The following is a 72089-nucleotide window of genomic DNA, read 5'->3' as shown; positions in this document are numbered from 1 at the left end:
GACAGTTTGCATAGATTTTGCTTCATCTTCCATCTTTTTAGCACAGCCTCACCCTTTGGCCCGAAAAGGAAGTCCTTATCCAGGGGTACATCTAGAAGTTTGGATATGACATGGTCTGGTAGGGTCTGTTTCCTAAGCCAAGCATGCCATCTAATGACAGGGCCAGAAACAGCAGCTCGACTAGAGGCATCCATACTGTCATAGCCGCAGTGTAACGAGTGTCTAGCCACCTGGGAGCTGGAATGGCAAAGGCCCAACAATTCTTTAGAAATGTTCTTGTCCTCCAGGGAGGAAATCCTTTGTTTCATTTTATCTAAAATACTTTGGCCATCATGGCTAGGGTAGCAGAGGTGTACACTTTTTTAACCAAACATATCAAGGACCCTACTTTCCTTGTCAGTAGCTAAAGGATTCTTAGAAGAGCTGACTTTTGTTCCATTGAGACCTGGAGTGACAACCTCTGGGTCAGCAGAGGGGTTTTTAAAGAGGTATTTATTTGAGTACAACACCCTGTAAAACCTGCCTACTTTTTGAGTGGCTGGGGGTAAAGAGTCTGGTTCAGGGAAGAATCCATAAAAACATCTCTACCACCTCCAATACAGGAGGAATAGCCAAAGTTTTGTTTTCTGGGATGTTAAGGAACTCCCTAACCCTCTTTTTAGATTGTGGGTATTCCTGTGCCTCCCACTGGAAATGTTCCCTCATGGCATGCAGTGTTTCCCCAAAAGTCATGTCTTCATGAGGTGAGGCTGATGGTAGATTCTCCTCAGAATCTGAATCCTTAAAGGAAGTAAGGTAGGGTCTGTCCTCAAAGACAGACCCCTCCTGATCAGAATCCTCATATGAATAGTACAGTTGTGTACACCTACCATAAATGTAGATGTTCAAGTGTCTTCACTGTTGCAGTCATGATTGTAGGGTTCTCCTCTGCCGGCAGGCAGTCCTCAGTCGGCCAGAATCTGAAAGTCTGGGTCCGGCGTTGGCTGTTCAACCATGCTCCCTGACGTCAGAGCGCCAGGAGTACAAAGCTGACAGCCGATGCCATCTTCTCCAGTCTTTCTTGCCCCAGATGTCAGGAGTCCCAAAATGAAAAAGGTCCCATATCCTTTTACAAATACACCTCAGAAGAATGGTGAAAAAAGGAACCACACAAAAGTAAAAACAAGAGGGGATAGGAGGGAGGGAAACCCAGACTGCAACAGTGAAGACACTCGAACAGCTACATTTATGGTAGGTGTACACAACTGTACTATGTTCATCATGTTTCACTGTTGCAGTCATGACTGTAGGGTAGAATCCCAAAGCTGAAAGAAAGGGAGGTGGTCATAAAGAAGAAGGGGCGGCTAAAAGGCCCTGCAAGACTGCAGAGGCAAAGCCTGCCCTAGACTTAGAGTAGAGAGGTAGATTGTAGTGCTTAGAAAAAGTATGCACTGAACTCCAAGTTGCAGCCTCCAAAATGTCCTTGATAGGAACTCCCCTGAGAAAAGCCGCAGAAGTGGCAGCAGCTCTGGTGGAATGAGTCCGTATACTCCCTGGGTGAGAATAACAAAATCTGATTCCATGAGCAATCCATTTAGAAATGGTCTGTTTTGAAATGGCTTTACCTTAGGAACTTGAAGCATAAGAAACAAACAATTGCTCTGATTTTCTGATGTCCTTGGTTCTGTCCAAGTAAAAATGTAGTTGTCTGTGTACATCCAAGGAATGTAAGATCCTTTCCCCTTTATTTTGAGGAGTGGGGAAAAAGGTAGGCAAGTGGATAGTCTGATTTAAAGCCACTTTGGAAACCACCTTAGGCATGAAGGTAGGATTAGTCCTCAAAGACACTCTGTCTTGATGAAAAATAATATAAGGCTCCACAGCCATAAGAGCTTGTAACTCTGAAACTCTCCTGGCAGAGGTTAGGGCTAACAGAATAGCTGTCTTCCAAAATAAAAACTTGATGTCAGAAGAGGCAGCAGGCTCAAAAGGAGGCAAGGTCAGTTTTTCCAAAACATAGTTGAGATCCCAAGCAGGAATGGGAGGAGATCTAGGAGGTCTTAAGTTCTTAGCTCCCCTGAGAAACTGTCTCATGAGCTGGTGGGAAAAGATTGGATTATAATGAGCAGAAATAGCAGAGGCATGAATCTTAATGGAAGAGAAAGAGAGGCCCTTATGTAAGAGATCTGTCAAGTAAAGTAAAATTAAAGGAATGTTCGGAAGAAGAGGATCAGAATTCTGAGCCTGCATCCAGGAACAAAATCTTTTCCATTTTCCTGCATAAGATTTTCTAGTACTAGGACGTCTGGCTTCCAAAATGATATCCATAACCTGCTTGGGTAGGAAAGAAGAAATCAAAGGCCCTGGATTAACCAGGCCGCCAGGCTGAGAGTTCTGACATGTGAGTGTAGAACCTGACCCTGATGTTGGGACAGAAGGTTCGGAGACTGAGGTAAAACCCAAGAGGGCTCCAGACATAGGTTTTTCAGAGTTGGGTACCAAAACTGTTGAGGCCAATTTGGGGCCAGCAAGATTATCATCTTGGGCTTGTCCTGTTTTATCTTTAATAATACCCGTGGAAGAAGAGGAAGAGGCGGAAAGGCATATCCCGAAAGGTTCCTCCAACTGAATGATAGGGCATCCACTTTCCAAGCTTCTTTGTGGAAAGTCCCAGTGCAAAAATTCTGTAGTTGATGATTGAGGTGGGATGCAAAGAGGTCTATGTGAGGACATCCCCAGACTGCTGTTATCATCCTGAATATTTTGGTGTCCAGCATCCATTCGTGTGGATCTGAAAGGTTTCTGCTCAGACTGTCTGCCAGGAAGTTTAGCTTCCCTGGTAGAAACTGAGCTTGAAGGTCCAGATTGCAAGCTAGAGCTGTGTTCCATAGATCCATGGCTAGTCTGCAAAGGGGGTAGGAATGAGCTCCCCCTTGCTTGTTTATGTACCACATAACTGTGGTGTTGTCTGTCCGTATTAGTAGTTGTCCTGGATGTAAAAGATTCCTGAAGGCCAGTAGAGCTTCCTGGGTGGCTAACATTTCCTTTAAATTGATATGCAGATGCTTCTGGTCCTTTGTCCAAAGGCCCTGCAGACGGTTCCCCTAATAATGGGCTCCCCAAGCATAATCCGAGGCATCCGTGGTTAGAATCTAAGTGGCAGGAGGCAGACAGAAGGGTTTCCCTTTGTTTAGAGCACATGCCCTGGACCACCAAAGAAATTCCTTTTGAAGGCAAGGAAGGACGGAGATCAGTATGTCTAAACTGTGGCAATGCTGAGACCATACACTTTTTAGGTACCACTGTATTTTCCTCATGTGTAGTCTTGCATATGGTACGAGAAGGATGCAGGAGGCCATGTAACCCAGAGCCTGCAGGAATCTCCTTGCAGATAGCTGAGTTAAAGTTGCCAAGGTTTTGAAAGTTGAAGCCAGCTGTAACTGTTTTTCAGATGTTAGAAATGCCATCTGGGTTGTGGTGTTTAGAAGAGCACCCAGAAAAGTTATCTGTTGTGAGGGTGTCAAATTTGACTTTTTTATGTTGACACAGAAACCCAGGAACTTGAGGAGGTTCTGAACAAATTCTAGATGCTGGAGTAAGACATCCTTGCTGTCTGCCTGAATTAGACAATCGTCCAGATAAGGGTAAATTTGAATTCCCTTGAGTCTGCAGTAAGCTACTACTGGAGCCAGGCATTTGGTGAAGACGCTGGGCGCAGTAGACAATCCAAAGGGCAGTGCAGAGAATTGAAAGTGCCTCGATCCGGCCTTGAACCTGAGGTATTTTCTGCGTTCCTTCCTGATGGGAATGTGTAAATATGCCTCCTTTAAATCCAAAGTTACCATCCAAGCATCTTTGGACAGCAATGGAAGTAGCTGCTGTAGAGTAAGCATCTTGAATTTTGGAATCTCTAGAAAGGTGTTCAAGACTGACAGATCCAGAATGGGTCTCCATGAGTTTTGCTTCCTGGGGACTAGAAAGAGCCTTGAGTAAAAACCTTGTCCCATCTCGGAAAGTGGAACCAGTTCTATGGCTTTCATAGCCAAAAGAGCTTCCACCTGGTTTAAGGCCTCTGTCCATTGATGTTTTGGAAGGTCTGGCCATCCGCTTGGCCTTGGCAGGGTATGAAAATGGAATTTGTAACCTCTTAGAACCACATCCAGAACCCACTTGTCTTGGGTTATATGAGTCCAATTTTGATAAAAAAGAGAAAGTTTTCCTCCGAGAGGGGCTTCCAGGCAAGAAGTTCCTGCAGCCCAACAGAGGGAGTCATTGAGTTTGTTTCCTATGAGTTTGTGACCTGTCCTCTCCTCCACTAGGGGTGGAAGCAGTCCACTGTCTTGGTCTATAAGAACCTTGTGTTTGAGGCCTTCCTCTGGGGCGTCTGCATCTACCCCTCTGAGGCCTATCTGAAGTGGGAAAGGACCAATTTTTAGAAGGCCAATTTCTGCTAAATCTTGGTGGCTGTACTTGTAAGAAATCTGTAACTGTTTGCATGGATTTCACCTTATCCTCCATCTTTTTAATCACTTCTACAGCTTTTGATCCAAACAAAACATTATGCTGAACAGCAGCATCCAATAATTTAGCTTTCACTTGTTCTGGCAAATTTTGTTCCTTTAGCCATGCATGCCTTCTAATGACTGTGCCGGAGGCAGCAGCCCTACAAGAAGCCTCCAAGGCATCAAATCCACAGTGTAAACCATGCTTTCCAACTTGCTCAGTGGCATGCAGTAAGTCATGTGATTCCTTATCATCTGCACAGGCAGAAATGGAAGTAAGCTTTTGTTTTAAAACAGATAGGAGAAATTGCTGGTATTTTAGCATATGAAACTGACAGTTTAAAGCCCTGATGGACAAAGTAGCAGAAGTGTACACTTTTTTGCCCCATCTTTCTAAAGATCTAGAGTCCTTTTCATTGGGAATGGGAATTTTGGCAGAAGCGGCCTTAACCTCCTTAGGACCCTGAGAAATGGTTTCAGGGTCAGCAGTAGGGTTCTTGTATAAAAACTGTTGGGAATCAGGAACCCTGTAATATCTATCAGACTTGACAGGAGCAGGAGAAAAAGAATCAGGGGTTAAATTAGCCTCCGAAAAGGCATCATCCACAATATCCAAAACAGGAGGAATAGCCAGGGGTCTATGTTGGGGGAGAAGAAGAAAATCCCTTAGTCTTTTCTTGGATTCTGAATACTCCTGTCCTTCCCAGTGGAAATGTTCCCTCATTTCATGCAAAGTTTCCCCAAAAGAGAAATACTCAGGGGGAGAAGCTGAGGGAATAGATTCCTCAGCATCAGAATCCTCATAAGGAGGGAAAGAATATTCCTGGTCAGAAGAGGAAACTGAAGAAACAGAAGTCTGATCAGAGGAATCATAATAAACATCTTGCCTTGGCCTTTTATCTGGAGGGGGATGTGAACCCCTAATCATAGTAAGTAAATCCTCCACCATCCTGAGTAACTGTTTCTGAGACTTGGAAGCCGGTTCAGAAGAGGCCTGTGTTACAGTCTTTGATTTAGAAGGAGTCTTTGCCTTTGTCTTCGGCTTTGCCTTTATTGTAAACAGAGTAGGCCTGAAAACCCCTTCGGAAGCCGGTACCTGCACAGCGGCTCCGGACCCATCCAAAGGTTCTGCAATAGAGATATTTAAAGGCCTTGTTGGCTCCTCATGAGAGTCCGTTTCGGCCATCGGTTCTGAAATGGCCGACGACAGGGGCTGCAAAAGTGCCTCACTGATGACAGCCGAGCCTGAAGCTGGCTCCGCTTGTGCGCTATCATCAGATTTGGACCTTGGAGGCCTGTCTTTATCCTTGCGACGTTTGTGAACTCCGGTAGCCGGAACCGTATCCGACGACATTTTGTAGTTAAAGCACCTACCGAAGTAATGAAAAGCAAAATCGTACCTTCGTTTAATTGTACGTTGATTGAATCTAGCACAAAACCGACAACTAGCTACGTCGTGGTCAGGGCCTAAGCAAGGAATACAGTAAGAATGAAAATCCTTATGAGGTATTTGCTTCCCACATGAAATGCAATTATTAACTTTTTCTGACATCGGACTGGAGCAAGAAAAGGTTTCCCCAACGGGGTACTTAGCTTTGAGTGGAGAAGAAAGTCTTCAGACTGAAGTTTATCAGAAAAAAATTGTCAGGAGTCAGCCGACTGGCACTTGCGAACTGCTATCACCGCATGGCAAGAAAGACTGGAGAAGATGGCGTCGGCTGTCAGCTTTGTACTCCTGGCGCTCTGACGTCAGGGAGCATGGTTGAACAGCCGACGCCGGACCCAAACTTTGGGATTCTGGCCGACCGAGGACTGCCTGCTGGCAGGGGAGAACCCTACAGTCATGACTGCAACAGTGAAACACGATGAACATCGGGAGGTTCACAGAAAACTTCAGGGGTAGGATCACTCTTCCTTTTCTTTGGGAAAGACTCCAGAGAGGGTTACCTAGCTCTGACTAAGGAGATGAGGTCTTTAGCTAACCTGACCAGGTCTTGTTGATACCCTTTTGAGTGGGAGCTGGTAGGCCTAGGCATAGGGCTTGAGGTAGAATGCTTCTTAGAAATAGCTTTAGTCTTGGACCTAGCTACATCCGCCATCCTGAGGCCAGTCTCTTTGTAAGGCAGAACCGATGCAGGCTGAGGCCTCGAAGAAATGTCATTGGTATACGATCACTTGTCTGAAGCCAAGGTCTACTGAGTGACTCCAACCGATGAACTGAAAGCCAAGGCCTGTGTAGAAGTTCAATGACCCAACAGCATGTCTTACTCCATAAGGATCTCGACAGAGGCCTGTGCCATTACCTCAGTTGCAGAAGGGGACTGAGAAATTACTTTGCCTTCCTCAGTGATAGCAAGTCTTGGGGAACTGGCCAATGATGAAAGGTTGTCATCTGAGGCCCTAAACCTGGGACTTTTTTATTTGTTTTTCTTACTTTTAGGGAGCTCAACCTCAGGATGACTGGTGGATGCCACTGAACAATGAGTGGAAGATTGCAAACTAAGAGGCCTAGCTAAGATTTCAGCCCTAGGCCAAAAGTGAAACGGGTGCAAAAATGACAACTAGAGACATTGTGATCCAGGCCTAGACAGGTGATACACAAAGTATGAAAGTCTCAGTGTGGGATTTGTTTACCACAGCAAAGACTATTGTTACCTTTGTCTGACATGAATTAAAGCAAGAAGAAGAGATCCCCAGTGGGGTACTTAGCTTTAGAAGACTTCTTTCTCATTTTTAATTTCTCCATATCTTTTGGGTTTCTAATACCATGGCAGGAATGCACCCCATTTCTAAGTCAAAGTATGATTAAAAACAAAAAATGATGCTCACTACACCCTGTTCGCCTGATAATAAACAAGACTTATAAAATACAACAAAAAAACAGGCTTAAATAGTGGGAAGTATACTTGCTGTGTTCAATTCAAGTCAGTCACAAAAGGTAACCAGATGTTCCACAAAAAGAAACGAAGCTGTAACCTACAAACCGCTTTACTTTGCGAATTCTTAATCCAATAAAAAAAGAGTCAAAATCACCATAGAGTGTTCATTCGAACCTACTCATCCACTGGGCAATAGCTTGTAGAAAAAACACGCAGCCAGCATGTAAAAATAAATCCAAGCGTCCAGTAGAAACCACGTTTATTAAAATAATTAAAACACAGGGCTAGCGCTTTCAACGAATGACTGAGTGGCCTGATGAAGATTTGTTTATTTTTACATGCTGGCTGCGTGTTTTTTCTACAAGCTATTGCCCAGTGGATGAGTAGGTTCGAATGAACACTCTATGGTGATTTTGACTCTTTTTTATTGGATTAAGAATTCGCAAAGTAAAGCGGTTTGTAGGTTACAGCTTCGTTTCTTTTTGTGGAACATCTGGTTACCTTTTGTGACTGACTTGAATTGAACACAGCAAGTATACTTCCCACTATTTAAGCCTGGTTTTTTGTTGTATTTTAAAAGTATGATTAAAGTTCATGAAATTAGTATTGTTTTAATCTTTGATATCAGCCAAAAGTGCTCTTCGCAGCACCCGCAATGTGCCCAGTAATGATTCCAGACTACTCTCTGGTGCAGACCAACCAATGCACTGAAACACAGCTTCAGGCTCCGATGGCAAGAAAAGATTGATGTTATGGCATCGGCTGGCTCCCTTTATACCCCAGCATACTGATGTCAGGGAAGGGCATCCACCAGCATTAGGAGGATGGAGATTTTTATTCTGGTAGTCAGGATGGCCAAGGGCTTCCACAGCAGGAAATCCCACAAGTCAGGACTGCAACGGTGAAACACAAAGAACATCTGGTGTAGGTTCTATCTCTCACTACACCGTTAGTAAAATATTTGCACCTTTACAAATCTCTGAGACTATACCTTGGTCTTTGTTCGATTCATATACTCTGATGAATGTGTCTGGTGTTTGCTCCCTTTCCCTTTTCTCAGTTAGGGAGAGGCACATTTGTAGACTTACTCAACTTCTGGTTCCCCTTCTCTCACAGAAAGGGTGGTCTGTCAAAAGTTACTTTCTTCCTATTGCACCCAGAGTTCTTTAACTCAGCCCCTCCAATGGAACTCTGGAAGTTTGCACTGTAACTTCAAATGCACACAGCCTATGCTTTTTGATAAAATCAAGTTATGTCCCCACATTCCAATAAATGTTCATGTCTATGGAACCACAGGGATTAATAAAATAGTGCAAATTGCAAACTCTTTAGCACAAAAACTATTTTTATAGTGGTACCATTCTTTAGCTTCTAGGTTTTACATTTTTTATATGTCACAGTGAACATATTAACTATTAAGTTTGCAATATTTTGTAAATAACTCGCAATATCACAGTAACCACTCAAGTTACACACATACTGTTAGTAGCACTTTGACACCAGCTGAGAGCTTTCATATGAGGCTAAGCATTTCTGTCACTTGGTTGTTCAGATATTTAGAGAACTATGACATTTATGACAATATAAATACATATTAAATAAGTAATATCTCTTTACCTGCACCAGACAGAAGCCAAGTGTTAATGTAGTTGTTTTGTCCATCATGTAACCTTAAAGATGAAATATTTCAATAACTTGTATGCAGCGCGGGTTTGATATCATTAATGTAAATATGAACAGACAAAATTATACTCCTACAGGCTTCAGTAGGATGTACCTGGAGAAATGCCTGGTGGCATCACCAGGCGTTAATGAATCAAGGTAAGAAAATGTCCTATTATCATGAAAATGTCCTATTATCGTGTTGTATTAAAGTGGAAATGACACCAGCTTGGTGACCTGATGACCACCCTTTCAAATCCAGTTTGTATTTCCAGCTGAGTAATAAGATAATATTCTGCATTGCCATAGATGCTGACCATCTCTATACACAAAAGATATGTGTGTTTTGGTATAAATAGATGTAGACCGGTAGTTCCATCGCCATAATCTATAAGAGTAACATGGTCTGTCCTGCTATAAGAATCTTCCCAGACTATCAATGCTGCTTCTTTTTAGTGATAATTCTCTGATTTCAAGAACTCAAAGTCCAGAACTTGAAGGCCCATATAATATGGGAGCCTTACTATACAACACAAGCATCACAACATCCACATACAACCACTAAACTGGACAAGTCCACCAGTTACAGGCTAAATAATGGTGGGGATGCTGATGGGGGAGGAACTCCCTTTCTACATATACCACTAGGATAAGTATGCAGCATTAGGATCTGAGAATGAAGTTCTATTATTATCACCTGAAGGATCAGGTTCCAAAATATCCACTTGAAAGAATACCTGGAATAATAGTGGCACCAAATGATGTCCCAGATCAAGAGATCATATCCAACTTATAGTGTTTTACAAAAGTATTCAGTGATGTCCACTAGACTACCACACAATCATCATCCAGGGAAGCATTCTTAAATAAGGCCTGAAAGACAGCCATGACCCTAAACGCAACAGCTCTAGGGTGAGTCATTAAAGTTCTATTGTGTTTCTCATAACACAATTTAATGCAATTTGTAAGTCATTCTGATACTTTGCAGCCCAGATTTCTTTACTGTACAAACAAGTGGGAATCTTTTCTAATTGTTTTTGCACTGTGTGTATAAAATCTGATCTCTGTAGTATAATAGGTAATTTTGTTCCTCTTTGTTAGCATAATTTGAGAAAATGGTGGAATAGTAACTACCAAATTCAAAATCAACTCTCTCTGCAAATTTACACATAAAAGATGGATTTGTTTTCATGGATACTGTTTTTATGAAACTAAAGCATGGTTGGCATAAAGACAAAATAAATAGAATTCAGAAATTCAACATGAGTTGTCTTCCACAAAACAGGTTTGACTTTGGCAGCAACACCTGACTGAAATGGGAGGTTGTGCAAAGTTTTCAAATATGAAGTAAAAGGCCCCAGGAAGAACAGAATGTTTAACTAACTGATGCAAAAGAAAGGTACATTTGTATAAAGTCTTGTAAACTATTAGAATTGTCAAGGATAAAGAGCTAGACTCTTGATGGAAATTCAAAATGACTGAGAACTGAACTCTGATAAAAGGATAGCTTAAGCCAGGGTCAAAATAACCAAAACAGAAAGAACAAGAGTTGTGAAAGGATCTAAGCTCTAGGCCACAGCCCAGGTAGAGAAACAAGTCCACTTACTCTTTTATGTTTCCTCATATTGGATCTTTGAGCAGAGGTAAGTACTTGGATTATCCTGTCTAGGTATAAAATTACAAGATCCTTTCTCTGAGCCATACTAGCTTTCTAGCCCAGTACTAGAAACTTAAGTCTTCGTAATACAGACAAATGTAATACCATATTAATGAGAAAGCCCTAGGCACTATACAGAGAGAGAGACTACTGCTTTACCAGATGTATTGCTTATTGTCTTGTAAAAATCCACAGTGAAACAGTCTTCTGGTTAACAATAAAAATAGAAGTTTATTTGCAGATGAGCTCTTTTGTCATTGTGAAGGCTTCTTTGGATCTACAGCATCTGTCTGTGTACAAAGCGTTCATGAACGTTGATGGAATTGGAACTGGAGAAATCATAACTGTGGTGTAGTGACTGAAGGTCTTCATGGAGCTTGTTGGATGAATGAGTTAAATTCTCCTCATTGGAGTCATATTGAGATGCCTACCCAGAAGGTTCATAGGAAGGTACTAGGCTATTAGCCCTGGGGCCTATATAAGCCTAGCCAAAAAAGTTCCCTGGCTTTCGCCACCCAAGAAAGTTATTTTCCTGTGCCCCTGTCTAGCAGAGCCACAGAAGTGATCCTCGGGGTAAATGTCCTATTTCCCATCCAGTTGTCGGAATTTTTGTTAAAGAGGGCTAATGAGGAGCTTTGCTTGACATGAATGGGTAGTCTGTTGCACAGCATGGGAAGTCTCTGGGACTGGAATCTATCCCTCCAGTATGTTCTGTTTATTGTGGTGGCAAGGTTTAGGTCCCTGGAGCATGTGGCTTGGAGGGATTGGGGTTTCTTTAAGTGTAGCATGTTCAACAGATCTGGGTTTGACATGGCTTGTATGTTAGGCAGAGGTTGCCTCTGAGTACGGGATAAGCGACGCAGTAGAGCTGGAGTTTTTTTGAGACAGTCTGTGTATGGCATCTGTTTGAGGCCGATAATCCTCTTAGTGAGGTATTTGTGTGGCCTTTCTAATTGTTGTAGATATCTTGCGAGGTACATGCCAAGCAGGATGTTGTACTCTATAATGGGTCTGATGAAGGATGAGTAGAGAGGAACAATGACCTCTTTTTTTTCTAGAGGTGAACCCGTTTGTGATGAGGTGTGCCACGTAGAAGGATTTTCTGACTACTGTGGCAATGTGATTATCAAAGGAGAGACTACTGTCCACCTGTGTGCTAAGGTCTCTTATCACACTTTCAGTGTTTAGTGAGCTACCACATATGTGGTAGTTCATGGGTACCGGGTTTGCCCAAAGGGGATGACACTGCACTTCTTGGCACTGAGCTTGAGCTTGAAGCCATGACTTTGATATCAAGCATCAGTCTCAGCAAGGCCCCTTTGCAGAATGTCCACATCATTAGGGGATTCTATTATGGCACATAGTTTGCAGTCATCTGCAAACTTTATTAGCTAAATACCTGCTGTATTAGCCTGGACTTCTCAGAAGTAGATGCCAAACAGGACAGGACCCAGGACTGAGCCCTGTGGTACTCCATTTGTCACTGGTCTGAAGTTGGATTTGGAGTTAGCTACTTTCATTGTGTGGGTTCTGTCAGTGAGCCAGCTGGCCACCCATCTTGTGACATATGGATTTATGCCCAGTCTAGTGAGTTTATCTATAATTCCAGAGTGGGGGATGGTGTCAAAAGCCTTGGCAAGGACAGATAGGCTGTGTGCACCAACTTACCCTCATCCACAGCTCTGGTGACTACTTCAAAGAAGTCAATCAGGTTTAGGAGACATGAAGTACCTTTAGCAAACCCAAACTGAGTGGGGTCCAGAGTTTGGAGGTTACCTATGTCCTTGTTTATAAGCTTCAAGATGATACGTTCCATGGCCTTGCAGACCAGGCTCGTCAGGCTAATGGGGGGGTAGTTTCCAGAGTCTGTGGTGGCACCCCCTTTGTGAAGTGGGATAACTGTCGCTGTGCGCCATTCAGTAGGCACAAAGCCTGAAGTGAGGCTATGATTGAACATGGAACTTAGGTGGGGTGCCAGTCTGTTCTGTAGTTCATGCAGAACACAGCCTGGGATGTTGTCAGATCCCATGGATGCTGTGTTCTTGGCTTTGGACTGTGCCGTCTTTACTTGTGCAGCCATGATTACAGGGGCTTTGCATTCTTCCAGTATAGTGATGGGCCTTTTGGGGGGTGGGGGGTGAAGATTGCACTGAACCTATCTGCCAGGATGTTGGTAATATCAGTTGGTTTTGTACATCTAGTGCCATTGTGCTGTAGCTCAGAGCAGATCTGAGTGTTGCCATTGAGATTCTTGACATAGCTATAGAATGCTTTGTGGTTGTCTTTAGAATCAGTGGTGATTTTATTTTTGTAACTAGCTTCGGAGGATTTTATGAGGGATCTCAGCTTCTTACTGAGGCTGACCAGGGAGTTCCTGCAATCAGGGAATTGTACTCTTTTTTTGCAACAGCTTATTCCTTCTGTTGTAGAGTTTGTTTATGGCAGGGGACCACTATATAGGCTTCCTTTTTTTTGGAGAATAGCATCTTGGTTCTGTTGGGGATGGCACGATCCATGCACTTGTGTATGTGCGTATACAGTGCATTTGTATAGGGTTCAGCCGTCATACCTCTATTTTCTGTCTGTATGGGTGTTGTGAAGCTTGCCACTTCTGTCTTAAGAAGCATGAGGTTGGCTTTGGAGAAGTTTTGTATGGTGATTTCTTTAATGGGAGGGTGGGGGCAGGATATTGATGTCTAGGGTGATTAGCTTGTGGTCGGATCTGACCAGCGAGGAGATGACCTCTGGCGTGGAACATCAGTTGCCCATATTGGTAATGACCAGGTCCAGGATATTGCTGTCCCTGGTGGGGGTATGGGCAAGCTGATCCAGAGTGCTGGAATTTATGAATTCCAAAAAGTGTTGAGCAAATTAGTTAGTACAGGAGTAGTTTTCCCAGTTGATGGTGGGGTAGTTGAAATCACCCATTATTAGGGTATTCGGCTGTACCTTAATATTACCCAGTATATCAAGAAATGTGGAGTGGGCATCCTGGGGCATGGTGGGGGATCTGTAACAAGCTATAACCTGGATTGCAGTCTTGCCCAGAGTTAGTTTCACTTGCATAATTTTGGATGGATTATGTTGAGTAACTAGCCTGGAGGTGTGGATATCCTTAATGAATATGGACACACCTCCTTTAGTGCTTTGGTCCAGGTTAGGTTGGCGAAAGGTGTGGTATGAGTTATAGCCTGGTAATGCAGGGGTGCTCTCTGGAGCCTTGAACCAGGTCTCCGTCACTGCACAGATGTCGATGTTCTCCATTTTAAGGAGTGCCTCAAGTGAGTGCATTTTGAGGTTTAGACTTCTAGCATTGAGCATTACCCTCAGATTTTGCTTGCTTATATCTACTATGGTAGGAGTTTGTCATTTGAACCTTACCTAAAAAAGGCACTATAGGGGTGGCAAGAGCCTTAGCCAGTATCCAGAATCCCAGGGGTGACAGGTGCAGGCCATCTCTTGCAAAGCATTGCGGTTTGTCGATCATGTCATCCCAGGAAGACAGACACTGGATCCCCTTAGAATGACACCAGAAGCTTAGCCAATTGTTGAAGTCAATCATTTTGTCCTTGTTTTGTGGTAACATTCTGGGCAATGGCAGAATGCTACTCAGGGCTAGGGTTATACCTGACTGGGCTACATGATCCAAAAGCTCCTCCATGTCTCTTTTCATGTAGTCCAGGGAGGTACATCTCAGGTCATTCACACCAACATGGGCAATGACAAAGTCATATTTGTACTTGTTATGGAGTGACCTGAGTCCATGCATTATGTGGTAGATCCTGGCACCCAACAGGCAGCTGACAGTAACTTTCTCCTTGTTTAGCCTGGTGAGTGGGACATCAGTGTGCCTGACTATAGAATAACCTATGATTAGTGTGTTGGGTATGTTGTTTTACCTTATGGGCCTCAGGTTGAGTGGCACACTGATTTTGTGGGCTATGTGTCATTTGAGTAGTATTGGAAGGCGGTGGTTGCTTGCATTTCAGCTTTGAAGGTCTCTGTTGTTTGGATAGATTTTTATTGAGAGCCTCCGCAAATGTAGGTGCGTGTTTTGTGTTACTATGTGTGAGTTTAGGTGGTGTAGGTTTTGATGGACGATGTGTTGAGTGTGGTGTGGTGAAGGTGTTTACCTTCTCCTCTTGACCATCTAGTCCAGTCTTGGCTGGTGAGAGCTTGGCTTCCAGTTTGGCTATATAAGTGCACCTCTCACAGGTTGTAGTGTTGGGTGGTTGGAGTAGAGGGTTGTCAGTGTACATCAGGCAATTGCTACATTGCCCCAAGATGCCCAGATTCATCGGGTGGACAGGGGGAAAATACCGAGAGCTGACCCTTAGACATGCCTGGATAGGTGCTTATTAATTTAAGAACTAAAAACTGTTTTCCTCCTAACAAGTGAGGAAAGTTGAGTGCTGCAGTAATTTGTAGATTATTTAGTGCTGCAGTCATTTGTAGATTATTTAGTGCTGCGGTCATTTGTAGATTATTTAGTGCTGCGGTCATTTGTAGATTATTTAGTGCTGCGGTCATTTGTAGATTATTTAGTGCTGCAGTCATTTGTAGATTATTTAGTGCTGCAGTCATTTGTAGATTATTTAGTGCTGCAGTCATCTGTAGATTATTTAGTGCTGCAGTAATCTGTAGATTATTTAGTGCTGCAGTCATTTGTAGATTATTTAGTGCTGCAGTCATTTGTAGATTATTTAGTGCTGCAGTAATCTGTAGATTATTTAGTGCTGCAGTAATCTGTAGATTATTTAGTGCTGTAGTCATTTGTAGATTATTTAGTGCTGCAGTCATTTGTAGATTATTTAATGCTGCAGTCATTTGTAGATTATTTAGTGCTGCAGTCATTTGTATATTATTTAGTGCTGCAGTCATTTGTAGATTATTTAGTGCTGCAGTAATTTGTAGATTATTTAGTGCTGCAGTCATTTGTAGATTGTTTAGTGCTGCAGTCATCTGTAGATTATTTAGTGCTTCCAATGAGTTTTGAGCAAGTGCTGAGTACAAGGAAACAGTTTTGAGTGCTAAAGCTAGAAAACTGACTAGTTCTAAGGGAAAATTAGAAGAGCAGACTTTCTGGCACCGGGAATAGTTTAACACTAGTTAAATGGCACTGTGCGATGCACAAAACCTTGCAAACACTGGTTTTTAAACAGAAAGATGAATGGGATAGAAATAGCCCAAAACTGCCAATAAAACTACAGATTCTGAGTTGAAACCTCTCCTTCAGTGACAGATAGGCTGCTCAAAGCTCACCACTCTCACTGATGAACAGCAAAGCTTCCTTCTATCTTAGTAAGGTCTGGGCAACACAGAAACTACAAAACAGCTCAGAATTCAGCAAAATCTGAAAACTGGACTCTACTGGTTATTGAGAGGAGGGAAACAAGTATAAAGATAGGATTTTTTTTCAAAAATTAAAACATATACAGTAAAACAGATACAGTATTCAACTCCAAACAGTTAAAAAGTGCCAAAAAATATACTTATCAGCTGAGAAGCTCACTCAGTCAGAACACAAAGAGATCTTTCCTTTTTTTTTGTTAATAAAGTGCAAGGGGAGGAAGGAGGAGCAGAAGATAATGCAAGGTTAAGAACCTAAGTGGGTTGGCCAGTTGGCCTTCTCAAATGTTCTCTCTATGTTAGGTAGAATGAACACTAGACTGGGAGGAGTGACCCCAATCAAATTTACAGTAGGGGGCAGGGCGGGCAACTGCAAAGCCACCAACTATAACAAACACCACAGGAATAGGGTGGGTGAGAGGGAGAAATTCAGTTTCAGTACATATCAGGAACAAAAAAAAAAAAACTGCCAGAAAATATATAAAATAATTCAGTCAGCAAATATATAAAATAATTCAGTCAGGCAAAAATTAAGACAATGCAGAACTCTGAAAAGAAGTGCCAAGAAATATACTTATCAGCAATATATTTCCAGATTTTTTGAGAGCACTCTTCAGTCAGAACACAAGGAGTTTCTAACAGTATATGCAGGAAATTACAAATACGGACTATTTTTAAATCAGCAAGCCTCGAAGCAATTGGATAACAAAAAAGCTGTTAGACCAGTTTTATAAATGTTAACACCACCACAGGTGAGGCTATAGTAAGGGGAAACATTTTGGGGCCAATGCTGTATGACTGCACCCCTGGCATGTACTCCCAAGGGAGGAATAAGGGGAAAGAAGTTGCTGCTTTTATAATTGGTTAAGAACACAAAAAGATCACAGTAAGACATCTCCAATCCAAGATTCCTGGCCACAAGCAAACTGAAAGACCACTCATGAAGCATTAACAGGCAATGACTGAGCCTGTCAGGTAAACAGATGGCTTGTCCTGGGATATAACTGCCTATGAAAAAGCTATTGTGTGCAAAGGTCTACTCTCAAATGCTCACAGTGACTCAACAAAAGGGATAGGAATAGGTGTTATCTTGCTTGCTCAAGTGCCACACCACTACAATATTGTTAGAATGGTTGGTGAAAGCACTTGGGGGAGTGAGTCTTGAAATACCTGCAAAGTCAAAATGGCTGACCTAATTTCTATAATACTAATGTATGGTACAGCCTCTGTTTGAGTCAAAGTCCCTTGGATTGCCTCCCATCCTAAAGCAGTAGCATCCATGGTGAGCATCAAAACTGGGACAGCAGTTTAAAAGGATCGGTAGCAGAGATAGTCTATATTCATGAATCTACCACTTGATATGATCCTTGCACTTTTTGCTTACCTTAATGGGGAAGTTTAACAGATCCAGTAACTGCTTCCATTGTACTCCAAGTGTCTGTTCTAACACACTCATGTGAAACCATGCATCAGAGACCTTGCAGATGGGGGCATCCTTAAGACCCAATGCTTTGCAACACAGCAGTGTTGCCACCACTACATTGTGAAGAATTTGTAAGACGATTGCTTTTATACTAATTGATTTTTTTTTCTTGTGGAAGAAAGTTTCAACAAGACAAGAGTGTCCATCCTGCATCCCCTGAATGTGGTGGACTGCATGAGCATCAGCTAGGACTTTACAATAGTCACTGTTATCCTTAATGTATGAAGCAGAATTAAAAGGTAGTTCTTGGAGACCTTGAGACTGTCATTAGTGTGGGCCACCAGGACTTAGTCATCCAGGTATGGAAAGACACAGGGCCCCTTGTAGTCTAAGATGTGCTGCTACCACTGTTATGCACTTGGTCATCATTCTAAGAGTCAAGAGGAGATGAAAGAAGGGTGGCAAAAAACTGAAAATGGCTATCTCCTACATGGAAGTGGAGAAACCTCCTTGACTCTGTTGTTGTGATGTGTAGATAAGCATCTTCTGTCTTGAATTCTTGGGCATGCACAGTCTTCAGCATATGTAATATTTCAAAAAATGTGTATTATGGCAAAGCAAAGAATATATTTCAGTGTTTTCATACATTTTTCCATTTAAGAACAAGATGGCAACTGTATCTTTGAAATTGCACAATATGGAATGAGGTTCCTCACTAAAAAATACAGGACATAAATAATGTCCTATGCAAACCACCTCAAAACCCTAACCTTGTATTCTGTCTCCTACAGGCTGCTGAAGGAAGATCTACACTGGCATATAAAGCACTGTTGGACCCCACCCTGATGGATGTCCTGCATATCCACAAAATAGACAGCACCAGGATTACCTGTTCTGTAGATTTAAATCTTGCATGTGATATAAATAGTTCCAGCTGTTAAGACAAGTATGCATCTGAGAAACCACCCTCGCTGGAACAGGCTCCCCATCCATGTGAAGCAGAGTTCCTCCCTAAACGAATCCAAGTGTAACTTGGACAATTAGTTGGGAAACAGGACATTCATCCCTGGTTTGGCACCTATGTCTCTAATGGACACTGCCACCCTGTAAATAGCTCAACTCCCAGACTCTTGCTAGTAAATGTTTCATTTTCCAAGCCCCTGCTTACACTTCTCAAGGGTATCAGAACTTTATAGAGATTTGGGATGCATGGCTAGGCTTAAAAAGGTCTCAGCTGGCATTAGTCTAGTAAACACCTATGAACTTATGAAAATACTGCACTTGAAAATTCTGAACAAAAATGCATGGCACAGAGTGTTTTAAGGGTTTCTTGCTGTGAATAATGCCTATTTGCATGTGTTGGTGCTGAAGCTGAGAGGATGCAACCTTCCTCAACCATCCCAAAGATCCAGCCTCCACTTGTTTTCCCCTTCCTATACAATGGGTTTGGTACAATTATAACTCTCTTTCACCAAAAGGTGGTGCCAGTGAAGTTTTATAACATGACCATTTACAGTTAACTTTCACCTCCTTGATGTCATCACTTGTTTTCTTTCAGTTGTTCAGCGGAAAATGAAGAGAAATACCCATTTTCCTCCATCATATATCCCGAGATGCAAAGTCACTGTCCTCATCACCTATTTCATGGCATATTGTCAATGGCAGAGCAGCCTGTGAAGGAAGTAGAAGGCATCTGAACCTCTTTTTGAAAAGCAGCACGTATGGTCTACCTACTGTGCACTGTTTCTTTACTCTGGAGCAAACCTCTCAACATCTTTGATCAAAATTGTGGACAACGCCAAAAATCATGCCAAGAGGGGAGGGCCAATGCAAGGACATTTTTTTAAATATTACTCTTGTTCTATAGAACAAAAGGTTTTCCATCAAAATGCATTTGGTAAACAATAAGTCTAATGTCTGGCATTATGGACTCATGATAATTCTCAATGATTTACTAGAAAAATCAAAAAATTAAAAGAGACAGAGCAAAAATACGAGGCAAAATCAGGGACATTCCACAAACTTGGTAAAGTAAAATAATACATAAACAACCACCACGGCTAAAAGTAGAATTTTAATGAACAAAACAGTAAGAGACAGGTAAGCGCTTTCATGGATAATAATGTCCACTTCATCAGACCTAAATCAAACAAGCTAACTTCAAATTTAAATAATCAATTAACCAATCACGTATTAAGTAGAAATATAGCGTACACATATATCATTGACTGCCATTCTAATACAATAAAAGTACTCTGTAAACAATCAAAATAAAACTCAGTTATCAATAACTTTTAAATTACGTAAGAAATGTAGATAAACTTACACAGAGCATACGACTCCATCCCAATACCAAAACGTAGTGCACAACAACCTACGTACCAGTGTGGGAGTGGCCATGCCTTCAGAACAGGTTTTAAAGAAACATGAACATTAATGCCAGGTGATTTATATGCATTTAAATATAAATTCCAGTGAAGTTCTTTGACTTCACTCTTATTATTTATATCACCACCACAAGCATTATGAGATATTAATTATAATACAAAAAAGCAAAAACTATAATGCCATGATTGTGCACATGTTGTGCTGAAGCACTGCTCACCTTCTCATTCTTAATATCATTTAAATGTTCAAGTGCTCTGTCCTTCCCAATATAGAACACATAACAGATCTTGCAAAAAGCATAATAAATAACATTTCTAGTGGAACAATCAGCATAAAAAGAGAATTGTATTCTATGGTACAAAGCAGGCTGTTCAAAACAGAAATTGGAATATAAATATTTGCAACTCTTACATCTCCTACAGGGAAAAGTACCTTTACATTCAGACAACACAGCCTTTTTACTAAAATCATTGTTCCTATAACATAACTGCCTATGCAGTGATAAATTATTACGAAAAGGAAAAAGTACAGTTTTGTACCTACCATAAATGTAGATGTTCGAAGATCCACATTGCTGCAGTCCTAACACTCGGGTAGTCCGCTGTCCCTCGGTCGGCCCGAATATCAGAGTATAAGGCTGACGTCGGTCAAGGCGCATTTGACTGACATCAGAACGTCAGGGTACAAATGCGCATGACCGACGTCATATCCTCAGTCTTTTCTTGCCCCAGATGTCAGAAGACCCTAAAAAGAAAGGTCAAAACCCATAGACAACAACTAAACAACCAACCAGCCTAACACCAAAAATATGTACAATATATACAATATGCAATATACCTCCGATGGATAACCCAACCCACACAACCACCTCAAACTACAGAGGGGAAGGAGGGAGGGTAAATTGGACTGCAGCAATGTGGATCTTCGAACATCTACATTTATGGTAGGTACAAAACTGTACTATGTTCTTCATCTCACATTGCTGCAGTCCTAACACTTGGGTAGAATCCCAAAGCAGAGGTAAGGGAGGATGGCTAAACTATAATGAAGCAGGAGCTGCCAAAATGCCCTGCAACACAGCAGTGGCAAAACCAGCCCTGGATTTAGAGTACAGTGGAAGGTGGTAATGCCTAGAGAAGGTATGCACTGAACTCCAAGTGGCTGCCTCCAAAATATCCTTAGTAGCCACCCCCCTCAAAAAAGCTGTAGAAGTGGCAGTAGCCCTAGTGGAATGAGGCCTAATCCCAGCTGGAATCTCTTTGCCATGATGGGAATAACAGAAAGCAATGCAAAATCCAATCCACTTAGAAATAGTTTGTTTTGACATGGGCTTGCCCTGAGAGCACAAAGCAAAAGAAACTAATAACTGCTGAGATTGTCTGAACCCTTTAGTTCTATCCAAATAATATCGCAACTGCCTGTGCACATCTAAAGTGTGCAAAATCTTTTCCCCTTTAGTTTGGGGATTTGCATAAAAAGTAGGCAAATGAATAGTTTGGTTTAAAGCCACACTAGAAACCACTTTAGGCATAAAGGAAGGATTAGTACGTAAAGATACCCTATCCTTATGGAAAATTAAGAAAGGCTCAACTGCCATAAGGGCCTGCAATTCAGAAACCCTTCTTGCAGAGGTAATGGCCAACAAAAAAGCAGTCTTCCATGACAAATATTTCAACTCAGCAGTAGCTGCAGGCTCAAAAGGTTGTAGAGTGAGTTTCTCCAACACAAAATTGAGATCCCAAGCAGGAGTAGGAGCCCTTCGTGGGGGTCTTATATTCTTTGCCCCTCTAAGAAATTGCTTGAACAAAGGATGAGAAAACAATGGTGGGTCACAATCGTAGTGAGCTGAAATTGCTGCAGCATGAATCTTAATAGAAGAGAAGGACAAACCTTTGTCCAATAACTCAGTAAGATATTGAAGAGCCACACTTAAATCAGGCTCAGAAACATCCAAATCCTTAGCTGCACTCCAAAATAAAAATCTCTTCCATTTATCTGCGTACACTTTCCTTGTACTAGGCCTTCTAGCTTCCAAAATCACATTCAAAACTTGTTGTGGAAGTTGAGACCCTCCATGGTTTAAAACAGAATATGCCATGCTGTTAGGTGAAGAGAGTGAAGTTTGACATTGAGCAAATGACTGTCCTCCTGGGACAACAGATGTGGAATCAAAGGCAAAGGCCATGGAGGCTTCCGTACTAGACTTCTCAGTAATGGGTACCAGTGCTGTCGAGGCCAATCTGGAGCTATCAAAATCATCCTTGGCTTGTCCTGTCTGACCTTCAGAAGTACCTTTGGGAGGAGAGGCGGAGGTGGAAAGGCATACACATGAAGATTTTTCCAACTGAAAGAAAGAGCATCCACTTTCCAAGCTGTGGGATGAAACCGCTTTGTGCAAAACTTTGGCAGCTATTGGTTTAGTGGAGAAGCGAACAGATCTATGTCTGGAGTTCCCCAGGACACTGTCAATTTCTGAAATACATGAAGATCCAGTTTCCACTCGTGGGGATCCATGATTTGTCTGCTTAACACATCTGCTAAGGAGTTCTGTGCTCCCGGCAGAAACCTTGCCTGAAGACTTAGTTGTAAACTGAGAGCAGTCTCCCACAAAATCATTGCTTGCCTGCATAGAGGATAAGAATGTGTTCCCCCTTGCTTGTTGATGTACCACATGACAGTTGTGTTGTCTGTTAGAATCAACACCTGCCCTGGAAGAAGTAAATCCTTGAAAGCTATTAATGCAAATTGGACTGCTAACATCTCCTTCATGTTGATATGTAGATGTTGTAGTCTGGCAGGCCACTTGTCTTGTATCCACTTTCCATTTAGATGAGCTCCCCAAGCTTTGTCTGAGGCATCTGTCGTTAAAATCTGACTCGCCTCTGGCCGGGTCACAGAGAGTCCCTTGTTTAGGTGACATTCCTGAGCCCACCACAAAAATTCCTTTTGAATGCAAGGTATTATTTGAATGAAAGTGTCCAGATCCTGGCAGTGCTGTGTCCATACATTTTTGAGATACCATTGTAGCTTCCTCATATGCAGTTTGGCATTGGGAAGCACCAGAATACAAGATGCCATGAACCCTAAGGCTTGAAGGACTGTCCTTGCAGTCAGCCCGGACTGATGAGATAGTTGATGGAAGTAAAGGGATAGACTCTTTTGTTTGTCCGGGGTTAAAAGGCCATCTGGGATGCTGTATTCAGTCTCACACCCAGAAAGCACATGTCCTGAGAGGGTACTAGACTGGACTTTATTTCGTTCACAGAATACCCCAGGCATCTTAGCACTGCTATCACATATTCCAAATGATGAAGAAGCTCTTCCCTTCCTTGAGCCAGAATCAGGCAGTCATCCAAATAAGGATAGATCTGTATTCCTTTTAGCCTGAAGAAAGCTATCACTGGAGCCAGAACTTTCTTGAACACTCTGGGCGCAGTAGATAAGCCAAAGGGCAATGCAGAGAACTGATAGTGAGAAGTCCCAGCTCGAAAACGCAGATACTGCCTGCAACTTAGTCTGATAGGAACATGAAGGTAAGCCTCCTTGAGATCCAAAGTTACCATCCAATGATCTTTGCCCAGCAGAGGTAAAAGCTGCTGCAACGTCAACATTTTGAACTTGGGAATGTCCAGATAAGTGTTGAGGATAGATAAATCCAAAATTGGTCTCCACGTGTTCCCCTTCTTTGGTACTAGGAACAGGCGAGAATAAAATCCTAGGCCCCTTTCTGGCATAGGAACCGGCTGTATGGCCCCTATTTGGAGTAACAGAGAAATTTGCTTGTGAGCCTCTATTCTTTGTTGAGGAGGAATGTCTGGCATGCCTTTGAAAGGAGGCAAGGTATGGAAATAAAACCTGTAACCGTGATGTATGATATCCAGTACCCATCTGTCTTGGGTAATCAAACTCCAATTTTCTTTGAAAAGTGCCAACCTTCCTCCCAAAGGTGCTGCCAGGCGAGAAGGTTCTGGCAGCTGAAAAGGTAGGTCATTGGGTCTGTTTACGAAAGGACTGACCCCTGCCCTCACCGAAGACTGTGCAGGAGAACTCCCTGTTCTAGGCCTGAAAGAGCCCTGACCTCTGCCCCTGCCACGTCTAGATCTACCCCTAGACTGGGAATCATAAGAAGGATACGTCCACCCTTTAGTAGGCCAATTTCTACTAAACTTTGGAGGCTGAACCTGCAAAAATCTTTAACAGTCTGCATAGACTTAGCCTTGTCTTCCATTTTCTTTAAAACTGCCTCAACAGGAGAACCAAACAAGACATCAGATTGCAAAGGGGCATCCAAAATCCTAGTTTTAACATGGTCAGATAAATTTTGATCCCTCAGCCAGGCATGCCTGCGAAGAACTGACCCAGTGGCAGCCACCCTAGACGAGGCCTGTACAGCATCAAAACCACATTGCAAAGAATGCTTACCCACCTGTTCAGAAACATGCACTAAATCTTGCAACTCTTTACAATCAATACCTTCCGCCAGAGCATCAACCTTAGATTTCAACTGTGAAAGGAGATAATTTTGATATTTTAACATGTGAAACTGGCAATTCAAAGCTCTCATGGCTAGAGTGGAAGAAGTATAAACTTTCTTTCCCCATCTATCCAAGGCCCTGGCCTCTTTATCTGCAGGAACCGGATTCTTGACAACAGAAGCCTTAACACCCTTAGGCCCCTGGCTAACAGTTTCTGGATCTGCCCTAGGACTCTTAAAAAGATACTTATGAGCTTCAGGCACCCTGTAATACCTATCTGGTTTAACAGGAGCAGGAGGCAAAGAATCAGGATTAAGATAAGCCTCTGCAAACACATCTTCCACCACATTCAGAACAGGAGGTATAGCTAAAGGCCTATGCTGGGGCAAAAACAAAAATTCCCTAAGCCGTTTCCTGGAATCAGAGAAATCCTGACCTTCCCATTTAAAATGCTCTCTCATGGAGTGAAGGGTCTCTGAAAAAGAAAAATCCTCAGGAGGAGAAGCAGAAGGAGTGGAATCATCCACATCAGAATCAGAATAATGAGAATACTCCTGCAAGTCTTCAGCTGAAGACTCAGACACATCCGAAGCCTGCTCATAATCCCCCAACACAGGTTCCATCCTAGGCCTCTTATCAGGAGGGGGCATAGAGCCTCTAATTAAAGTAATTAAATCTTCTGCCATTTTAAACATGTGCTTCTTGGGCACAGAACCTGAAGAACTAGGAGGGACACCCACAGAAGCAAAACTAGACCTGCCTCTAGGAGAAGCCTTGGAAGCAGAAAGAGAGGGCCTAGACACCTTAGGAAGGGAGGAGAGTACAGTTATCTGAGAAGCCCCTACAGCCTGACCTGCCTCCTGGGAGGCCACATCCTGTAAAAACAAAGTTTCTCCCTGGGACTCCAGAGAGGCCTCCGTCGGAACCACCGGTTCCACTGACGCCTCTAAAGAAACGGCGTCCGGTTCGGACGACTCCTCTAACCTAGGTTTAACTGCCTTGTCCTTGCGCTTCTTTGAGGAAGCCGGCGTCGGAGCATCCGACGGCATATTGTAATTGCACCGCTTCCCAAAGACCAACCTAGCACAATCCAACCTTCGCTTTATAGTGTGTTTATTGAACCTAGCACAAAAGCGACACCCAACAACGTCGTGCTCAGGTCCCAGACAAGGTATACACAAATTATGGTAATCCCTATGCGGTATCTGTTTCCCACAAGAAATACAGTTATTCACTTTTTCTGACATCCGGTAAACCACTGAGGCAAGAAAAAACCAAAATATTCCCCAACGGGGTACTTAACCAACTCTGACTTCGGTCTGAAACTCCGAATTCGAAATATTTCAGAACGCCGAACGGCACTTGCAACACTGCTTCTGCATCGGACCATGCGGCAAAAAAGACGGAGGATATGACGTCGGTCATGCGCATTTGTACCCTGACGTTCTGATGTCAGTCAAATGCGCCTTGACCGACGTCAGCCTTATACTCTGATATTCGGGCCGACCGAGGGACAGCGGACTACCCGAGTGTTAGGACTGCAGCAATGTGAGATGAAGAACATCTTGGAGTGCTACTAATCTTGTTTCTTAAATCATTCCACAAACTTCTAGATAGTTGAGAAGTTTGCAGGGCAGTTACATATGAATCACATTAGTACCATTAGTTTACTAGCTTAATCTAAATAAAACATGATTATTCTAGTTATATTTTCCATCATTTTGTCATGTCACTTTTTTATAATGTTTTATGCTTGAGCTTCTGAGTGCTGGTATCCCACAGTACGACTGGGAGTGGGAGAAGTTATACTTTTAGCTATGCAAACTTCATGCTAATTAACTGTCCAGATTTTTGGCCAAAATAATAGGGTATCATTACAACATGGCTCAAGCTGTGGTTATATAAAGTCAGCTGGATGAGAATTACATGCCTGCAAATGTAATAAGCAATGAAAACAGTGCGATTAATACAATTAATAGTGGTGAAGATCATTCATTTCTAACTAATAAGAGTTGGTATTACTAAATTAGAAGTTACATTTTCTTCAGATCTGGTCAGAAAAGGTAGTCTTGTAATTGGAGACTCAATTATTAGAGAAACTGATAAATTTGCAGATAAGATAATGAATATCGAATAGTATTATGCTTGCCATGAGCAAATACAGAGGATGTGAGAAAGGTATTAAGACTCCTTAATATTAGAAAGTATGAATCTGTTTTTATTAATATTGGTACAAATTATCTCATCCACAAGGACTCTGACTGTCAGGGAATTTACAGCCCTCACAGATGGCATAGCTTGTACTGGAGTTAGGACATATTTTTTTACAAATCACATACAGAAAAGAGTCAAGTCACAGTGAATGAAAATATTTTTGTGGTAAATACCTGTTTTAAAAATGGAAATGCACAGGATATCCATGCCTAATTTTGGGCACACATGTTTGGACAGGATGGCATGCACTTGTCAAATGCAGGTAAGACACTTTTTGCAGCAGATATTTTGCAATACTTGTCAAACACAAGGCAGGATTTTTGCCAGGTCAAAAATTTAACTTGTCATAGACAGCAACATTTGATGCATCTTTGATGGTTGATTATGCTAGCAGCATTAATAATATATTTTTTTATTTGCAAAATTTGCTACATTCGCATAAGATTGATGTTATTGTTTGTGAAACATGGTTAAAGAACAATGACTATAAAACAGTTCTGTCAGGGTATAAATGTTTTTATTGCAAAAGATGTTTTAACAAAAACACAGGTGAAGGATTAAAGATAGTTATGAGACGTGTGATTATTCAGTTATAACACCAACACTATAGATTGCATAACTGTGACAATAAAGACAGCCTTGGAACATATAACAATTGTTGGAGTGGATAGACCACCACAGTCAAGCGCTGATGACCTAGAGGAATGCATACATTTCTAGCATGAAATAAATGAGGGAAGAATAAGAACATATATTTCTCAAATCACATATAGAAAGGTGCCAGGTTACTGCAAAAGAAAAGATCTTTTGGGTAAATGCCTACATGAAAAAATGTCTTGTTTTTTAAACAATGTAAATGTGCAGAGCATCCGTGCCTAATTTTGGGCACACGTGCATAGACAGAATGGTATGCACATATCAAAACCAGGGAAGACAATTTTTGCAGCAGATATTTTGCAATACTTGTTGTACAGTAACAGGTGTGCTGTACCTTTAAGAAGCATTTCTAAAGTCTGTGTGTGCATATAAATTCCAAGCACGTGTCAGCTTCAGTGGCATTTTGAAGGTGCAGCCAGAGTGTTAACATCTTTGTGCATGATAGCTAGTGTGTTTATGTTATAGTTACTTAGATTCATTTATGATGTGTTTGCATATAATAAAGCTGCTTGAACAAGAACCCACAAGGTTCGCCTGTTTCTTTCTTAACTGGCGAGCGACATGGTGTCAGAACTGGGATAGTGAAGACTACTCTTCAGAGCCACAAGGTGCGGAGAGGTAACAATGAAGGCAAACTAAGTGAACTGAGAGCAAAATAAAGGGCCAGAAGTAAGACAAAGGTAAAGAAAACATGCACAAAATATTTATTTATTAAAAGAGATAAAAAAGAGCATTGCAAGGGCATAAAACATGTTACTAAGGAAACGAATAGCACAGACATGTTTATTAAGGAAACGAGAAGCAAAGAACTCATTAATGAAACAAAATCTAAGGAAACGAATAGCACAGACATGTTTATTAAGGAAACAAGAAGCAAAGAACTCATTAATGAAACAAAATCTAAGGAAACGAATAGCACAGACATGTTTATTAAGGAAACGAGAAGCAAAGAACTCATTGATGAAACAAAATCTAAGGAAACGAATAGCACAGACATGTTTATTAAGGAAACGAGAAGCAAAGAACTCATTAATTAAACAAAATCTAAGGAAACGAATAGCACAGACATGTTTATTAAGGAAACGAGAAGCAAAGAACTCATTGATGAAACAAAATCTAAGGAAACGAATAGCACAGACATGTTTATTAAAGAAACGAGAAGCAAAGAACTCATTAATGAAACAAAATCTAAGGAAACGAATAGCACAGACATGTTTATTAAGGAAACGAGAAGCAAACAACTCATTAATGAAACAAAATCTAAGGAAATGAATAGCACAAACATGTTTATTAAGGAAACGAGAAGCAAATAACTCATTAATGAAACAAAATCTAAGGAAACGAATAGCACAGACATGTTTATTAAGGAAATGAGAAGCAAAGAACTCATTGATGAAACAAAATCTAAGGAAATGAATAGCACAGACATGTTTATTAAGGAAACGAGAAGCAAAGAACTCATTAATGAAACAAAATCTAAGGAAACGAATAGCACAGACATGTTTATTAAGGAAATGAGAAGCTCATTAATGAAACAAAATCTAACGAAACGAATAGCACAGACATGTTTATTAAGGAAACGAGAAGCAAAGAACTCATTAATGAAACAAAATCTAAGGAAACAAATAGCACAGACATGTTTATTAAGGAAACGAGAAGCAAAGAACTCATTAATGAAACAAAATCTAAGGAAACGAATAGCACAGACATGTTTATTAAGGAAACGAGAAGCAAAGAACTCATTAATGAAACAAAATCTAAGGAAACGAATAGCACAGACATGTTTATTAAGGAAACGAGAAGCAAAGAACTCATTAATGAAACAAAATCTAAGGAAACAAATAGCACAGACATGTTTATTAAGGAAACGAGAAGCAAAGAACTCATTGATGAAACAAAATCTAAGGAAACGAATAACACAGACATGTTTATTAAGGAAACGAGAAGCAAAGAACTCATTGATGAAACAAAATCTAAGGAAACGAATAGCACAGACATGTTTATTAAGGAAACGAGAAGCAAAGAACTCATTAATTAAACAAAATCTAAGGAAACGAATAGCACAGACATGTTTATTAAGGAAACGAGAAGCAAAGAACTCATTGATGAAACAAAATCTAAGGAAACGAATAGCACAGACATGTTTATTAAGGAAACGAGAAGCAAAGAACTCATTGATGAAACAAAATCTAAGGAAACGAATAGCACAGACATGTTTATTAAGAAAATGAGAAGCAAAGAACTCATTAATGAAACAAAATCTAAGGAAACGAATAGCACAGACATGTTTATTAAGGACACGAGAAGCAAAGAACTCATTAAAGAAACAAAATCTAAGGAAACGAATAGCACAGCCATGTTTATTAAGGAAATGAGAAGCAAAGAACTCATTGATGAAACAAAATCTAAGGAAACGAATAGCACAGACATGTTTATTAAGGAAACGAGAAGCAAAGAACTCATTGATGAAACAAAATCTAAGGAAACGAATAGCACAGACATGTTTATTAAGGAAACGAGAAGCAAACAACTCATTAATGAAACAAAATCTAAGGAAACGAATAGCACAGACATGTTTATTAAGGAAACGAGAAGCAAAAAACTCATTAATGAAACAAAATCTAAGGAAACGAATAGCACAGACATGTTTATTAAGGAAACGAGAAGCAAAGAACTCATTAGTGAAATAAAATCTAAGGAAACAAATAGCACAGACATGTTTATTAAGGAAATGAGAAGTAAAGAACTCATTAATGAAACAAAATCTAAGGAAACGAATAGCACAGACATGTTTATTAAGGAAATGAGAAGCAAAGAACTCATTAATGAAACAAAATCTAAGGAAACGAATAGCACAGACATGTTTATTAAGGAAATGAGAAGCAAAGAACTCATTAATGAAACAAAAATCTAAGGAAACGAATAACACAGACATGTTTATTAAGGAAACGAGAAGCAAAGAACTCATTAATGAAACAAAAATCTAAGGAAACGAATAGCACAGACATGTTTATTAAGGAAACGAGAAGCAAAGAACTCATTAATGAAACAAAATCTAAGGAAACGAATAGCACAGACATGTTTATTAAGCAAATGAGAAAATAGGGATAGAGAAGTAAAAAAGACAAAAAAGAAAAGGGAGGAGAGAGAAATACAGAGAGGTTTGGTAAAAGTAGGGTAAGGAGAAGTAAAATCTAATATGAGAAGCAAGGAGAAGGTAGTTCAAAGAACTCATTAATGAAACAAAATGCTTGAAATTAGGTTATTTGTGAAAACGAGTATCATAAAAGTACATAAGGGGTTTAGAACTACCTCAGAATTGTAAAACGAGCATGTCTAGAGTTAAAATGAGCACATGAAAGTATAAAGGGCATATTAAGCGATTAAATGAGCAAAATTAATATAACAGAAGGGGCAGAAAAGGGTACATTGAGCATAAATAAAGCAAGGTGACTATGTGGTTTGGCAGATTTCTGTGTTTTGGCATAAATTGCTACTTCACATTTATTGAAGCCTTGAATAGCATAACTAGAGTTGTTTGAAGTATCTCAAAGTGGGTGAAGTGCTTACAGAGTGTGTGTTTACTACTGTGCATTCATTCCAAAGAGTTTGTTGTGTGCAAAGTGCAACTATTTTGTGAAGTGCAGTCAAATACAACCATTTTCAAAAAGTTTCTTGTGCTGGGTATGTCTATTTCGCAAGGTGCTGCCATTACAGAGTGTCTCTTGCACTGTAGAGAGCACTAGGCAAAGTGCAGGCATTTTGGGAAATTTCAGTGTGCTGTGTACTGTTAGTCACAAAGTGCAGTTATTTCAAAGTGTTTCTCACAATGAGCTTCTTCTGCCTGGTTCATTCGCAAAGTATAATTACTTCAAAACAGTTTATTTGTAAATTGCAATTACTTTCAAATATTTTATTTGTAAAGTACAGTTGGCTTGAAATGTTTCTTGCCCTCAGCTTCTATTGCCCAGTTTATTCTCACTATGCAGTTATTCGAAAGGTTTCTTAAAATGATGGTAAATGACTTTTACAGTCAAATAATTTCAAGATAAATGGCTTTCACAGTAAAATAATTTCAAGACAAACAACTTTTACAGTGAAGTGATTCCAAAGTATTACAGTGCCCAGGAGACTTATTTCGTAAAGTTCAGTTACCGAGAGGCTTACTGTGCTATTGCAAGCACTGGCATAAATTTCAAGCACGTGTGTGTATGTATTTGTGTATATTTGCAAAGTCTTCACTAAGGTATGTTAATATGGCATATGGATTTTGCAAGCCACAACCACTTGTATTTCATCAGAATATTGCAGAGAATTGGAGAATATTTGAGCAAGAGTATGATACATTTATACAAGCAGCTTATTCTGATAAAGATGATGCACCAGGGCATTCATTTTGCTAAACCTAGCAGAGTCAAAAGCGATTGAAAGAGAGAATTCATTTGTATATGCACCAGCAGTGTATGAAGGTAAAGGAGAAATTTGTCAATTTGTTGTGCAGGCTGAATCAAGGGAAGACCCTGAGTGTTTGAAGTGCAAATTCAGAGAAATGTGCAACCCCCAGACTAGTATTTATTTTATTTTATTTAACATTTGTTGACCGGGCTAGTCTAACTGGATATATGTCCATTTTCAGTAGAGGCCCGGGGAGAAAAGCTCCAAAAGAACAGACAATTTAAAACAAATCAAAGGACAAGAAGAAATACATAATAGTTTACAAATGTTAACAATACAGCTAAAATAAAAGGAAAACCTCATTCCTTTAAATCTGTACATAAAATACTTTTTTTTTTTTAAGAGAGTGCAAGGAAATAGGGAGGAGAGTAGTAGTGGAACAAAAAGACAAAAGGAAAGAGGAGAGAAGTACAGAGAGGTTTGGTAAAAGTAGGGTAAGGAGAAGTAAAATCTAATATGAGAAGCAAGGAGAAGGTAGTTCAAAGTAACATGCTAAGTGGCCTAAGGAATGAGAAGAGAGTAGGGAGGGTAAGCATAGGAAGAGAGAATGTAGTGTTGTAAAGGAGGAGAGATTTTAGTCAGGGTGCTGCATGGGCAGGGCCAGTGGTTAGTAAGATGAAGTCTGAGTTTCTTTTTGAAGAGTGAGGAAGAGGAGATCATAGTGAGGTCCTTAGGAAGAAGGTTCCAGCTTTTCCCCACTATATAGGAGAAAAGTGAGTCACCTGCTTTATTATTAGATTTATGTGTGGATACTAAAAGTTTGTGTGAAGAGCGAAGGTTAGAAAGATTTTTATAGGGACTAATAAGTTTAGTAAGGATAGGTGTTTTTTCAGGGAAGTAAAGGATTTTTTGGGTGACTATAAGTTGCTGTGATAAAAGTTGATTTTCAAGTTCCAGCCAGCCAAGTTGTTTTAAATTTAGGCAATGGTGAGATCTAAAAGGGGAGCTGGTAGCAAATCTAGCTATACTATTGTAGGAAGTAGCCAATTTGTTCAGGTTAGTTTTAGATCGATTTGTATATAAAGGTGATGCATACAGCAGAGTAGAGATAAGATGGGAGTGGGCAATGGTAATTCTGGCTGTAGGAGTAAGGAAAGACTTGATTTTATACAGGGAGCCAAGCTTTTTATTAATAGATTTAATAGTGGTATTAATATGAGAGTCATAGTTTAGGCTATGATCGATGGTAACCCCTAAAAGTTTGGTTGATGCATCAGGAGATATAACTGTGCCGTTTTTAGATACGATGGAGAAGTGGAGTGGTGAAGATTTTTGTGTGGGAGTGAACACCAGTAGTTTAGTCTTTTTAGGGTTAAGGAGGAGACATTGCTGTAAAAACCACTCTTCTACAAGCTGAAAGACATTTTGGGTGAGGGATTGAAGTTCGGTTGGGTTAGAGGCTGAGGAGACTAAGGTGGAGTCATCTGCATACTGTATGGTTATGGCTTGGGGGATGCTAGAAGCAAGATCATTGATAAATATGGAAAATAAAAGGGGACCTAAGATAGATCCTTGGGGGACTCCAAGTGAGACAGGAAGAGGGGAGGATAGAGTGTTTTCCCAGAGGACAGCCTGTTTTCAATTATCTAGATAAGACTTGAACCACTGTAGTGCCAGAGTGTCAAGTGAAAGTGATTTCAGAAGATTCAAGAGAATTTGATGATTAACCATGTTGAATGCTTTTGAGAGATCTATAAAGACAGCAGATGAGAGGATGTTATTATTGCAGTTTTTATTTATGTGATCAGTAAAGGAAAGAAGGGCAGTAGTAGTGCCATGGGAGGGACGAAATCCATGCTGGGAGGGAGCTAGTAGTCCATTTAGAAGGAGGTGGTCAAGCAGTTGTTGGTGAATGCATTTTTCCATGATTTTAGCTAAGGGAGAAAGTAGGGCAATTGGACGGAAGTTTGAAAGTTCAGATGAGGTCCCACCCTTATGAAGGGGAATAATATGAGAGATTTTCCAGATGGAAGGGATAGTGCCTTCATTGATGGCTCTGTTTATTAGGATAGAGACAGGGTAGGCAATTGCTTTGGCTGCAGTTTGAAGATATTGCACAGGTAGTAAGTCAGCAGAGGGGGTAGAAGGTTTGAGTTTTAGAAGGAGGGAACTGATGAGGGATGTAGAGACAGGTTGTAGTTGGAAAGTGGGAGGAGATGGAAAGGAGGACAGTGGTGAAAGAGAAGCCACGGGAGGAAGGGAGTTAGCAATGGACAGGATCACTTCAGTAAAGAAGTTGTTAAAGGAGTCAGCTATCTGTTTAGGAGTGTTTTTGGTAGTACTGGCAGGGGTGGGTGTCTTAGATGTGCCAGGGTGTAGTAAAGCATTAATTCCTGTCCAGAATTTCTTAGGGTTTTGGTGGTTATTTTGCTGGAGATGAATGAAAAAGTTTTTTTATCAAGTCGTACAGAAGATTTAGTGGAGTTTCTAAGCTGTTTAAATTTAGTGTGATCAGATGGGTCTTTAGAAGCATGCCATTTTGACCAGAGTTTGTTTCTTAGCAACATTTTGTGCTTAGTTTCTTTTGTAAGCCAGGGTGCAATTTTGGTCCTATTTTTAAGGGTACGGATAGGGGCATGGAGGTTAAGAATTTCAAGAAATTTTGAATTAAAGTAGGCTACTGCTTCATCAAGTTGTAGGTATTTTAGGAGTGACCAGTTACAGTGTCTAAGTTCGTTTTGGAAGCATTCAGGGTTAAAGTTCTTGTTAGAGCGTATGGTTTTAAAGCTTGTAGGTAGAAGTAAATTGGATTTATGTCGAAGTATGTAAGTTAGAAAGTGATCACTCATATCTTCCGGGAGGGTGCCTACTGTGTAGAATGAGGGGGAAGTATTTATGAGAATCCAGTCAAGGATGGATTCTTTTTCGGTGGGCTTGTGGATGCGAGTGGGTGAGGTGACAATAGTATTACATTAGAGAGGCATTTGTTTTACATGACAGATCAAAAGCAAGGGGAAACTTTTGCAGCTTACATTACTGACCTAAGAAACAAAGCTAAAATGTATAAGTTAGATAATTTAATAAAGGATAGACTCGTGTGGTATTAATAATGCTACTGTGAGAAAGATTTTACTTCGTGACAGTGAGCAAAGCCATTGTGATTTGTCATATCCATGAAGTTACAGAAAGGCACACAAGCATGCTTGCTAGTGATAACAGCATGGTTTCAACAGGCTCCAGAGCTAATGTAGACAGCATGCAGCATGTGACTGGCAAAAGGAGGCCTAAGCCCATGTCAGCAGCAGCCCCTGCAGGACTTCCAGGTAAAACCTGCAGTCGTCTAGCAAATTCCAAGACCAGTTCGGTTAAAGGAGCATGCTCAGTGCAGAACAGACGCTGCTCAGTACAGTATAAGGGTGAATCAGCAAAACCCAAATCAAGCTTACTGTCACAATTATGGTGCCAACCATGAGTCCAGAAGAGAAAAGTGCATAGCATTTGGTCAGCAATGCCACAAATGTAAGAAATAGAATAATTTTCAAAGATTTTGTAACTCAAGTAAATCAAGTTTGGAGCTTTTCTCCCCAGGCCTCCACTGTGAAAGGGCAATAGCTGGACACTCCTGGTCAACAAATGTAAAATAAGTAAAATAAAATAAATAAGTAGACCTAACACAGTTACACAGAAGGGTCACTCAAAAAAGCAAGTATATCAAGTAAACCTGTAACAGTCCGCTTTATATGCAGATGGTGTCTCTGTGATTGGTGAAAAGATTGATGCAGTAGATGTACTGGCAAGAAATTAAGTGTTTTGTACTGTTCAGGTTAATGGTAAATCCACAGAGTTCAAAGCAGACACTGGTTCAAAGTATAATGTTATGTCTGCAGATACTTTTGCAAAGGTCAGAGCTGATAAACTAAACATGACTAGTTGTGTGACACTTGTTGCTTGAAGGCTCAGTAGTGCTTTCATGTTATGTGACCAAGAACTGTTACAGCTATTATTCTATATCGTTCAAAGACCTGTGCAGTCATTATTGGGTTTGAGGGACAGTTTGAGAATGAATCTGCCTTATTTTACAAAGAAGTTCATCAAATAAGCACGTGTTCCAGTTCCAGCTTCACTAACACTATTTTTTTAGAGTATGCTGATGTTTACAATGACAAGTTGGGCAAACTTCCAGTGGTATATTCTCTAAAACTAGACCCAGAGATCAGTCCAGTGGTCAGACCAGCAAGAAGAATTCCCATAGCTATGCAACAAAAAGTCAAAGCTCAGCTGGATAAAATGGTGCAACAAGGTGTAATTTGTCTAGTTGCAGAACCTATCGAATGGTGTCGTCCATGATAGCAGCTCATAAAAAAAGGCTCAGATGAGATCAGAATACGTACTGACCCAAGAAATCTGAACAAAGCATTGAAGTGATCGCATCATTCTATGCGTACAGTCAAAGTCGCAGCCTTGAAACCGAATGCCACTGTTTTTTCTGTCTTGGTTGCAAAGAGTTAATTTTGGTAAGTGATGCTTGATCACAAATCTTCACTACTGACTACATTCAGTACCCCACATTTGGAAGACATAGATTCCTTAGGATGCAATTTGGAATAAATTCTGCAAGTGAAATTTTTCAGCATGCAATGGAGCAAATATGTGGGGGGGGGGGGTTATCCTTGTGCCATAATAGTAGATGATTTATTGGTCGGAAGCAATGGTAAAACACAACATGATCGAAAGCTTAAGAGAGTTCTAAACAGAGCATGTCAAGTGAACCTCAATCCTCTGAAGTGTAAATCCATTAGTTACATATGTAGGTCATTTATTTACAACTACTGGCATGAGACCAGACCCATCCAAGCAAGCAGCCATTCTTGAAATGCCAGCACTGGATAATGTGCAAGCTCTGCAATGCTTTCTTGGTATGGTCAACTATTTAGGCAAGTTTATACCAGATTACAGTGAACTGACAGTGCCTTTGAGACACATGTAAAAATGTTACATGGTTATGGTTAGTACAGCACCATAATACATTTGAAGTTCTTAAGCAGAAAATTGCTACTCCACCAGCATTAAGGTACTACGATATCAACAAACCAGTAACTCTTTCCTGCGATGCTTCAAAATTTGGTTTAGGTGCAGTTATTGTTCAAGAAGGCAGGCCAGTAGCCTACACGTCTAGAACACTTACCCAGACTGAGGTGCCTTTTGGCAATAGTGTTTGCATGTTCCAAGTTTCATGATTGTATCTATGGTCAAGATGTCCAGATTGAAACTGATCATCAACCTTTGGTTACTATTTAAAGAAGCCTATGCATTCAACTCTAGCGAGATTACAAAGAATGATGCTTAAATTGCAAAAGTACAACTTCAAAATGGTCTACACGAAAGGCAAACTTCTTTATCTGGCTGATACCTTATCCAAATCACCCAAAAATACAACGGAACAGCTTGACACAGACAATTTTCACTTTGATGTCATGGAAGTGCGTAATTTTTCTACCACAAGACTTGACGAGCTACGAGATCATACAATGATTGATCCAGTTTTGCAAAAGCTCAGTCACTACATCAGTGTTGGATGGCTGTCAAAGCAATCTAGTGTACCACCTGATGTGCAACCTTACTTTCCTTACAAAGATAAGTTGTTGATGGAAGATGGCAATATTTTCAAAGATCCTAAAATTGTTGTTCCTGCTTCCTTACAAGAGTATATCCAGATTTTGCATCGTGATCACCCAGGTTCCGAATCTACTAAGAGAAGGGCGAGAGGACTTGTGTTTTGGACTTCTCTAGCGAAATACATTGATACAGTACTTTCTTCCGGTTCAGTATGTAATAGTATTAAACCGCATTTGCAAAAAGAGCCACTTCAGCTAGTCAGGTCCCTGAACTATCTTGGTCAATAGTAGCTACTGACATATTTGAGTTGAATAATCGACATTACTTGGTACTGGTAGACTCTTATTTGAATTTGCTTGAGATCGATCTACTACCTAATCTAACCTCTGCTACAGAGATTACTAAATTGAAATGCCATTTCTCAGTCCATGGCATTCCACAAAAATTAATCTCAGACAATGGTAACCAACGTACCAGTCAATTGCTTCAGAAATTTGCAGAAGAGTGAGACTTCGTACATATTACTAGTAGTCCAGAGTATCCACAGTCAAATGGACTTGTTGAACATGCAATACTGAGTGCAAAGCAATTACATGAAAAGTCAAAGCATGACAATACCGATGTTTTTTGAATTTACTCAATCTCAGAAACATGCCCCATGACAATATACTTGGCTCACCTGCTCAGGGACTTCTATCCAGGCAAACCAGAGCAATATTGTCTATCAGTTCTAGTTTATTGAGGCCTAAAGCTAAAAACAACAAAGTCATTACAGCCCAGTTATTTAAAAAGCATTCTATTCAAAGGTCCAGCTAAGACAACTCGGGCAGATTTCTTGTTCATTGAAAGAAGGAGAGACAGTGAGGCTAGAAACAGTGAAAGGTTGCAACCAGATTGGTCAAGTAACGAGTATATGCGCAGAGCCGAGATCCTATTTTGTTAAATCCAAGGGTGTGGAGTACAGGAGAAATCGCCAACATCTTCTTCCTATAGCAGAACCGATATCACAGCATCGTACCTGTGACAAAGACTCTAACTCTCAGACCAATCTAGATGTTATTCCTGTTCCAGAACATGTCTTGACTCCTGATACTGTTCTGGCAGATGGTCCCAAGGTTCTTAAGACTGATCAGTCAGCAGAGACAATCCCAGTTGCTAAGCCATATAATATAGTCAAATTTCAAAGCCCAGTGTGAAATACACAGCAACTTGAACATAGTTGTATACATGTACCTAGCTTTGTATAATTGCATGATAAAAATTATTCCTGTGTAAATTGCATATTTATTAATAGCAGTGACAATGCCGGACTCATTTCTCAAAGAGGGAGGCTGTAAGAATAACAGGTGTGCTGTACCTTTAAGAAGCATTTCTAAAGTCTGTGTATGCATACAAATTCCAAGCCCGTGTTAGTTTCAGTGCCATTTTGAAGGTGTACCCAAAGTGTTAACATCTATGTGCATGATAGCTAGTTTGTTTATAAGTTAAAGTTACTTAGCTTTGTTTATGATGTGTTTGTATACAATGAAGCTGCTGGAACAAGAACCCACAACATTTGCCTGTTTCCTCCTGACCTGACGAGTGACACTTGACAAATACAAGGTAGGACTTTTGCCAGGTCAAAAAAATTAACAGTTCACAGATAGCAACATTTGATGCATTTCTGATGGTTGTTAATGCTAGGAGCATTAATAATAACGTTTTTTATTGGAAAATTTGCTATGTTCCCACACGATTGATGTTGTTATTGTTTGTGAAACATGGTTAAAGAACAAAGACTGGAAACCAGTTCTGTCAGGGTATAAATGTTTTTACTGTAACAGACATTCTAACAAAAAATGAGGTGGAGGTGTTATGATAGGGATTAAAGACAGCTATGAGACTTGTGATTATTACATGTTTAGTGATAACGTCAATACTATAGACTGTGTAACTGTGACAATAAAGACAATCCTGGAACATATAACAATTGTTGGAGTGTACAGACCACCAAAGTCAAGTGCAGATGACCTGGAGGAATTCATACATTTCTTGTATGAAACACCGGAGGGAAGAATAATATTAGCTGGGGACTGAAATTTACCCGAAACAGACTGGACTAATATTTCCAACATTAGTAAGGACAATTTTATACAAAGTATGTTCAGGAACAACAGTTGCTTTAGATTGTAAAATAAAGAAAACTACCAGGGAATCAAACAGACTAGACATTGCTTGTGTTCCAAAAGAAATTACTGCGATTTTATGTCAACTTTTATCACCTTGATGTGCAGTCATCATGAGGTTTTATACGTTAATTTCTTAGATAATTCTGCCAAACTGAAATTTAAACCAATTCTTAGAGTAATAATGGACCATATGGTAGCAAAACAGTTACTATTTAAAACTAAATGGAGTGAGGTGTTCAGTGGAAAAACTGAGAAGGAATGTGCAAAGATTTGAAACAGAAATGTATGCAAAAAAATAAATAAAAAGAAATGTTTAACATCAGGATCTAGGCACACAATGTCAGAAGGATATATTTCCATAAGAACATGAAACTTAATTAAGGTGAGAAATAAAAAATATAAGAAATGGAAAAGAGGTTGAACTATGACTGAAAACTGAAATAAATAAGCTGGACAATCAAATTAAACACAGTGTGAGACAAAATCAATGTAAATCGAAGAAAATTTATATAAAGATATTGAGCATAATAGGAAACCATTTTATGGATACATATGCTGTGGAAGGAGTAAATATTAAACTGATAAACTGTGCATAGATTCTAACATTTATTTCCAGACACAAAAGGTTATAGATATATTTATAAAATTTTATGCAAAGCATATCGGCTATGCAAAGTGGGGGAGGGGTGATAAATTGTCCTAGTGATATCCAGATAACCTCAGATACTGAAATCAAATTAGATTATATTGAAAAAGAACTGTGAAAACTGGATTCAAACAAAGCACTCGGAAGAGATGGAATTAGTAATAATAACCTGAGAACACTTGGCATTAGTTTATAGTACCATTATATCTGTTATTTACTAGGTCATACAAATATGGGGAGATTCCATATGATTGGAGGCATGCACTTCTTAAACCTGTCTTTAACAGAAAAGGAATTAACACAAATCCAGAGTTTCACAGACCCATAAGTTTACTTTCTTGTTGTGGAAAAATAATGGAGAAGGTTCTATTGGGTAAATTTGTTGTCAGAATTGGAAAGGTTGGGACTTGAAACCATATATCAGCATCCATAGATCTATTACCACCTGTAACATGATGTTCTATAACAATATGATAACAGCTATGAATGAAAAATTGTGTTGTGATATAATTTATATAGATTTAACTTCAGCATTTGATAGAGTCATAGACAAAACATAGATAAATTAGTACAACTAGGAATTGATGTACTCTTAATAAGATGGATAGTTGCATGGCCTACAAACAGGACATGGCAAGTATCATACAGCAACTTGACAGGCAAAATCCTTGGTTACAGTCAGGATGTCTCACAGGACAGGGCTCTATCCTAGGCCCATACTTGTTAAGATTGTATCTTTCAGATATACCTTTTTCATCTGAGGTGTTCTACAGTTTGTATGCAGATGACATAAAAATAAGTAAACTGATTATGTGTTACAAATAAGGCAAGTCTGCAAAAGAACTTGACTAAATTGACCATTTGGGCAAAGGAGAATAATATGGTGATAAATATATCAAAAGCTAAGCATATGAGATTTGGGAGACATAAATTGAAATGTGAATATTTATTACAGCACACAGTGATTGAAACTGTAGACTAATTTAAGGACCTGGGTATACGGTTATATAAAAAGAGTTATAAAGTCTAGGAAATCAGAAATGAGGACGTTATTGTTCGTTAGTTACATCAGACCCAAACTTGAGTATGGAATAAGAATATAGAAACCTTATAAGCAAACAAGCATGAATAAACTGGAAAGAGTACAGTGGAAATACACCAAGGGCATCCATGGATGTGAAAATGTAAGTTATTATGAAAGAGTAAAATATCTGAATTTGTCCAGTGTCTCTTATGAATGTGTAAGAGGAGACCTTATTCAGGTATATAGGGCATTTAGAGACAACTACCTCTGGGAATGTTTGGGGTTATCAAAAAGTACTAGAGAATCATCAGATAACCAATGTAGAAGGTTCTATAGGAATGAGAAGTGCACTGATTGGTTCTCTGACAGAGCAGCTGATGCATGGAACAGATTACCAAATTACATTAAAGCAAGTACTACTTTAAATATTTTTAAGAACCGCCTACAGACTTATTATGGGAGCAACTAGTTTGATACATTGGCAGGCTAGAAGGGCATTATTGCCTATGTTTTAAATATTTGTATGTATGTATGTATGTATGTATGCAAATTTCCCTAATTTGCATGAACCACTGTCCAGCTTTTCATTGCCTTCAGGTTGGGAGGCCTGCTTGCCACCTCTACAAAATACATAAGCAGGATAACAGCTGAAAGAGTCTGTAGTACAGGTGTTGACAACCGTGGCAGCTGTCAGATGGTCACATGATTCCCGTTACTCAAATGGATCATACTCCAACCATGTCCAGGGATAATGACATAAGGCATTAATTCCATGTCCTGCCATTCTAAGTCAATGGACAGAGAAGACTAAAGAAAAAGGAAAGCAAAACAGCACTGTGTTGTCTGATTCAGAAATCACCGTGGGTTGAAACGACCATGGCTGAAAAACAAAATCATGTCAACACTCCTGTGACCTCACTATTCCATTTTGGGGTACAGCCAATTATAAAATGATATCAGAGTAATGCAAGGACTTCAGTACTACAAAGAAGCTTGAAATATGATCAGAAACATATTTTTAAGTTTCTGCCCACAGTTTTACTGAAGGTTCCAAGTCTACTGCTCAGTCCAACAACACAGACATACATTTTGAACACAGACTAACAGCTCACAATGGTTAAACAATATTCTTAACAAAGTCTTAGGAAAATAAGCTTCTATAACAACTGCATAGGACTGAAAGTAGTGCATAACATTTTATGGTATTTTTTATTTTACTTAATCCACATTGCTTTACAGTTTATACACCAGTATTCAAACTAAGATTACAAAGTTACTGGTAGCTACTGGTATTGCTTGTTTATTGCATGGGATATGTTTAAAATTATTGCCAATACTACTCTAAAACAGCAGTACATATTAAATAAAAACAACCAGTTCTACCTTTTATACAATGGCTTATATGTACACCGCATTCTTGCATCATCCACAAGAGATTATTTTAGGCACCATTTTACAATATCCTTACAAATGGCTGGTCAATGTATTGTTCTGGTTTCTGTTACTTTAATAATTGCTCTTGATTTACTGAATATTTTTCTACAGTACAGATCCTTTTTACGTGCAAACGTATAACCAAATGATTTTACAACAAATTCACATGGAAAGTGGTACTTTGCAGGGACAGCAAAACAGAACAAAATTTAGATTTGCACACTGTTTTTCACACCTTGTGTAATAAAGTTATTTAAAAAGCAACAAGCTTACTTTGAACAAGAAATGTAGAAAGTAATACAAATGCAAACATTATAGGAAAGGAATGCATCTAATAGCATTAGGTCTATTCCATGGTCAGTAATATTGTCAGGTATGAGGCAAAGTCAAGTATTTCTGGCCCTGACCATGGGGTAATCCCCAGTCAACCAAAATCCCTAAAGTGCTTTACTGCTTGTATCAAACTGGATCCAAGTGTTGACTTCTTAAAAAAAAAAAAATGTATGCAGTACAGTTACTTACTATGAAAGACTGGATCTAAAGTTCTGTAACACTGAAGGAACAGAATCCCTCCTATTGCAACATGAAATATATAAATTCACAGTTCTGCAGAGTTGCACCACCATTTACACAAACAGGTCACAAATGAAGCCAGAAATTCATCTTTAGTTCTTTCTGGGAAAGGAAAAGCAAGCTTTCTAACATCGTGATACTGTGCAAGGATATTAAAAAAAATCTTAGTCACGCAAAGCCAGCAGTAACAGAATCTATAATTTCTAGTTCATATTTCAAATGTATTTCAATAGTTTTTTAGTTTCATGCATTTGGGCTCAAAGGGCCTTTTAAAATGCATACTCTGGATCCACTGAATATAATACATCATGCCATCCAAGTGTCTAATGATTTTTTGAATTTAGCATATGAATTGCTTTGTCTAATTCCCAATGGCAACATCGTCCACAATTTGGCCAATGATGTGAGTAATAAACTTAGTTCTGGAAGTGGTTCTACACCACTTCTTAAGAAAGAAGGTACCATGGGTAAATAACAAGAGATTAATTTACTTATTTTAATACAATACGCTGTTATTCATACTGCTATGCTGAACTTTTATTTCGATATGTGACATATTTGTGAAGTCAGTGATCAGACATATGAACTGTGAACTATTATACAAGCTTCTCTGGGTGGTAGGGGATTCCCTTCTAACCAATGCATCTAAAGTACAGTAAAGTGAACTGTAATGCAGACTGTTTAGAAAATAACTATTTGTGTATATAGAATATAACATGGGGAGATATGTATTGTTTATACAGAACCATATATTCATGAGATATGTAATAATTAGTGAGTTATTAAAGTTTCATACAGTGAGGAAATAGAACCATGATACAAGTGCTACAATAACACTACTTTGCAAAAGCAGATTCTCCGAGCCTCAGTTCCCCATGATTCAATTCCCTAACAATGCCAACATTTCCAATGAAAAGTATTGTCTGGGAATCCTGCAGGCATTAACTGCCATTTCTGGGTATTTGCTGACTTCCCCCTTGTAGTACCATCATGGAGTTAATTATATTAGCTAGGGGATGGAGAAACACAGCCCCTCACATCAGGGCGTGCAGCCCCCCCCCCCCAAAAAAAAAAAAACACCGACAACGGTGTTTTCAGGAGGTTATTTTGGTGGGTTGTCTTTGGGGAGAAAAGGCTCAAGGGATTCATATTCACCAGCTCATGGTGGGCACAATACAAGCCTTCGAGAATAATTAAGTTGCTGCTAGATTATTACTGCCTAACCTACATTTTCTACCAGTCTGCTGCTCGCCACATGTATACAAACCCACACTCAAACACAGGTGTTCACATACGCACAAACACAAAGGTTTTCATACATAAGAGACAAGTTAGATGAGGGGTTAAGGCAAAATTTTGCACTATTATAAATTCCCAGATGAGTGGTAAGAACATTCAGATTTTTGTAACATTAAAAATATTTCTTCCTGATATTTGATGGTCACTCTTCCTAAGAAGATTGTAAATTCAGCCAAATATACCATGAAAGCTGTACACTTGCTTAACCAGATAACTATTAACATTTATGGAAAAATTACTCAAACCAAGAAGTATACAGGAGAGCACAAACTATAAAAGGAGATGCCAGGGCACAGAAGGATGTGTACATACCAACACACCCCATACACATAGCTATGGATGCTGGAGGAAACTGGAGCATCTGGTGAATGCTCATCAAACAACAGGGAGGAAAAACAGAGTACTCAGAAAGCATGCCACCCAGAAGTCAAATGTAGGTTTTGTAAAAAAAAAAAAAAAAAAAAATTGAAAACAGTTCCACACCTTGTTGCTGGTTGTGATACACTAATAGCAGAGGGCCTGTACAATGGAAGACACAATAATGTGGGAAGACTGCTGTACTGATAATTGTGCAAACATTACAATACAGAAGTAGCTGAGAAGCACTGGAAACATGAACCACAAAGCATTACAGAGAATGATGACGTGCATGAAAAATCACCCATTACCAACAATTCAAAAAAATAGATGCAAGAAAAACAGGTATAGTAGTCCATGAAAAGAAAACAAAAGTAGTATTGATCATTGAAGTTTCTATACCCAGTGATTACAGTGTCTCACATACAGACACAAAATCATACAATATCAAGATTTGCATGCAGAAATGACAGTAATGTGGAAGAAAGACACCCAGACAGTTCCAAAAGTGGTAGTTGCAATGGGTTTCATTAAAAAGAATTTACAGTCATATTTAGAAGGGAAAGAGCACTACAGATGTGATGTTTGCTCTGCGAGTGTTGATGGAGAAGTACAGAGAAGGTCAGAAGGAGTTGCATTGTGTTTTTGTAGAGTTAGAGAAAGCATATGACAGCGTGCTTAGAGAGGAGTTGTGGTACTGTATGAGGACATCGGGAGTGTCAGAGAAGTATGTAAGAGTGGTACAGGATATGTACAAGGGTAGTGTGACAGCGGTGAGGTCTGCGGTGGGAGTGATGGATGCATTTAAGGTGGAGGTGGGATTACATCAAGGATCAGCTCTGAGCCCTTTCTTATTTGCAATGGTGATGGACAGGCTGACAGACGAGATCAGACAGGAGTCCCCGTGGACTATGATGTTTTCAGATGACATTGTGATCTGTAGTGAGAGTAGGAACAGGTGGAGGAGAGACCCTGGAGAGATGGAGATATGCTCTAGAGAGAAGAGGAATGAAGGTCAGCAGGACTAAGACAGAATATATGTGTGTGAATGAGAGGGAGGATAGAGGAATGGTGAGGATGCAAGGAGTAGAGGTGGCAAAGGTGGATGAGTTTAAATGCTTGGGATCAACAGTTCAGAGTAATGGTGAGTGTGGAAGAGAGGTGAAGAAGAGAGTACAGGCAGGGTGGAGTGGGTGGAGAAGAGTGTCAGGAGTGATTTGTGACAGACGAGTACCAGTAAGAGTGAAAGGGAAGGTCTACAAGAGTGTAGTGAGACCAGCTATGTTATATGGGTTGGAGACAGTGGCATTGACAAAAAGGCAGGAGTTAGACCTGGATGTGGCAGAGTTAAAGATGTTAAGATTTGCACTGGGTGTGACGAGGGTGGACAGGATTAGGAATAAGTATATTAGAGGGTCAGCCCAGGTTGGAAGGTTTGGAGACAAAGCCAGAGAGGCAACATTATGTTGGTTTGGACATGTGCTGAGGAGGGATGCTGAGTATATTGGGAAAAAGATGCTAAGGATGAAGCTGCCAGGTAACAGGAAAAGAGGAAGGCCTAAGATAAGGTTTATAGATGTGGTGAGAGAGGACATGCAGGTGGTTGGTGTGACAGAGCAAGATGCAGAGGACAGGAAGAAATGGAAACAGATGATCGGCTGTGGCGACCCCTAACAGGAACAGCTGAAAGAAGATGATGATGATTTAGATATGCTACTGATACATATAAATCCATAGGAATTACAGAAGGAGTCAATTCTGTGCACATTGTGGGTGCTGCAAAGGGCACTTTTGGCTAACATCAAAGACTGAAACAATATTAATTCCATAAACTTTAATCATATCCTGACTTAAAATGGGGTCCATTCCCATCACTGTATTAGAAACCAAACAAACTTGCAGAAATTAAAACATAAGAATAAAAAAAAAAAACAGGAGATCCAAGTGCTGTGAGGCAGTAGAACAAACTGTTGCATCATGGGGCCAGCCTAATTATGCTCACGTAATCATCAGAATTACATGCTAATTATGCTCACGTAATCATCAGAATTGCACCCCAATTATGCTCACGGAATCATCAGAATTACACCCTAATTATAGCCACATAATCATCAGAATTACACCCTATTTATGCTCATGTAATTTCAGAATTACACCCTAATTATTCTCACATAATCATCACAATTCCACCCTAATTATCCTCAAGTAATCATCATAATTACACCCTATTTATGCCCATGTAATCTCAGAATTACACCCTAATTATGCTCACTTAATCATCAGAATTAAGATTCTCTGTTGTACAATTTCATTTTTTTCTATTCTTTCTCAGCACAGTACGGCAATCCTTCTGCAGTATATTTTTTCTGAACTATGTAAAGGAAGAATATTTGTCATTTTCCTTTTCTTTTCTCTTTAATTGGCAGAAATTCATAGTCACCGTCTTGCAAAAATTAAAATGGGAGGTCACCATGCTGTTTGTGCTACTTTAACAATAGTGTCACTGGTTTTGCTACAGCAGGTGGTCACCTCCCCAGACTTACTCAACCAATGAAGTGGCAGTATACAAATAACTGATGACAGATGCCTTAACAAGGTCACCTCCCCAGACTTACTCAACCAATGAAGTGGCAGTATACAAATAACTGATGACAGATGCCTTGGCAAGATCACCTCCCCAAACTTACCCAACCAATGAAGTGGCAGCAAACAAATAACTGATGATAGATGCCATGGCAAGGTCACCTCCCCAGATGTAATCAACCAATGAAGTGGCAGCATACAAATAACTGATGACAGATGCCTTGGCTAGGTCACCTCCCCAGACTTACTCAACCAATGAAGTGGCAGTATACAAATAACTAATGACAGATGCCTTGGCAAGGTCACCTCCCCAGATGTAATCAACCAATGAAGTGGCAGCATACAAATAACTGATGACAGATGCCTTGGCAAGGTCACCTCCCCAGATGTAATCAACCAATGAAGTAGCAGCTTACAAATAACCAATAATAGATGCCTCTGTAAGCAATTTTACCTTTTACCACCATATTTTAGAGAAATAACTTTGTTAAATGAGTCCATATATATACTTTTCCCCAAATCATTTTACAAAGGCAGACTACTGCTTATGGTAACACCTGCACTGTATCACAGAGCTCTGTCCATTTCTGCAGGGTCAGTGTCCATGCTGACATGCCAAGGAGATCTCAGGAAGAATAAATCAGGATTATGCTTCAGATACTTCTGACCATGTCTAAGCAAGTGAATACCTTCGCAGACTAAAACGGTGCCATTTAGAGATATACAAATATGTGAAGCAGCGATGGAACTAAATCTTATGATTATCTTTACAGCTGCTTTCATTTGTAGAAATGACATTTTGCAACATTGCAAAGAAAACAGCTATGTCGTTAAAAGCTACACAATCCTGGGATCACACACACATATGCATCAGACAAGTAGTAATTATATGAGAAAGGGAAAGCAAATAAATGAAACAGTTCAGTGACTCAAACTGTGTTTTTTTATTACCTATTTACTCATGTGCATCACTGAATGTTATGTCCCTGTGCAACGATAACTAAGAGCACCAAGAACCTTAGCAACAAGTCAGACAGCTAAGAATTCGATATACCTACAAAGCACTATCTCAATCATGCTTGTTCTGAAAAAATATGGACAGTGCTGCAATGAGACTTGGCAGTACTGGAGGCAGAATCAGAACAAATGCATGCACTGTATGAGGGGAAACTGAGCTACGAATATAGCCAAGAACTGGAATCTGGTCACAGGTAGAGTTTTACTTCTCCATAAACAAAACACATAAAAAAGCAAGAAAAACAAAACACATAAAAAAGCAAGAAAAACAAAACACATAAAAAAGCAAGAAAAACATAACTAATTTTATAATACAGCTTACAAAAACAGCACCACACTGCACCAAACTGTGCTTCTTGGGCAAATGTTAACCAAAGGACAAATCATAAACTATCCTATCTGACGTTGATGCTGCTGTGTACCTTTAAAACATAACTTCAGTCATTACACTGGAAATCCTAATTAATTACATCAGAATGGCAAAAATAAATAAGAAGGACAACAAAGGCAGAACCCAAACCTGACTGGCAAATCATGACCTTGTCATCCACACTTGACCAAAAAACAAACGACCAAAAAACAAACTTTATGCCCAACCCTTGAATAAAAACAGAAACTCTTTATAAAGCTACACACACACACGCACAGATTATTTGTGCAAGTACAACCATTAAAATACCTTTGCAGAGTGATTTAGAGAACTATGTTCAATACACAACCATATACCTGAACTTAAACAAAGAGCATTCTACAGAGTAAAACGAAACTGCAATTATGCCCTAACATTCATGTTCTGAGATAAAAATCTATGGAGCATTTAGTGTAGTATCCTCTTATCTACTATATAAACAACTCCAAGATCGTGCAGGATTTTTTGAATGGCGTCCCAACAATAACCCACAGACTTCTGCCTATCTTGGCACAGCCTACAATAAACTTTGTTTCAAAACTAAGAGTCTGCAATACAGGACTTTTAACTCCGAACACCATAACTTGATAAACAAAGGTTTAGACAGCTGCTATGTTGGACAACATGGAGACATCATATGGCAGCTTATTTTTGATTCACAATTAACTGTAGAAGAAATTTCAACATATTCTTACATCTGATTTACTTGTCAGAGTACTAGCATTGTAAAACCGAAGCACCAAATGCAATGTTATGTTTGTGGTCAGGCAAAATGCCTGAAAACATGATCTGCCATCAAGGCTGACATGCCACTGTTATATTTTTTACCACCTGCCTGAGTTTTCACAGCAGAATCTTGATGTAGGAAAGTACAGTTGTGTAAGTAACCATTACCATAACAGTAGATGTTTGAATGATCACTGCTGCAGTAGCCTTAGCAATAACATCTGGACAGCTTCCAAAGCTTCAGGGCACCTTCCATGTGCTCAAACTGTCAGCCAGCTTGAGATGAGCTGACTAAAAGAAAAGTTTGGGCATAAAGCTCTTCAGAGCTTTTGTATCAGCAGACACAGGGAAGCCGAGCCCTGAAAGGATAATTCTAGGAATGCCAAAAAATAAATGTCCAAACCTAGCATAAAAAACACACCAAAAATAAGAAGGGTGGATAAAAGGAGTGGCTACTGAGGCAGTGATAATTTGAACATCTACTGTTATTTTAAGTGAACCTTACACATCTGCACTATGGTCATTATTACGATCACTGCTGCAGTAGCCTTAGCTACACTGTTAGACTGCTGAGAGGAAGAAAGAAAAGGATCCAGGAGCCCCTGGAGAATGGTCCTACTAAAGCCTGTCACAGTACTGGATAAGGAATCTAGTCTCTAGTGTTTTGTAAGTCACTGTTTCTAAAATATTTCTAGAATCCACCTTTTTCCTAAAACCCATAAATGAAGCCAAGGCCCTATTAGAGTGAGCCTTGACCTATGTGGAACAGTTTTGTTGTGGTAGCAGTAACAAAAGGTAGTAGCTTCAGATAACAATTTAGAAATAGTCTGTTTTGACGGGTCTACCTGACATTGCCGGCAGTCCAGAATGTCGACAACCATATGATCAACATTCAGATTGCCGACAATGGGAGATCGGCATCTCACTATAGTGCGGAATGGAAAGATTTCCATTCCTGCACTGCAGTGCGATCTTGAAGTTGGTATATTAAAGTTACGGGGGGGGTGCAGGGGGGTGTAGCCCTCCTGCTAGCATTTTAAAGGAAATTGTATTTCCTTTTTTGTGGATTTATTCATAATTTCAGGATTCTGAATGTCGGCCATATGGTTGTCGGCATTCTAAAATGTCGACATTATGAAGTAGATCCGTTTTGACATAGGTTGTCCTTTTTTTAATACCTTCACAAGGAATGAACAACTGATCAGAAGTTCTATCTGTGGATATCCAAGGTATAAAGTATCCTTCATTTTTAGATTCTCGAAAGAAGACAAGCAGATAGTCTTTCAAAGTAAATTCCAATACCACTTTAGGCATAAAAGAAGGATTCATTTCAAATAAACCCTATCTTTGTGATTAGGGGAGTTGGTATGATAGTTAAAGTCTTTACCTCACAGACACAAGGTACAGGGTTTGATTCTCACTTTTGGAAGGGATATCGACTAGGCTTAAAATGACCCACAGGGGCAGCTAGCCTAGTACTTACCTATGCATCTATGGAAATTAGATTAGGTTGACCCACCATAAGAGCTTAAAACTCAGGTACTCTTCTTAAAGAGGTCAGAGCAATGAGCAAGAATGTTTTACATATCAAGAACCTCAAGTCAGTGTAAGCTTTTCTAACACAAAATAAAGATCCCAAGGAGACGCTACCTGTTTTCTAGGAAGCTTATGTAGAATCACTTTCATGAGACTGCACTGAAAGAAGGGGATCAAAGGGCAGGCATGTTAAAATGGTCAACAAATAAACCTTGACTGAGGAGTAAGACAGGCCGTATGATAGTAGATCACACATGTATTGTACCAGTGTGTAAGAGCAAACGTGACATCCACAACTGTGGGCAGTACAAAGGTATCAAATTCCTGTCGCACAGCATGAAAGTTCTGGAGAGGCTGATTGATAAATGAATATGAAGAGCAGTAGAAAGATAGATGGGAGATGAAAGGTATGAATTCCGATCAAGACACAGCACAACCAGCCCAATGTTTGCCATGAGATAAATAGTTGAGAAGAAGCTATGAGGAAAGAATCCAACCGGGCATGTCTACACTTGGAGAAAGCATGTGACAAGGTCCCAAGAAAGCCAATTTTGGCAGTCATGAGGCAGTCTGAAGTCCCTGGAATTCCAGGGTTCAGCTCTGAGCCAACTGCTGTTCATACTGCTGATGGATTACATTAGTAAAAACATCAGAGGAAACAGATCAACAAAATTGGTGTATGCAGAAGAAGTGGCGTTACAGGCAGACTCTGAGCAACAAATGCCAGCAAAGAATAGGGGGACTGGAATGCAAAACTGAAGACACATGAGACGAAACTGAGTACAGATAAGACAGTTGTAATGGAAGCAAATAGGGGGGATCAGAAGAAGCTGAGAATTAAGGAAGAAGGCACATGAGACGAAACTGAGTACAGATAAGACAGTTGTAATGGAAGCAAATAGGGGGGATCAGAAGAAGCTGAGAAGTAAGGAAGAAGGCAGGAAAATAGTGAACAAGTTAACACGAAGTATCTGGGAGGGGTGGTTGAGTGGTTGAATAAAAGGTAAGGCTGAATGAAGAGGTCAAAGCTAGAATTAGACTTCTGAATGTTCTCTTGGAATCCCAGCCTTTGTAGAAGATGCCTTACCCAAGGGACAGATTCCTGACACTTTGAAAAAGACTCAAAAAAGCTAAGCAAGTTATCTTATTAAGGAAACTGTGCTTAACACTGCAATCTGCAGTGAGCTTTCACAGGAGCTGTACACATTGTGAACACGTGTGGAGCAATGGGCAACCCAACCACTAAAGCAGTGAATTGATACTTTGATCCACAACGCAAAACGTTAAGAAACACCTGAAGTCTGGATGTACAGGAATGTGATAATATGAATCTTTCAGACCTAGAGTCACAAAGTAACTCAAATGAGGAAGAAGGCGTAATAAGCTGGGATGTGATGTGATGTGACAGCGTTTTGAACTTACACACTATCACAAACTGGTTCAGGAAATAAAGGTCCAGAACTGCTCACCAAGAATCTTCTTTCTTTAACACTAGAAACATCCTTGAATCAAACCTTTCTCATAACTGAGAAGGAGGAACAGCTTCTATTACTCCCTAAGAGAGCATGTGCTGAATTACAAGAGGGAATAGAAGAAACTGGTCAGGCCGTTTAGGAGTAAGTCCATGAAAAGGAAGAACAGCATCTCGCTGCCGTCTGTAGCCTTGATAGATCCCATTCAGAACTCATCTACCTGAAACAATCTGGTCCCAAAGAGAGTGATGGACACTCAGACTTTGTGGGAGGATTAAGGGACTGCCAGACTGGGGGGTGGGGGTCCCTCATATAGTCACTTTGACTTATTAGACTGTCCTTTATTCTGGGAGGGGGGTGGCTGATTTCTGTTTGGAACCTTCCTGTCACTGCTTTATGAACATTTGCTTACCAGCATTTTGCTAGGACTGTTTATTTTGCTTTTAGTGAAATTAGAGGAGAAAGCAAAGAATCCCATGAAAACTTAAAGAAGGAAGTTGAAAAACCTAAGATTCCTTAAATCACTATTACTCTTACATCACGTTTTTTGATAACCTCTGCAACAGAACAGCCAACAATTAGTTCACTATCTGACGGAGAATTCAAAATGTCATTCTTGACTTCCTGGAGGTGCTATTTATGCAGCCAGGCAAACATCCTGAAAACAGTTGCAGTGCCATCATCCTTGTAAATGGTATCCACGGAGTCATAAGCACATTAAAACAATGAACAGTGACTTGTGAATCAGAAGAAATCAAATTATACAAAGCAGATTTCTCCTCACAGGACGAAGATGATGTCAAAACATTCCTCATACTTTCACAATTAGCCAGGATTAACGTCAACATTTGAGCCTGAGAACGGAGAATTCTAAAAACAAGAATTTCAAAAGCATGTACGTTTCCCCAAACTTATCAAAAGCCTTCCCATCCTGGTCAGAAGGGGTGAAATTAGTATTAAGAAGTTACTTAGCAGTAGGATGTAGTGGCTGGGTCAGGATTGGGATGAGTGCATACAAATTTAAAAGACTGGGGATATTTTTATAATCCATCTGACTTTTTAAGGGCAGCAGGCTGGCTGTCAGGGAAACTGCAGGGTGTAACAAAAAATATCATCCAAAGCAGAAAGAACTGAAAGAAAAGTCACAACTTCTGAAGACTCAGTTGTAACAAATCGTATTATTTTCTACGGGATTGAAAACATTACTATTTTCATTCTGAAAAACCAAACAACTGATTCATTCTGGAAAGAGTCTCAAATAAATAGAATCCTTCACAGTGACCATTAGAAATCTAGGGAGACACAGCAACATCTGTCCCTTCCCATTCACTAACAGGTTCAGTCTCTTGAATCTCTTCAGGGAAAGAGGAAACCCTTTTTATTTTGCAAGAAACAGCTTTAAAAGAAGAGTCAAGAGCCTGCACTAAACCCTGAGCTAATCCCAATAAACTACTGCTGTCCAGGGTGGTAACCAAAACAGGAGAACACATAAGTTTCGCTTTTTTCTTTCTTTTTGACAGGAATATCTGAAGAAACAAAGCTAGAATTGTCACCAGTAACCTCCCTAGGGATGAGTACAGTTTTTTGGCTAAGTAGAGAGACGTTCTCTACCTCTTCTCCCAGAACTGACAAGAGTCGCTCTCCTGTGCCTGCTAAGAGCAGATGGACAGCCACAGCAGATGTGTCTAACCCTGGTCTATGTAGGGACTACACACCACAGGGTTCCAGGGAAAAAAGACGAGTGGTCCATGGAACCAGCTTTGGTCACAGCAGGGTCACCCACCAGCAGCTGAGGGCAAATACTAGCTCCTGCTGTGGTGGCAAAGGCTGCTTAACAATCTTTTTTTTTTTTTTTTTGCCAGAAGGTACAACCAAGGAACTGACAGGATGCTCCATGGTCAAGCTGAAAAAGGTGCCTAACTCCCAGGGTGCTTAGTGGCAATAATCAGTAAAACAGCAAAGTAGTAAAAAAAAACGTAAGTTTTCTCCCAGTAAAACATAGTAAAAAGCACTTTAAACACTTACTCAGCCACAAAAAGTAAAATAAAAATTTCCTGTGAGAAAACATAGCTTTAAATGACTTTTACTACAAAAATAAAAAAGTAAAGTTCCCATTTTAAAGTTTACATGACAGTCCGTAAAAACAATTTTCTCTAGCTTAAAAAAAACAATAGTTTATAAAAAAAAATGTTTTCTGTAATAAAAAGTAAAGTGGAAGTTTTTATTTCCCTGAAGGGAACTCATCTGCCCAGCAAAGGAACAGCGTTAGCTGACCATAAGTCCTTGAAAGCCCATAGAGGAGTGCTCGCTTCAGCAGCAGGAAATTCTAAAGGGCTTCCAAACCTACCAATCAGCTCGACTAAAGGTTTTGGCAAGTGGAAGGTGCTCTGAAGCTTTGGAAGCTGGCTGGCTACAGGCTACTGTAGGAATGACCATAATGATAAACATCTTCTGTTCCTGAAAAAAATGTTTGAGAACTTGAGTCCTCTCCCATCACCAGAAATGCCTTGATATTTTACTGGAAGAATATTCTGCTGAATTTTCTTTAAATATTGCATGAAAGTAAGACACTGCAATTGAAACACCTTAATATAACATGAAGTAATATACTTGGTTACAATTCCAAAACATGGCATCTTAAAATGATCCATCAGATTTAGAAAGGTTTAACTTATTATGGCAAGTTCTTCTGATTCTTAAACTGCTCTACTGCTGAAGTTTTTCATTGCAGGGCCACAGCATGGACAGTGGTGTTGAGGGTGAAGATGCATCCTAATGTGGCAGTCTGGGGGGTGGTTAGTGCTAATTAGCCATGTACTCTCTCCTGTAAATGTTTGCAGGTCCTGAATTACTTAGCTGAGCAAGTAAAATGTTACTCTAGTAATAAAAAGTGAACACTACTAAAAGATGCCAGTCATCAATTCATTCCTATATAACTACTTGTGGTGCAGAGAAGTACAGTTGAGCTGTGTGTGTTGGGGGGGATATGCCAGTGTGTGTGTGTGTGTGTGTGTGTGTGTGTGTGTGTGTGTGTGTGTAGGGCTGGATCCTGCACAAGGTGACCTAAGCAGCTGCCTAGGGCCCGCTGCTCACAGGATTCCAGTAAACATCGTCAAAATAAAAATGTGTTGCATGTTGCATTGCTCCTTTTTCATCTGTGCTCGTTTCTTTTTTCTCATTGAGCCAAAGCAAGAAAGACATGCACTGAAACTTGTCATGGTCAAAACACACTAATAATCAGATGAGCTTGCAATTCCTGTATAACAGCGGTGTTTTGGAATTGCTGATACCACACAGTGCTGTAGACACACTGCCATGTGTAGTGCATGTGCATGGATTTGAAAGTAATTACTATGCAGTATACTGCTTTGTGTGTGCATGTGTGATCACCCCCCCCCACCCACACACACACACACACACACACACACACACCTTTATCTCGTAAACCATTCTGACGCATTTTGAAATCGGTAAACAAAAAGGTGAGTAGGATATACAAGCTGTTTATCAAAAACTCCCCAGCATCTGTTTTATCGGGGGGGGGGGTATTGGCTTTAAATCATCTTGAAGGTAAAATGATTATTAGGTACTGCACTATGTCTCATAATGAATGAAATAGTGAGAATCAATTAGAAATATTACATTTTGAACACTTATAAGGAGCTAGTGTAATAATTTAGTAAGTTACATAATTGCTGTACAAGTTATGTCACAATTAACTATATCACTTCAGTTCATGTCCTTTGTGTTGAAAGGGTGTATATTTAAAGGCTGAACATGTGTTTATCATCAGAATCCCCCAGAGGGCACCCGGGAGTTTTTAGTAGTTTGTACTTTAGTAAATTCACTAAACAAAAAGGCAGCAGGATATTAACAGTTTAAAGTTTTTCTTAAACTATTTTGGTATAGTTGGACAACGTCATTCATTAGGGGCTTGAAGTTCTTGTTTATAAATTCATATCTGTACAAAACTTGTTGTTCCATTAACTCTGTAAGTGAATTAGACTTCCTGTCTCTCTTCTTCTGACCCTGCCTCATATTTTCGCAATCCTGCATAAAAACCTTTTCATTTATTTTTGCTTATTTAATTATTATTTTTTTCTGGTAAATAGTTGAGGACTTTACAGTTGGTCATTAATGCTAATGATTAGTGATTTTATAGCTCTTACTCAGAAAATCCATGTTGATGGAAAACCTCCCATTCTATTAATGTTTTAAGTGATTAGAGTTGCTGCCAATCATCTGCCTCTCACTTCTGCAGAACATTTCAGTCAATAATGCTAGCAATTAAGAGTTTCACAGTTCTGCTCAAAAATGCATATTTAAGTTTCATTTGTTTTTCTTTTTGATTTTAAGTGAATTATAGTGCTTCCTGTAGTCAAAAGTACAGAGCTTGCTTTCTTTCATCTCAATTTCCCTATGTTTTGACTTTGAGCAAGTCACTGAACAGGACACTACACCCAGTTCATCCCCAAAGGGACATTTTTCAAGTTGGTTTACCAGGTTAACAAGTAGATAAAATGATAGCAAACTAAATAAAAGTCAACCCTTTTGGGGCCTTTAAGTCTCTCCCTCACCACCCCATTTATTTTTTGGCCTTATCCAGAATTCTTGAACAAAGCTGAGAGGTATTTTGGTATGGATTTTAGACAAACTGTTGTGGATTACAACTACTAAATAATACACATGTGAGTCTCAGACATTGTATCCTTCAGAAAATGCCTGCTAATGCAAAGCTTGTTATTCTTGCAACTTTCTAAGAGAAATACTTAAAATATGTTCCTTACTTTGAGTCTTTGTGCCTGATTCTTGAACTAAGAAGTTGAGGAGACAGAGATGAGCTGAAGTGGGTTGTATTGCATAAATCTGACAGCAGTGAGTTGAGATATAATTCTTGGCCAATATTTTATGTACTTAACCATTCACTTGATTCAACCAGATATCTGAGGTGTGCAGTCATGCAAGTGGTTGTAATTGAATGGATTGCAGTCACTACATAATGACAAACATTAATTTTAGACTTCATATACTTTAAAAATGCTTGCTATGCTAAGTTTGTTATACTACCAACTATGTAAGTATATAAGTGCAATACCTAAAATCTGTTCCTGACTTTGACTCTTTTGCCTCTGATTCTTGATCTGAGAGATTGGATAGGCATGGGGTAAAATGGATTGCACTGCATAGCTCTTATAACAGTGAGCTAAGATATATTTCTAAGTTGTTATTTATGTATTTGGTCATGTATTTGATTGCAAGAAAACATCTGAGGTATACACAGTCATACACAGGGCTGTAAATGATGATCATGTATGTGTGCATATAAACAATTGCTTCCTACATTCCAGCATATTCTGGGTCCAGGCAGGAATCAATGGTAGCAAACATGAACATCATAATATTAGCCATGCTCTTTGGGTATGATCCTTGGTTTCCTGGTTTTGCTAACAGTTGACAGTGTGTTTATTATTTGGTTGTAAATAAGCTGGACAACATGAAGTCTACAAGTTTAATATTTCAGCTCTGAATACAATTATATAATAGCTTGTTTGTTGCAGGTGCATAGGTGTGAAATGCATTGTGTTGGACTACATAAGTGTTTGTCTGCCACTTAGAACAGATAAGTAAGACTATGAGCTGTTAATGAGCTGCTTCTTGTAGTGCAGGGTTGGACTCTCTGAACCTTTGTTTGCCTACCGTGTGACTCTAAGTCACTTTAGCATGCAATGCTTCTTATCTGCTCTCAAAAAGGGACAGCTGCCTTCAGTGGTTTGTCCCAGGTTGTTAACAAATGTGTTATAAAGTTCTCTTTAAATCCCTGCACCCCTAACATAGTCCTTTAGTATATATTATTTGGCTATAAATCTCAGCACACTTCTGTGTAGTTTAATGGCTTGCCAAATGCATCTTCAATAAATGTGAGTTTCTAAGAAGAAAAGTGTTATTGTTGCTCAAGCTAAGTCTGATTTAAATTTGACAGTGTTTTGTTTTAACAAACGTCTGTCAATGTTTTTGCTATAAAATGTGAAATAAAAAAATATTTTAAGGTGCATATGTGCCAATAATAAATCATGGTTACTGCATAACAAAACCTCTTTCTCTGACATATTTGGAAGGAGAGGCAGATAGGTCTCAGTAGCTAAAAAGTAGTAGAAACCTTTAAATGTGCAAGGTAAATATCTGAACCCCCACCCCTGACTAAGATAAATCAGTCTATAGCTTCCCGCTTCTATGTAAAGAAGTCAGTATTTAAACTGACAGGTTTGAAGAGTGTTTTATGGTAACTGGGAAAAAAAGATGCAATAAAAGTATATGGCCCAAACCAACACATAAAATCTGTACAAGACTAACTGATTAGTCACTGGGCTATGCACATTAAAGATACTGCTTAAAACAAACAATCATAAGAATACTGCTTCTGTTCAAGGCAAAAGATAAAGTAATGCTTATAGAAACAAAAGAAATGAGTCATCACTTTACCTACATCACATGACCACACTTACTATAACATATTGATAAATAAAAGGTGCAAAACTTGCAATCAGAATCAGAAATATTCACATACAAATTATCAAAGGCCATAAACTGAAATGTTTCTTGTTCAGCTTTGCACCTTGTCATATACCATATCAGTTCTTTCCTCACCTTTTCCTCACTGGCACTCTTGTGTGCCTATAGCCATTTGACTTCCAGTTGGATTAGGAAGAAGGCCATGTTCACAGACGTGCAGACATCAGAGTAGCACCAAGGGTCAAGCATAACCCAAGATATTAAATAGATTCATATTTACTCCATTTGTGTTTCCTTCTTGGAGTCAGTATACAACCCTTCTCCCCACGTCTTTCAGTGTGCACTACCAGTACACCTCCAATGGGAGGCAGGGCAGACCTTAGGCAGCAGACTCTTCTTGTTAGAAGGGTTCAGGCCATTCTTCAGAAGATACTCACTGCCACCATGTGTGGCTTGCAGAGAACAAGGCTTCTTTCACTTCCAAACTCTGCGGCTTCAGAAGGAATAAAGGGGTTCAACAATGCCTGCCAGGTTAATTGAAACAAAACAACTTTTTAAGGGAACAATAAGAATATTTTAAAATGAGTTGGGTTACAGACTATGTATTATATGGCAATATTACTCAAAAAATATGAAGGAGCTGAGATTCTTGTCAAGAACCATAATGGACATGGAAGAAAAAAAAATACAATGCCCCAGGGCTGTGGACTAAAATGGCAAAATTCATTTAAGGTGTACATGTCAGAAGCATAAGTCATAGTGCATAACAGACCTCTTTCTCTGACATATTTGGAAGGAAAGGCAGGCAATTTTATGTAGCTAAAGATATTAGCAGAAACCTTTAGTTGTGCAAGGAAAGTATCTGAACTCCACATCTGACTCAATCAGTTTGTAGTTTTCTGTTATAGGTTCATAGGTTGGTACTAGGCTATCGGCCCTAGGGCCTATACAAGCCTAGCCATAACAATTCCCTGGCTATTTCTTCCCAAAATATTTAATTTCCTGGACCCTTGTCTAGCAGGGCGACTGATGTGAATCCCTGGGGTGAATTTCCTATCTCCCATCCAATTGTCAAGGTTCCTTTCGAAGACGGCCAAAGAGGCACTCTGCTTGACATGTATGGGCAGTCTATTCCAGAGTCTGGGGAGTCTCTGGGTCAGGAACCTATCCCTCCAGCATGTTTTGTTCATTGTGATGACAAGGTTTAGATCCCTGGAGCTTGTGACTCTGTGGGATTGAGATTTCTTTAAGTGTAGCATGTCCAACAGCTCTGGGTTTGACATGGCCTTGTATGTTAAGCAGAGACCGCCTCTGAGTAGACGATATGTGACAGAGTATAGCTGGAGTTTTTTAGACGGTCAGCAAAGGGCATCTGCTTTAGGCCTGTGATTCTTTTAGTGAGGTATTTCTGTGGCCTTTCCAGTTGTTGCAGATGTCTTGAGAGGTACATACCAAACGGGGAGTTGTATTCTATAATGGGTCTAAAGAGGGATGAGTACAGTGGGACAATGACCTCCTTTTTTCTGGATGAAAAGCCCTTAATGATGAGGTGAGCCACATAGAAGGATTTCCTGACTGTTGTGGTGATGTGGTTATCAAAGGTGAGACCACTGTCCACCTGTGTCCCTAAGTCTCTCATCACACTTTTGGTGTTTAGTGTACTGCCACCTATGTGGTAATTCATGGATACATGTTTTTTCCCAAAGGGGATAACTACACATTTCTTGGCATTGAGCTTGAGCCCATAGCTCTGATACCAATCATTTGTTTCTGTAAGGCCCTTTTGTAGAATATCTACATAATTTGGGGATTCAATAATGGCTCCCAATTTGCAGTAATCTGCGAACTTTGTTAGCCTGAGTCCCTTAGTGTTGGCCTGTACTTCAGAGAAGTAGATGCCAAACAAGAGCGGTCCCAGGACTGAACACTGAGGTACTCAACTTGTCACTTGTCTGGAGCTGGATTTGAAGTCGGCTACTTTTACAGTGTGGGTTCTGTCAGTAAGCCAGTTGGCAACCCATTGAGTGACGTAGGAATTAATGCCCAGCTTAGTAACTTTATCTATGATTTCAGAGTGGGGGATAGTGTCGAAAGCCTTGGCGAGGTCCAGATAGGCTGTGTGGACTGCCTTACCCTTGTGCACAGCTCTGGAGACAGACTTGAAGAGGTCAATCAGGTTCAGGAGACAAGATCGGTCCTTCATGAACCCAAACTCGGTGGGGTCCAGTGTTTGAAGGTTGCCAATGTCTTTGTTTATAAGTTTCATGATAATACGTTCCATGGCCTTGTAGATCAGGCTTGTCAGACTGATGGCCGGTAGTTCCTAGGATCCAAGGTGGATCCCCCCTTGTGGAGTGGGATAACTGTAGCTGTGCACCACTTAGTGGGCACAAAGGCTGAGGTGAGGCTATGATTAAACTTGACACTTAGGTGAGGTGCAAGTTCATTTTGTAGTTCATGTAGTACACAGCCTGGGATGTCATCTGGTCCCATGGATGCTGTATTCTTAGCTTTGGAGAGTGCGTTTTTTACCTGTGTGGCCGTTATTACCGGAATTTGGCAATCTTTCAGTATTGAGATGGGTCCTTTAGGGGGTGAGAAGGGGGTGAAGTTGGCACTGAATCGATCTGCCAGGATATTGGCAATATCCTTGGGATCAGTATATTTAATGCCATTCTGTTGTAGCTCAGAGCAGATCTAGCATTGCCATTTAGATTCTTGACATAGCTATAGAATGCCTTTTGGTTGTCTTTGGAATCTTTGGCAATTTTATTTTCATAACTAGCTTTTCAGGATTTTATGGGGGATCTCAGCTTCTTACTGAGGCTGGTAAAGGATATTTTTGCATCCTGGGATTTTCCTCTTTTCTTCAACAGTTTCTTCCTTTTGTTGTAAAGTTTCATTGGCTTCCTTTTTATGGAGGAGAGTGCCTTGGTTCTATTTGGGACGGCACAATTCATGCACAAGTGGATGTGCTCATACAGTGCCTTAGTGTAGGACTCAACAGTCGAACTTTCAGGTCCCGTCTGCATGGGTGTCATGAAGTTTGTCATTTCTGACTTGAGTAGCATGAAGTTGGCTTTGGAGAAGTTTTTTATGGAGGTTTCCTTACTGGGGGGTGGGGGTGGGATGTGGATGTCAAGGGTGATTTACTTATGGTCAGACCTGATCAACGAGGGGGTGATCACAAGTGTGGAGCATCGATTTCCCATGTTGGTAATGACCAGGTCTAGGATATTGGAGCCCCTGGTGGGACCATAGATTAGTTGATCCAGGGCATTGGAATTTATGAATTCCAAGAACCGTTGGGCAAAGGTGTTGCTACCCGAGTAGTTTTCCCAGTTAATGGCAGGGTAGTTGAAATCACCCAGTATTAAGGTGTTTGGTTGTATCTTAATAGTTTCCAGTATGTTTAGAAAGGTGTGGTGAGAATCTTGGGGCATGGTGGGGGAGCTGTAGCAAGCTACAAATTGGATTGCAGTCTTACCTAGTGTTAGTTATGCTTTTGAAAAGTACAAAAAAAACCACCCTGAGTAGAAAAAGAATTAGCCAATGAATATCCAAGCTTAACAACTAAATTCATTTTGGCGCCAACTAGCCTTCTGGCATTATATCTGCCATTACTGGTATCCTGACTATCCAACTTACCAAGCAGGATTTTCCATGTAAACCCCCGCCTCAAAAGAAGCACTTGTGCAGGTTAGTAATGTGAATGGGGAAACACAACCAATAGGAGCTTAATCTGACTGGTTATTTGGAAACTGTCTCGAGATTTTTGTTATGCAAGATACTCTTCCCTTTAGCTCAGCAGAAGTGTTAATGTTACCCTGACTGATCATATATTTTTGGGTTCAAGTCCATATAACTAACCCCAAGACAATAAAACTGGGGTCTAGGGTAAGATTTCAGAAGACAGTCCTGCAGGTGCCATTTATGTTAACCAAATACTGCAAAATGTCATTAACACAAAGCTGTCTGATTTTTAAGGAGCAAAGTTTCCAGACACTGTTTCCTTCAGAGGATTTTATCCCAGTACCTCTTACGTAAGACAATCAAGTCTGAGTTCAATGTACCTTGGGGTAACAAGGATTTCCCCATGTAGCACAACATTTGCTCTTGCAGAAGTGCTTTCTTTGTATTTTTGTCCATCAGACAGCTGCCCCCACACAGACCATCCTACTCTGATAATATTGCAAGTGTGCAACACGCTTTCGGTGTTACATCTAGCAGCGTATGCAATTGTTTCCTTTGTGATACTGCAAATCATTTTAATTCCTCTGGACTTTGGTCCAGGTCATGTCTGAAAATGGTTTCTTCCCCCTGGACCTTGTCATCAGATAAGTAAATAATAAGATAAACAAGAAAACTATGTAAATAAAATGAGAATAAAGGTAGAAATATGGATAGTTAAAGCTGGAATGGCATTTGTTTTTCAGAATGCACAACATGGGAAGAGAAATTAAATGCCAAATCTTTCTGATGGAAGATCTTGACTTCTGTTCAGTTTTACAGCTGCTGGGAGTTCAATACAGGGAGCAAATTACTTCTCAGAAACCTGTACTGTCCTCAAGAATTAAAACTCATTTTTTCAGATTCACAGGCATGAGTTTTTCCACTGCAGACAATGTTTGTGATGTCAGAAATAAAGTAGAACAAGAGAAGGTCTCTTCTCCCTACTGAAAGGCACTACCAAATTATCTAGCATGTAACAGTGACTACCACGGAAAGATGGCCATCCGTTAGTGCTAACTCTGTCATTAACTATTTAGTTTGTGACAGTCTTAAAGAAGACAAATAAAACCACCATCAAAAGCAATACATAAACATACAAACAAATGCTGCACAGATCATAAATCAAAGCAAGGAGTTGTACGGTCCCTTGCAATAGGTAGAAACATTTCAGAATCCTATGAAGAGCACAGTGAAAGGTAAGTTATGTCTAAACAAAAAGACATGGCAATGTGAGCACCACTGGGGATGACTTTCACTTTAAACTTGCATAGCAATAGAAAGAAAATAAGTTTATGAAATAATTCTTCAGAGAGCATTCAGACGCTAAACATAAAGATACTGCATCACAACAGTAACAGCATCTCTGCCTGTGTGGGTTTCACCCAAACACTGTAAAATTTTACACCTGTCTGCACAAAAACGCACAATACCTAGACTACAATAGCATTACTGTTGATTTCACCACAGAAGAAAATGTCATAATTGCTTCTGTTAAAGCATCAAATCATCCTGGTTTGTCTTCTTGGCAAGGAAGAAAAAAACACAGCCATTCCTGTTTTTCAAGTAAATCTTTACAGGAGGTGCCATGACCCATCAGACAATGCAATGCATGTTTTTCAGGATTTGCACATTTTTCACGTTCCCCTTCCAGTCCCTTCTTCACTGCCGCACCATGTTTATGCTCTGCTTCTGCAAATCCTTGGATTAAAAAACATCTCTACTGGGAAATGTTTATAAGATGATTAACTTCAGTGCTACACTCCCTTAATACAAAAGGACCCTGTGTTCTAATTAATCCCGTCCTACTAAAAAAGGCTTCCTAAAGCAGCCATGTCCCGAGTGAGTAAATGAAATCCAGTGCCACAGTCAACAGCGATTCTCTACATACGCTGTTTGTTTTGCGGAGTGATTATTCACACCTTAAACAGAATAGATGTGGACAACAAAACTGATGAGATATACAAAACAGATGATACGTGAGCAGAATGTATGTACATCCTCTAAGAAATTTGGGGGGACAAGAGAGATACTTTGGGAAATGTTCAAAGAGAAACATTTTCATATGAAATATAAAAAAGAAGTGGATACACAATCTGAAAACAGAGAACCTGAATTAACAGGAAATATGATGATCCAGTGGTTAAAGTATTGGCCTCACATCTCCAGGACACATGGTTCAGTCCTGCGCTCTGGTCATACTCTGTGTGGAATTACGAGGTTCTTTCTACATCTGTATGGGTTTTTTTCTGGGTACTCTGGTTTCCTCAAAAAAAAAAAAACATGCTGGTCGATTGGCTATTCATGTATACATTGTACCTACCCTTGCTTTTGTAGGAAAACAAACTGATAAGGATCTATTTACTTATTCAAGTAAGAAGTAGAAGAAAACAATATATATATATATATGACATACTTCCTTACAAAAGGCACAGACAGTTATGTAATAAAAGAAATGAAAGGAACGCGGAAGTGTAGAGGACATGTATACGAACAGTGCATCCTTACCATAACAATAGCTGCTGAAACAGTAGTCCTATCTTCAACAACTGATAGGTGTTAGGCTGGCAGGATTTAGTCGAACATCTAAACTTTTCCTAGGCTACTGTCTTTTCCCTTAACAATAACATCATGCAAGCAATGTTGTCAGCATTAAAGATTTTAGTAAACCCCTACTGAAGCAAAGAAATTGTAAATGAAACACAACAGTAACAGCCTTAAAAGAAGCTAGCCCTCTACTCCCTAACCAAGACCTGGATGGGGGAAGGTGGGTGGGTAAGTTGTTAAAGAAAGAACAATCAATCCAGATCTATCATTTCGTTAAGTGTGTAACTTTCATATCTATGGTTCTGATCAATAATCATCAATATTCAACTCTCTGATAAAGGCAATGTTTTTAGCTGGTACAAGAAATGAATGATCCTTATTTATGATTAACCCACGTATATGCAACCAAAGCATCCAAAAAGGCTGCTGCCACATATTCTTCTAACTGGACCACTAAAAGTCAGTCATCCCTGTAGAGGAACACAAGAATTACCTTCTTCCATAAGGCATTGGTTACTTCAGCAATCACCTTGTCCTTGGTAAATGCTCTGCCAACAGTCCATGCTGAAAATGAAGATTGCACATAAAAAGAGAATTTTCTGTATGGCAAACAGACAATGGTGTGTGAAAAAGACATCAATCAGGTAAAGCAGACATGTTCAAGCTCTCTAGGGATATGACAATCAAGGACTGTCACCATCTAGAATCTGCTATACAGGATGCGTTCACTGATGTAACGAAGGTCCAGGATGGGACAGAAATCTTCCACACCTTTCAGAATAAGTAAAAAGGAAAACAAAATCTGCCTCTCTCCAAAACAGAAGGTGTTCTACAGCTTCTTTGAGGATACAGTGTAGACCTGCACCAAAGTGCGTTGAAGACCACCTAGTCTTTTAACAGACCTCTTTCTGAGGATGGAACTCATAGTTCATGGACATGGCCATCTAAAAAGTGCATCTAAAACCTAGCAACTCTTGATAGGTTCTTCAAGAAATATCAAACTTGGAGAAGTGTCCTCCTACAAGTAGTCCTGAGAAATGGTCAGGACTGCTACAGCACTGCTTTGACAGCTTCTGTGGTGAGTTAACAGGGACAACTAGGGGGCAAAGTCAGCTAATGTTTGAATGTCCTTGTCATTCTATAAGAGGGCTACATCTTCTTGAGGAAATGGATTAGACTAAAAGAAGAAAGGACGTCAGGGGAAATCAGAGTACTACCATAGTAGCAGTACTAGACTAAAAGAAGAAAGGAAGTCAGGGGAAATCAGAGTACTACCATAGTAGCAGTACTAGACTAAAAGAAGAAAGGAAGTCAGGAAATCAGAGTACTACCATAGTAGCAGTACTAGACTAAAAGAAGAAAGGAAGTCAGGGGAAATCAGAGTACTACCATAGTAGCAGTACTAGACTAAAAGAAGAAAGGAAGTCAGGGGAAATCAGAGTACTACCATAGTAGCAGTACTAGACTAAAAGAAGAAAGGAAGTCAGGGGAAATCAGACTACTACCATAGTAGCAGTACTAGACTAAAAGAAGAAAGAAGTCAGGGGAAATCAAAGAGTACTACCATAGTAGCAGTACTAGACTAAAAGAAGAAAGGAAGTCAGGGGAAATCAAAGAGTACTACCATAGTAGCAGTACTAGACTAAAAGAAGAAAGGAAGTCAGGGGAAATCAGAGTACTACCATAGTAGCAGTACTAGACTAAAAGAAGAAAGGAAGTCAGGGGAAATCAAAGAGTACTACCATAGTAGCAGTACTAGACTAAAAGAAGAAAGGAAGTCAGGGGAAATCAGAGTACTACCATAGTAGCAGTACTAGACTAAAAGAAGAAAGGAAGTCAGGGGAAATCAGAGTACTACCATAGTAGCAGTACTAGACTAAAAGAAGAAAGGAAGTCAGGGGAAATCAGAGTACTACCATAGTAGCAGTACTTCCTTTTATTTTTGAAAGTCTTCCATAACAGCCTAGGAAGATTGTTCAAAAAGACTCTCACCTCAAAAGGTGGTATACAGAATGCCTGTCTCAGTTCATCATCCAAAGAGGACAGCCTAAGTTGCATCAGCTAGTACACAACTGAATCTGCTGCCTTAGTCTCACCATAAATCCAGTCAAAGTTATATGTGGCTATGTAAAAGCCTAATGGGCAAGCTTAAGGTTTTTTTCCAATGATTCATTAATCCCAGCAGCATGGAGTTCTGACAGCTTTGTTAGTACCTAGTTCACAAAGCAGGATTACACCCAGGACAGGTTAGACAAGTAATTCTAGGGTTTCATGCCCAATGTGACACAGGATAGCACCCTCTTGCCCACTCTTTTTAAAGATTTTGACTTATTTGGTGGCAAAGAAGAAAGATGCTGTGGTCTCTGAGAACTATCCTAGATTGAAGAAATCACTCTGAAATCTGTCCCAGGATACTCAGTAAAAATGACACTCTGTTCTGTTAAAGTTTTTGTAAAGGATATCAGCTTCCTTGTAGCAAAGAGAGCAAAAACTGGATGTTTCCAGGCCAAAGCAACTGTAGTTCTCAGGAAATGATCCACAAGAGAGATAACTCACGGTTTCCTATTCTTCTTCTACAAATACTGATTTAGCCATTTTGGGGGACAAGGAAAAGGAGACATAGGGTACCCCAAAGAGGACCTCATGAGCTCAAATGCTTACACAGCGGGGAAATCAGGGATGGAGTGAAAGGGAGAAGGTGCCAGTAATCTTATCAATTACAGAAACTAGGATCTCTTAATACTTACAATCTACTTCCCGGGGAAGGCAGAGAGAGGGAGATATTCCCCTGTCTTTAGCTCTGGAAGTGAGTGTGCTCACTTGCTCATATGACAGGTAACAAATGAATGGCGGTTGGGTTCTGGGTGTTGTATGCTGCATCAAAACCTTAGTTTCTCAGGATGTAAACCCACCAGATGTCAAACACACTACATAAATCCAGTACTCAGGGTTTGCTGTGCACTAGCTGGACAGTCATGGTACTTTCTTGGATGCTCATACAGGGGATGCATTGTGCTGAAACTCTAAGATTCACCCTTAAAGGCTGCTGAGAGGTCAGCACCCCTTCGCTCATCATCAACTCATAACTGTCCAGAGGCTAATTCTTTACTAACAAAGGAGTAGTATATATATGGCAACGGATGAGCTCAGGGCATCTGAGTGACAGACTTTATAGTCTCTTCAAGAAGAGATTGATTTCCTGAGGACTATATATGAACCGGAACTTCAGCAACTCCACACACAAGTACAGGACATCACAGCCATTGTGCAAATGGACAACAACCATCAGCTTGATCTGGACAACATAATTTCAGAGGTCAGACTGCAGTATGAGGAGATGGCCAACAAGAGCAGAGCTGAAGCTGAGGCCTTTTACTAGCAGAAGTATGAAGAACTTGCAAGCTCTGCTGGAAAGTATGGGGATGACCTTCATGTCACCAAGTCAGAGATTGCAGAAATGACCAGAATGATCACAAGACCGACTAATGAAATTGAAAGCCTGAAGAACCAGCGAGCTTCTCTGGAGGCTGCTATCACAGAAGCTGAAGAACGAGGTGAGCTGGCTTTTAAAGATGCCCGAAATAAGAGGGCAGAGCTAGAAGCTGCTCTACAGAAGGCCAAGCAGGACATGGCCCGCCTTGTACATGATTACCAGGATCTCATGAATGTCAAACTGGGCCTGGATACCGAGATGCTAGTGGAGCCAGTTCTGGTTATGGCTTCAGCACTGGTGAAGGGCTTGGTACGGGAGGTGGTATCGCTGCCAGGATGGGTTCCTTTGGTTATGGAGCTGGCAGCGCAGAAGGCTACAGCAGCTCAGCAGCATTTCCAACCATCACTAATGTGACCGTAAACAAACAACTTTTGGCTATCCTCGACTTGGCAGTAGACCCTACTATTGGAGTTGTCCGATGAGAAGAGAAGGAACAAATCAAAACACCGAACAGCAAATTTGCTGGTTTTATAGACAAGGTCCGTCTGTTAGAGCAGCAGAATAAGATGCTGACAGTGAAATGGGAATTGTTACATAATCAGCAGTAGGCTTGTATGAGGCCTAGCAGACTCGAGTCAGTGCTCAAAAACATGCAGGGCCAAGTGGAGGATTTAAAAAAAAAAAAAAACAGATATAGGGGAGGCCTTGGCTAATGTCTATTTTCTGGGTCCAATACCTTCACTGTTCTACCTGACCCTTGGCCTATAAATATGTGAGGAAGGCACCTTCCCATTCCCATATGCGCACCCTCCAAGGCCAACATTCTTGTCTAAGATGATGGAGGCTTAAATGTTGCCACACCTTCTTCTACAGATGGCTGGATTAAAGATCAGACACTTTTGGACAATTATTCATGTGGTGTATTTCTCATAGTAATACAAGGCAAAATTGGTAATCTGGTGATATCAAGAACACTAACATTTTCTGCGGCTTGAGAATCAAATGTGGAAAGTTTCCTGCAATGTAAAGCAAAACAAGACATGTACTGTGCAAACGATGGAAAAGAACCAGAAAGTAGAGGGGGGCTGGAAATGACATCTTAGCCTGGTACAAGACATCAAGACACAAGAGGTCAAGAAATACATACACACCCCTAAGCATAGGAGATGGAGATGTTCAGAGTTTGTTGAGGTAGAGATATCAAAACTGAAAATCCCAAAAGTTACACTTTGCAGAAGGTTTAGCCTAGTACTAACCTATGTTTCCAGAGTCAGATCATCAGATGAGTTATAAAAGGGAAGAACAGACAAGGTTGAGGATGTGATGCAATTGGTTTTAAGAAGGCAAACGTCACAAGTTTGCCACAGATGATTACTATTCAAAGTGCACATCCCTGAAGTGTTTCTCAGGATAATAACCGGATTAAAACACAGCAACGATCGGCAGAGACCACAGTGAGTAAACCGGGATTAGTAACAGAGTCTAACTGCGTTTTAGAATGAGGCAGGATTTGTTCAGTAGCTATGTGTTAACCATTTGAAATGTCGGAACTCACCACAGAGTCCCAAAATACAGAGACTGAATGGTCAAAAGAACAGACTTACATATACTAAGTTGAGATCCCACTTCTTGGAATATTCCCTTTTGTCCAAGGTATGGCAATCTTGGAGTTGGTATATATATATATATATATATATATATATATATATATATATATATATATATATATATATATATAAGATCAAGGGGTGGGGCTGGGCTTGCCTCTTACATGAGGGGTGCAGGGTGGGCCTGCCCCCCCCCCCCCCATTGCAAAAAGAAGCATTAAGGAGAAGAGCAGTCTTCAAGATTCGCTGTTCTCCTGTGTTTTCGGGCTTTTATTTTTGGCACGTCGGCACTCAACATTTGGAGTGATGACATTTCAATAGGTCTGTGTTCAACCATCAAATTGTTTATTCATCGAACTTAAGCCCTTGAAGCTTCCTTTAATCGAATGGCCTTATGATCATAAAGATTTACATCGACAATCACAGTTGGCCAACAGAAAAGCAGCGCAACTGAGTACTTACTTACCGGTAACTTAGGTATAAGGAAGCTTGCCCTTTCCCCACTGTCATGCAACCTCTGAGCTGGTATAGATATAATTAGCAGGGATGTAGAGTAGTATTTGTAGGTTTGGAGGCCTCAGTCTCAATAATACACAGATGAGGCATTAGAACCAAAACTGTGAGACCAAAGGCACCAACATGCAGATTCTTTTGTTTATTCATTTGTTAACTGGAATATTCTCAGGCCAGGATAAAACAAAAATGTACATACCGCAAGAGAATAAACAGCATTAGAAAAGGTCAGTATTTTGCGAAAAGGAAACCGAAGAACAAAGTAAACTCTGAAGACTGGGAATGAGGGCAGTTAAAGGGTAATCTGCAGTTTTCATTTATTTTTATAGAGTATGTTTTGGATGAATGAACAGTGTGTGCCTGCTGATGGAGAGAGTGTGGAATTAAAAGGAGAGGAATGTTTCATGAATACATGGAGTACACATCTCTAATGACTGATGATCAGGTGACAAAGAGGAAACTGCCTGACTAGCAGCCACTTGTCATGACTGCATATCGATATGGGCAGCCCCAGTGGACCAAACAGTCCTTAATGTCCTTCAGATTGTACGTTTGTATGCATCCACAGGAGAATCACATCGGGCTACTGCTAGTTTTGTAGTCAAAAGATCTGTACATATTTCTACATAAGAATAAAATGGCTCAACCATTTTAAAACTGTAACAATCTATTTCAGAGCCCTTACACAAGACACTAGTCTACAGATGCTCACATCCGTGTTTACAAGATATCCTAGTGCTGATTAAGTTAGACAATTCTGTTTTAAGCCTTGCTTTGCTCTTTATTCTTACTTTCTTCTCTCGGGAGCTCTATGTGAGAGGTGCATGAGTGATTTACATGTGCAAAATGTGAAACACAGGGGCTTCATCCCAAAGAAATAACCAATTCTGGACTCCAGTAATGTGATTCAAATAAAAAAAAGCAGCAGTCTGAGGTCAGTGCAACAATGGCACCACAGACAAACACATTAACCAGCTTTTCAGGAAGGAGAATACAGAGCAGGACATCAGAGAAATTATTAACTCTCACAAAAAAGTGCTTTGGGTTATTCAAGTACCCTCCAAACAGGGCAGCATTACTGTAGCGTCAAACGAGCACAGCAGCATCCCCTTATTACTGCACTACGGTGCCAGGATTTATAAAATAAGTCTGAGTTTTGGAATGGGAGTAGAACCTGCAAAGCTGCCTATAAACACTGCCACATTGACACTACGAATGTTTATAAACGTCTCATGCAATGCCAAATGTAGGAAATGGGAGAATGACTATATGATTCTATATGAGCATGACTGACTCGAACATTTATGCTA

The 72089-nt window shown here is 40.0% G+C and overlaps 1 pseudogene; it reads left to right on the top strand.

Annotated features, from left to right (window-relative positions):
- Window positions 1–30384: 30384 nt before the first annotated feature.
- On the top strand, window positions 30385–69073 carry LOC122807602 (annotated as a pseudogene).
- The last annotated feature ends 3016 nt before the right edge of the window (window positions 69074–72089 follow it).

Source organism: Protopterus annectens, chromosome 7.part1, assembly GCF_019279795.1.
Source record: "Protopterus annectens isolate FY-2018-M chromosome 7.part1, PAN1.0, whole genome shotgun sequence".
In the NCBI taxonomy this organism is placed as follows: Eukaryota; Metazoa; Chordata; order Ceratodontiformes; family Protopteridae; genus Protopterus; species Protopterus annectens.
This window is presented reverse-complemented; position numbering and strand designations above follow the sequence as displayed.